The sequence below is a fragment of the Polyodon spathula genome, chromosome 3 (genome assembly GCF_017654505.1).
Source record: "Polyodon spathula isolate WHYD16114869_AA chromosome 3, ASM1765450v1, whole genome shotgun sequence".
NCBI classification, from domain to species: Eukaryota; Metazoa; Chordata; class Actinopteri; order Acipenseriformes; family Polyodontidae; genus Polyodon; species Polyodon spathula.
The window spans coordinates 24,956,031-25,021,034 of NC_054536.1; the positions used below are offsets into that span (position 1 = coordinate 24,956,031).

At 38.1% G+C, this 65,004-nt stretch overlaps 1 protein-coding gene across 2 annotated transcripts; it reads left to right on the top strand.

Annotated features, from left to right (window-relative positions):
• The first annotated feature begins 9,135 nt into the window (after window positions 1-9,135).
• Window positions 9,136-59,853, top strand: LOC121312891 (endonuclease/exonuclease/phosphatase family domain-containing protein 1-like). Of its 2 annotated transcripts, none has more exons than XM_041244781.1 (7): window positions 9,136-10,386; window positions 39,162-39,213; window positions 49,473-49,583; window positions 52,590-52,724; window positions 53,550-53,685; window positions 54,205-54,399; window positions 59,629-59,853. In XM_041244781.1, exons 1-7 carry the CDS (start codon window positions 9,533-9,535, stop codon window positions 59,817-59,819), a joined length of 1,674 nt encoding a protein of 557 aa, XP_041100715.1. In that variant the 5' UTR covers window positions 9,136-9,532; the 3' UTR covers window positions 59,820-59,853. The 2 variants fall into 2 exon arrangements, with proteins under 2 accessions (XP_041100715.1, XP_041100716.1); XM_041244782.1 differs by having other exon boundaries at window positions 54,208-54,399.
• The last annotated feature ends 5,151 nt before the right edge of the window (window positions 59,854-65,004 follow it).

Genomic DNA, 65,004 nt, shown 5'->3' on the forward strand with positions numbered 1-65,004 from the left:
AGCAACCAGGACATGCAACATGCTGAAAGATGGCAGGTACACGAAATAGACAGTGAACCTGCTTCTCTATCACAGCAGGTATCCACTTCTCACTGACTGCTGTGACAAAGCAATACAGGAGCTTCACTACTGATTCTGCTTCACGGGGCGGAACAAGGCCACCTGCTGTGATGTTTTAAGACATAAAGTTAGTAACACATAACGTGTAAAGAGAGGCTCCGTCCTTCAAAGGCCGTACACATATAAAGAGGTGATCCATCATTGAGGAAACCCGACAAACAGGAGGGGGGTCATCGTCTCTGAGATGACCCGACAAACGAAGAGGCTGGCGAACCAGAAAGAAAAACATTGATTAGTAATATTAACACATAAAAGAGGTTCTGACTCTTCAATGGCCCAACATTATAGAAGGGGGGGTTCCGTCGCTGAGAAGACCCGACAAACAGGAGGGGTTCTGCTGCTTGGGATCCTCGCATGAATAGAGGCATCAGAGCCTGAAAGAGAAGAAGACAAGGGATCGTGCATGCTAAAGAAGAGGTTTGGTCGGGGGTCTCCTCTGACTCACGGAGAACCTTCCTCTATGAGGAAAATGAAGCGACGCTTAACAAAGGTTTGGAGAAGTGGAAACATTAACCCCCCAGAGGAGACCGATGCAAAGGCTGTTTGAGATTCTAGAGGAGGAGGGAGAGGGAGGAAATGAAAAAACACAAAACTAGGAGGAGGTGACTAAGGTTCAAATAAAATAGATTTAATTGGTGGAATAAGATAATAGGACGCACAGGCCTTGTACCACCCCGAAACCAGACTTAAGGTTAACATATGTTGTGGCTCTAAACAAACTGTGCTGCTCTAAAAATATCAGTACATCAAAATGCTCATGTATAGGACATACTTAGACCCAGCACTCCCGGAGTTATGTACTCAGAGCAAATATGTGTGCATCTTTTAGGGTAAGTAGGTTGATCTAAAATTACCCATAAATAGGTGCACTCAAGTAAGTGCAATTATGTCAGTCGTGACTGGGAAAATCCATATTGCTATACATGACTTAATTGCTAGTAATTTACATTCAATATGGAAGCATTATGTGTCAGTGGCAAAGTTTTCAATACATTGACTAATTGACTTATTGATTTAGGAAAGCAATCACGGTGGGTTCTGAGTTATAGGTCTATCTTTAGTCCTGACCCATAGAGTCTTAGCCTCAATTTAAATCAGCCCCGAAAGAAACATGGCTTTGTGATTATTCCTTAATTAACTTGCTTTAAGGTACCCTGGTGCTTGAAACACATTAACATGCCATTTTGTAGGAAGCCGTCTGTCTGTGGAGCTAAAATTAACACCTAATTCCTTTTAATGGTACAGATAAATACATAATGCACCAGTGAACTCAGGAGCGAAGGACAAAGCCAAGTCAATAGTCACTAAGGATCTATGAGCCAGTGGATTTCCTAATAATACGTCAGTGCTGAGAATAAACTGCTTAATTTTCCATTCACCAGCTGCAGTATAAATCCATTTTAATTTAGGACTGGCTATTTCTGTGGCCGTCTATTAAAAGAAGCGAAATCTTATATTAATTTGACTAAGGATTTTAAATGGAGATGTGTTGCAAACCAGTAAGGTCAAGTTAATTCACTTATTTTAGAATCCTCTATGTGAGTTTACAGGGGTTTGCCTATAGCAATGTCAATAATATCTTTAGTATATCTTCATTTTTATATATAGCGCCTTTCATAGTGGACCACTAGCACACCAAGCGCTTTACAGAGGTAGGCTGTGAACTGTGCATTATATGCAGAGTCACTTACAATAGGACATTGATTTAACATCTCATCTGCAGGGTGGAGCACAAGGAGGTGAAGTGACACTGGCACAGTGAGTCAGTGGCAGAGGTGGGATTTGAACCAGTGACCTGGTTACAAGCCCTGGACTTTATCCACTGGACCACACTGCCTCTATTCTCATCTCCTTCCTGAATATAAACATGTAAGTCTCTTATCATTTATGAACACATGACACAGAGGATGCTTTGAAACAGACACAAACAGGGATCAGCAGAGTTGACTGAGTGTTCAAACTCATGCAGGCTCAATTTTAAGTTGCTTCTATTCCTGTGTGGGCTTTCTAGAATTATCTGTGTATCCTTGGTTTGTTTAAAGAACCATATGACCTTTCTTTGCTAAATAAACCACAGAGAAAGGGACAATATTGCACACTCCAGTCCATGTCTATTTTGCTTGACAAAATACAGATATACCCTAGCACTTGAAAGAAGCAGATAAAAGGAACATTCTGCAAACCTCCCAAAAAGTAGGCTTACAACTGCTGGGGTAAAAGTAGAACAGCACTCCATTACTCCCCAATCGTGCACACCCTAATACCCCCCAAAGCATTGTTTTAGTAAAGAGAACAGCTAGAGGCTACTGGTGAGGAACACATTTAGCACGCAGTACTTATATAACCCTATAAATGAGAAGTCAGTACCTCCACTTGTCTCTTAGATACGGACCTTTAACAGTGTACCAGCAGCCGCCACAAAAGGGTTATTTTTCTGGTAACTTGATTAAAGAAAGAATCACAGAATGCAGCTAAGTATTCTATACAGCTAGGTATTCTATAAAACTAAAGAATCATAGAATACAGCCAAGTACCCGATATGAAGCCAATGGGCCTGATTCTCAAAACTTTTAAATCGTTTTTTTTTTTTTTTTCTGTAAGGAAAAAAACACCAATTAAAATTAAGACATATACTGTAAGCCCCTAAATTAAATATTTGTGTTATTTTTGTAAAAAGCTACTTTGAATATAGTCCAATTCCTCAAAGCACTCTTTACCACCTGGAAACCAAAAAGTCACATGACCACAATATGGCAGCCATATGACGTCTCATGACAAAGTGAAGCATACTGTTTGATTTGGAAGAAGATTAAGAAGCAGTGGATTTACAAAAAACAGTGATGCATAATAAACACAGTGCTTATATTGCTAATGTATAAACTATGTATTCTGTGGATGTTCCTGTAACAGTATAAAAAACACTGTTGAACAGCACACTCAGGGTTTTTCCCCTCTTTCTAACCCTTAAGAATACAGTATGCAATATGTTAATTATGCAGCCTAAAGGGAAACCAAAAGGCTTTTATTCACTTGTCTCTTTTTGGTACCATTGCCAACTAGGCCATTGCCAGACACACAGGCAGATATGGAATGTAAAGCACACCAGGGTAGCGATGCTGGAAATGGCAAGGCAGGTATCCAAGATTAAAGATCACACGAATCTTTAGAATTACCATGCCAGCTTGCATCAGTGCTGTCTTGTTAATATTAAACGGCCTTTTCCAAAGGAGCTTGTCTCACAAAATGCCCCATCCTGTTTGTTATGCATTGACAGTAAATTAATATCGCGGGTACCAGAGCACGTTATTTGACAATGGACTATTGATTTACTTAGATTTTCCAAAGAATGTTGGTTACTCTTCAACCTTCAAGCTTCTTCTCAGAATGATTCTGTGTGGTCGAGAGTTTACCTCTTAATACGTGCCTAATACATTCAGCACTGGGGCCAACTACCGGCTGAATTCAAAAGAGACTAGTTTAGATAAAAGAAGCTGTGAGAAACAGTGGCTCATTAAAACACTGGTTCTACGTATAGCTGCAGCAAAAAACAGTTTTAACAAATCAGATTCAGGGTTTCACATGAACTGAATTCACAGCACATGATGTCCTAACATTAAAAGAATCACAAAAAGCACAGAACGACTTAGCTCCAACTGCTGTGATCCATTGTGCATTTTCAACCAGGACATATCCATTTATTTGGTTAAAATCCATCTTAAAAGGCAGACCAATTGACTAATTTAAATTTAAATTGGAATACAAAGTGCACAGAAACCATGACAAACTTTTGAATAACAATGACTTTGTAAACTGAAAAATCAAGAATTAAACAGAATCCACACAAGCAACTAATGATCCCTTGCTACATGAATTGCTTCCATTTAAACTAACTGAGGCTAAACTGTGCATAATAATAATAATAATAATAATAATAATAATAATAATAATAATAATAATAATAATAATAATAATAAATGAATTCCAGAGAAAGCTACATTTTAATTATATACCCATGTCAAGCAGAGATCCTTCTAGGGCTTCGTCAATCAAGTAAATGCTTTGTGGAGCAGTAAGGAATATCATGCACTCAAAGGATTATTGGGAATAAAGACTAGAGATTTGTGGTTATAATTTTACTAACTGCTTACTGGTCCTTTATTCTTGAAAACTGGGTGGATTAGCTTAGTTTAAGCTTAGATTATGGAACATTAAAATAAGAAATCTTCGCCGCAATCTTTTCTACAGAAACATATACTATGTACTGCACTATTTTGATTAATTTGCCCCACTTTTAAAAGTTAGCTATTAATGACACACTAGGTGTACACTGTACTTTAGTCTTTGTTGAAATAGCCAAGAAGTTTCACAAGGCATCCTGTTGGGCGTGCTTCAGCATTAACTGTATGGTTTCTTTCAAACAAACATCTTTTGAAATGTGAACTCTCTTTTGGTCTGGAAAGTTTCCATTAAATGCAGAGTCATTGTTTTTACTGATACAACATATTTCATTATTTTGCGTGATAAGCCACTTTAAAAATGCTGGTCTGATTTAAACATATTTCCACTAGACCTTGTTCTGTCCATTTATTTTTAAACACAGGATATATTTTGTTTAAATGTACCTTTCTTTTTTTAGCTTTTAGTAAAATGTATAGTTGAATAACGTATTGTTTATTTTAACACAACATCTTCTGCTTGATTTAAATGTTGGAGACAGTGACGTGACGTTGTTTTTCTTGTATGCAAATTTTATTCAAGCAAAGCTATCTTGTCAAAATCCCTAGTCCTGTCAGATACAGTATAAGCAGTCAGAACTTGAAGTCTATTGTTTGTACTTCCAAGGTGAAAAACACAAGGGGATTTTAAATTTTGGGCTTTTTTTATTCCAACATTTTTAATACATAGGGTGCCCAACTTTACAGTTTTGTCTGTCTATTTCTTGCACCCTCTGTAATAAATACATTTAAATTAAGAGAACCCATCAGCCATTTTTAAAAAATAGATCAAAAATGTAATGTAATGGTAAAGATCACATTTCAAATTCCAGTATTGCACTCGGTTTATTTTGAAACCCCTGTTTGAATGAGTTAAGATATGTCACTTTTTCCCTGATATTTTACATAGAGGTCTAGTCTGTCAATTCTCTGTGAATTATCAACGTAACAATATGGTCATTCAGATTATTTATGAATGATCATCTGAGACACAGCAAAAGCTTCAATCATGATTCACAGTCCCCTTGCCAGTTGTAAATATAGTGTCACATAGTCTAAACTTGCGCAGTACTTAAATATGGAGCTAGAGTTCCAGGTTTCCACCAGTCCACTTGTAAAAGCTAAGAATGAACTTCACAGCCTTTCAAAAAGTGGACAACAGACAGTTCAATCTACTCACTATTGTCATCAAATAATAATAATAATCTTCATATAGCGCCTTTCATAGTGGACCACCATCGCAAAGCGTTTTGCAAGATATGAGACTAGGGTGTGTGAACTATGCGTCAGCTGCAGAGTCACTGAACGTCTCACCTGAAAGACGGAGCACAAGGAGGTTAAGTGACTTGCTCAGGGTCACAAAATGAGTCAATGACTGAGCTGGGATTTGAAACGGGGAACTGCTGTTTACAAATCCAGTTTCTTTAACCACTGGACACCATAGTCTCCTATAAGTAAGAACATAAGAAAGTTTACAAATGAGAGGAGGCCATTCGGCCCATCTTGCTCGTTTGGTTGATAGTAGTTTATTGATCCCAGAATCTCATCAAGCAGCTTCTTGAAGGATCCCAGGGTGTCAGCTTCAACAATATTACTGGGGAGTTGATTCCAGACCCTCACAATTCTCTGTGTAAAAAAGAGCCTCCTATTTTCTGTTCTGAATGTCCCTTTGTCTAATCTCTATTTGTGACCCCTGGTCCTTGTTTCTTTTTTCAGGTCGAAAAAGTCCCTTGGGTCGACATTGTCAATACCTTTAAGAATTTTGAATACTTGAATTAAGTCGCATCGTAGTCTTCTTTGTTCAGACTGAATAGATTCAATTCTTTTAACCTGTCTGCATATGACATGCCTTTTAAACCCGGAATAATTCTGGTCGCTCTTCTTTGCACTCTTTCTAGAGCAGCAATATCCTTTTTGTAGCGAGGTGACCAGAATTAAACACAATATTCAAGATGAGTTCTTACAAAGGCTTTGTACAGTTTTAACATTACTTCCCTTGATTTAAATTCAACACTTTTCACAATGTATCCGAGCATCTTGTTGGCCTTTCTTTATAGCTTCCCCACATTGCCTAGATGAAGACATTTCTGAGTCAACAAAAACTCCTAGGTCTTTTTCATAGATTTCCTCTCCAATTTCAGTATCTCCCATATGATATTTATAATGCACATTTTTGTTTCCTGCGTGCAGTACCTTACACTTTTCTCTATTAAATGTCATTTCCCATGTGTCTGCCCAGTTCTGAATCTTGTCTAGATCATTTTAAATGACCTTTGCTGCTGCAACAGCGTTTGCCACTCCTCCTATTTTTGTGTCATCTGCGGATTTAACAAATATGCTTACTATACCACAATCTAAATCATTAATGTAGATTAGGAATAGCAGATGACCTAATACTGATCCCTGTGGTACTCCACTGGTTACCACATTCCATTCTGAAGTTTCTTCTCTAATCAGGACTTTCTGTTTTCTACATGTTAACCACTCCCTAATCCATGTACATGTGTTTCCTTGAATCCCTATTGCGTTCAGTTTGAGAATTAACCTTTTATGCGGGACTTTGTCAAAAGCTTTCTGGAAATCTAAATAAACCATGTCATATGCTTTGCAATTATCCATTATTGATGCTGCATCCTCAAAAGAATCAAGCAGGTTAGTTAGACACGATTTCCCTAAGCGCTAAGTAATTGTAAATGCTTTTCTTTTCTATCCTGTTTTCATCTAAATGCTGGATTTATGCTGAATGGTATTTTTTTAAGCAGACATGTTTAGGTTCCTCAGATAAATTTCCAACCCCCTGCTTCATTTCTATCTAATACCTAAATTACAGCACAGTATTTTGCAAATTGCAGGTTGGTGGTGGTGGATGTACAGTAAATAACTTCTATCATCAATCCAAATCCAGTTAATAACTTCTAAAACCAATCCAAGACCAATTTTCGTTCTCACTATAATAACAAGGTAAATGCATTTTCATTAGCATAACGCTTGGTAAATGTCCAGTAAATGTTTGATAAGAATCTTAATGATGAACTGTCACAAAGACAGCCGGAGTGGGTGGCGTCAGACCAGAAGCAGGAAAATAAACAAAGAGAGAGGTGGAGTTTGGGGGAGCTGAGCGAATGTTTTTCGCTCAGCATTTAATAAATAAACAGAACAGACAGAAAATAAAAAGGTTGTACAAACAAAATCACAAGACATGGCACATTTGCCAAAATAAACAGACTAACAAAACAGACGATACAGGCAAACACGGTGAGCAGATATTTATCTACTATTATTATTCTTATGATTATTTTTACCTCCGTCTCAAATCCCGTTCTCCACTCATCGAACACCCAACCACGAGTGGGTGCAAAACATATTGCTTTTATGCAGCTGTACCAAGACTCGATTGCTAATCAATCATTCAATTGGAGTCTCAGTACAACTGCACTTGAATTAATAAAGTGCAATTCCCCGTGCTCACATATTATTACTTTTTACTTGCATGTGAAGTGCTGTGCAATCCTTGTACCTAAATACAAATATACATTTTAAACACTCGTGTTACACAGACCCGTTTATATCCTGTGTACCAATGACTATACACCAACATTTAACACACCACATGCAACATATAACAGATAGTATACACAGGGGCAGGCACTTCGTCACATGAACGTTGAAGATTAAAGCTGCAAGCTCGATAAAAGCATGGCAACCCATAGAGATGAATACTAAACAGTAAGGCTCAGCTAAAGTGTACAAAAATGACCAGATATGATGTGAGGATGTGGCTGGATAGAGTAGACTAAAATATGTTATTGTAGTTTGATCAATGTGAGAAGAGTTTCTAAAATCTGCTTCAATCTCTGTATAGGATTATAAGGCAAAATGGGAGGGCAAGTAAGGTAGCACTATTTAGGGAGCAATTTTTAAATCAGAGAGTAGATATGGCCCAGTAGCAAATGGGCTGTGAAATGGGAGGTATATTAAATACCAATTGATACAATCATCTGCCACATAAAATACAGGAGCAAACAGCTGAGATTAGGAAAGACAGTTGGGATTAATACAAAAAAAATTTAAAAAAAACCTGTCTGGCGCTGTGATTAAGACTAGCTAAACAGCTGCAATTGAGTGTTTGTATTTAATTTAAAGAAGGGGTGGATTTAGTCTGCTTTGCTGACATGCTTTCTACCAGGCACTGAAAGTTCAACACTACTGGATTGTCATGCACTCATAATTCTGTGTGGAATTAAACCAATCAATGCATTTTTATTTATTAAAGAATGTTATAATCATATATATATTTAGGAGATGTTAACTTTTAAGCCCATGTTAAAAATTGGATATGAAGGCATTTTCCAGAAAATATAAAAAGTATAACCAAACTATAACGTGGAAGAATAGCCACGTGAAGTCATAGAAATATAAGATATTGGAGGTATAGTATTGCTTTACGTAGGAAAAAGGGAAAACAAAATGAAAGCTAGTCCGCTATCATTAACACGTTCAGCACAGTGCAGTGTTGCATTTATAACTAAAGTAACTGAACTACACGATATGAATTAATAGCACTGGCAGATCTGTAAACTTTCAACAATTAGATTAACTATGTAGCGTGCACTGTGCAACCCTCTCACTGTTTGAAAACTGCTCCTGTCTGACAAGAGGCGCGGCACAGCTGATATGTTCACCAATAGCTTCGAAATATCGTCCAGCCCCATGTGACTTGTCTCGGGGCTAATGTGATTAGTCAGCTCTGGGTGCAGGCCCCTCCCTCTTACTTTGGTGAGAGAATGTATGACGTTTGATGCTAACGCCGTGTGGTGATTTGACTGAGTGAAAAGGTGGTAGAGAGACTGCCTGTACAAATAGTCGTCTGAATGCAGCTGGAACTACATTAAGGGCAGAGGGAGCGGATTATAGAAAAAAAAAATCATTATAAAAGAGAAACCGTCAGCCGCTTTGAATTAAAAAGATAACTGTCAAGAGAAACTGACAGCGCAATTCTTTTTAGCTGCCAAACTATTATCAGCAAGCTGTCAGAAGATCAACAGCACAAAATCTTAATGTGAAAAGGTAATATTTTATTTATTTATGTATTTGTCACAGACAGCCCTCTCATTGTATGCGGATCATGTAACTGGATAGCTGTTAAAAAGTCAGTTCTTGCACTGGTGGAAGTACAGTTTCGTGCACAGGTGGACAAAATGGGAGGGAATTTGGGTTGTCACCGCTCAATCCCGAAAGATCCAGCGGACTTTTGTCACAACAAGCGCAAATTCAGCGCGGTGTGCAACTTTAGCAACATTTTGGTGAACCAGGAGAGGCTGAACATCAACACAGCCACTGAAGAGGAGCTGATGACACTGCCTGGGGTGAACCGCATGGTCGCACAGAACATAGTGCAGTACCGCGAGTGTATAGGGGGCTTCAAGAAAGTGGAGGACTTGGCTTTGGTGAACGGGGTCGGTGCTGCCAAACTGGAGCAGATCAAGCTAGAGATCTGTGTGAGCAACAGGACGAGCTCCACGCAGCAGTCACCGAGCTCCCTGCGCAAAGACCAGAACCTGGAGCACCTGGCTTGCACCAGGGTAAACATCAACACAGCCACGCCGGCTCAGCTGATGAGCATCCGTGGCATCACCGAAAAGATCGCCAAGAATATCGTCGACTACCGCCAGGAGCACGGACCTTTCAAAAGCATAGAGGACCTGGTTAAAGTCGCCTACATCAACTCCTCATTTCTGGACAAAATCAGGTTTCAAATCTTTGCAGAGCGTTCCCGACCTTCGTCAACAAACACCAATGGTGGTATAACTTTTACCTGCAAGTCACATCCCAGCCCGACTTCCATGAGCCTACAGAGTGAGGATCTGGACTTTCCACCGGGTGGACCCACACAGATAATCTCGGTGCGGCCAAATCCAGAAGCGTTCTCTGGTTTGCGTGACGGTAAACCCGTCCTGAGGTTAGCAACCTGGAACCTGCAATGCTGTTCGGCAGAAAAGGCAAACAACCCCGGGGTGAGGGAGGTAGTGTGCATGACGATTCTAGAGAATGGGTAAGCCCGATTTCGCGGTGACGTTTTATGTCTACTAGATACTTTGTATCACACTGCTGCAGGATGTTGACTCAATGTTTAGCTGGTTGCTACAAAACATTTAAAATATAAAAAAGGAAATCTGCATTTCCACAATTTTGCACGAGTAAAGTAATGCCTAGTTAGAGTGTTTATGAAGGTATTGTAATAGGGCGACTTGTAACCACAAGTTTGGTAATAATGATACTTTATATCCATAGAATCTTATGCGTCCCATTTATGCCGTTAGCAACCGATTCAAAAATAGCAATATGTATAAATGGCAAATTGATCCAAATTAGACTTCGGGTCCATACAGCTATGACGTGGTAAATTAATCCGAATTGTTCAGTGCAATACAACACTTGTAGATACTGTAATAGCAAATACTGTTAAATAGGAAAACACCTGCAGTCATTATCAAAAAATATTACAATTTAAGTGTGAGATAAAGACTGATGGATGAACGGGCAGACAGATATGTCCCGAGACTGAACAAGTCATTCTAAATGAAGTTAACATGTTACGTACACATCACCCATTCCCACTGTGTCCCATTCGCAATGGATTTACTCTCCAGCAGGGAATAATAAAGGCTTACAGACATGTCAGGTCAATTCGGTGCTGTCCAGGCAGCCCATTAAGCCCCATTTCCCCCCATATATGGTGGTTTTTTTTTTTGCAAAACTGGGAAACAGGATCTTAAGATGTACCAGGGTATGTCGGTTTGTTTAAGCTGTCATTTTGCTGGTTATTTTATTGGCTGTTTATCTTTCTCCCACATGCCTGTCAGTTGATAAGGGCAGTTCTGGTTGGCTCAATGCCACCTTCAAGGGAAAGCAACTTGAGGTCAATGAACTTCTCAGCGTTGCAGTTACTTAAGGTTAGCAGCCAAGGATTCTGTATATTAAGCTGTTTATGAAAAGGCATATATTAGTTTAGTTGTACTTATCATGTTGTCTTTTCCAAACAACCAGATCCATCTACTGTAGCCAAATGGTTAGATTCTCATCTCAACCCAGTACCACAGTATACTGTGCTGTACAGTACATGTAATATCTATGCAAACATTGAAAACTATACAGTATATTTAAACCACACAGATTAGTCAATTATCATGACCTCAAAGGCATGCGGTAGAAGTCAGTTGGAAGTTTTATTCTAGATGCAGGTTTACTATCTGTTGACTTTGACTAGGAGATTCTGGAAAAAAAAAAAAAAATTGTTCATAAAGAAATGCTGAATAATACAAAGGGAGTAAAGCATTTTCCCAGCACCTTTAGCCATTCCCTAAAGAAACACAATGACTCTGCAGCAACAGCATGGCTTGGCAACCCATCCAGTACCTTCAGCACCAGCGCTCCAGATAAGGTTTTTGTGCCATTGAGTAATTTACACTCCAATGTAAACACTATGCGGGTAAAATGTAACATTACCTTGAAGGCACTTTCAATACATTATTTCAACTTATGGGGTATGCATTAACTGCAGCCTTACATTTTAACTGTAATGTTACTTTGAATTGCTATACAAAGATGGTCTTATGATAAAAACTTCCCTTTCCTTATTTTTCACGTGTAAAAAATAAAACAATGTCTTTTTTCACAGGAAGTCTCCTCCCACTAGAACTGGCTGTTGCAGTTTTTATAGTTGTTTTCTTTTTATCTTCCTTACTCGGTCCGTGTGCAGCAAATTTGTTTTGTGCATTTCTTATGTGTTAAATTTAAGTACCATACCTAATTCATATTTTTTTTAATGTGTAAAACACCCGGTCCGCAGGTTATCTGGAGTGCTGGTTATAACTTATTTGAACTTGATACTGGCTCTTTAACATAACTCTACTATTACTGTTACTGTGATCTACAGTGATGTGTTTAATCCCATTCTGCTTAATCTCCTGTGTAGGGTCGTTTTCACATGTTCTACCTGGAGAACCACTTACCCAGTTACAATGCTGTGGACTTTCTTCAGTTATTGAGAGTATCAGATATACTGAATGGAGGCGCCATTCTGTATGCATATTCTTTATGTACGCCTGTACTGAAGAATGCATTACCTTTTTGCATTTATTTATGTGATGAATCTTCTTAGGACATTTGTAGCTCATTTTATTGAGATGTCAGATATGCAGCACCTGTCTGTCCATATGAACCTATGTCACCCGTATCTTTTGAAATATATAGAATGCATACTGATGTCTACAAATTGTTACTGACTTACACTGAGATGTCATTTATGTAATGCAGGTTTTGGCTATCAATAGTTTCCTAAACTATTACTGGAAGGGAAGTTTTGTAGAAAAAACATTTCAGTGATGCATGATTGTCAAATTTGAAATCTCTTTTGCACTACAAGATGAAGATAAGTGTTTCGTGTTCTCTTGAAGATTTGGAAGACACTGGAAATCTCTTGATTCATCAAAACTATTAAGTTGATTTAAATGTATTAATTAATGGTGACTGCTAAGCTTTAAAAGTTATAGGATTGTTTCATGTTCCAGGAGATAGTGTATTTTGTTAATAAGTTTAAAAGTTAACCTAACCTGAATTGCAGATGGTTTTTGCCTTCCATGTTGTTTCTCAGTTGTTGCTAAAGACACATAAAAAAACCCTTCCCTTTTTTAACAATGTCATATTTTCTGTGTGCTGCAATGCATGTACGGAGGGGATCCAGAGAGGGTATTAGCCTAGTTCAGAGACTTTGTAGTGAGAATACACATGCTAGTGGAATGGCATTGTGGGGCAAATGGGAGCATTGATCTTACAACTGCACCAGTTACTTTTTTGATGTGGTACAGCATTAAACAAGCAATGAGTCTTATTATTAAGAAAACCCCACAGTAAATGCCTTACTTCCTGTATTTGCATAGTTTCTGGTAGTGCCAGGCATTGCATTTATCAACACCTGAGTGATCCCACATACTCTGCTGTATCCGGCTGACGCTGTCTTATTTGTTTTCCAATATATGCCAGACGGTACCACATGCTGAGGGGAAAATGGCAACAGCAGAAATATATGTTGAAGTATTGTAATTCCTCTAAACATGACTGGAGCACTCTGGACTGTTTGAAGTTAAGGGTGCAGATACGTACTGGTTTGTCCCTCATTATGGTGGTATGGCAGTTCAATTTGCAGGCAACATTAATGTTGTTTTGGAGATTTGTGTTTGGAGCAGAACCCTGGCCTGTGTAAATGCCCCGGTATCATATCACTAGAGCACCTTGACACTATATTTATCAGCCTCCAAGTTTGGCATGCTGTGTGGTTCTGCTTTCACATTCGTGTAGGGTTGCCTCCCACGTGAACCCTTTCCTTCCAAGGCCTTGGTTACGATAGCTTTGTTTATATTTATATAGTAGTGGGGTTCAAAGTAAATCAGATAAAAGTTATGAGCAGTAGTCAGTTGCGTTTTTAAAATCCAGTGTATAATACAAAACTGCATCTGCTGGTTTTGATGGCTTTGAATTTTTTTATTAATTTTGGCAACATTTCAATCAATCAATCAATCAATCAATCTTTATTTCTATATAGCACCTTTCACAAAAATTCGTCCCAAAGTGCTAAACAAGAGAAAATAAAATAAAACCATATTTTTTAAGAAGAAATGAAAATATGTAAAAGCAATGCAAGCAAGTAATAAATACAGAAGTAGAAATAAATAAGTAAATAAGTTTAAAGAGCAGTAAAAACAAGTGATAAAAATAAATATAACTTACAGGACTTGTGAACCCTCTGTTATTAAAAATATGTTTTCAGTCTTATTTTAAAAACAGCAACAGATGAACCTGCCTCACAGATGGTGGCAAGCCATTCCACAGTTTAGGGGCTCTGTAAGAGAATGCTATGCCACCTGCTTTTTGTTCTGTATCCTTGGAATGTTAAGCAAGGCTGCACCCTGTGATCTAAGAGGCAGGCTAGGAAAATATGGAGTCAGGAGTTCTTATAAGTACAGGGGACCACAGTCATGGAGAGCTTTATATGTCGGAAGCAGAATCTTAAAATAAATCCTGAAATGAACAGGAAGCCAGTGCAGATCTGCCAAAACAGGTGATATGTTCATATGTATTGGTTCTTGTTAAAACTCAGTAGCATTTTGTACTACTTGTAATTGTGAAATAGCTCGGCTAGAAATACCAGAGAACAGCACATTACAGTAATCTGTCCTTGATGTTATAAAAGCGTGTATTAGTCTCTCTCTGCATCAGACAGAGAAAAAATACATCTAAGTTTAGCAATATTTTGTAAATGAAAAAAGGACATCTTAGTGACATTCCTGATATGTTGCGCAAAGGAAAGATCTTGATTGAAAATAATGCCTAAATCTCTCATTTCAGACTTCCAATTAGAGGGGAAGCCACTAAGAGTTAGGTCCGATAGGGTTATATTACTTTGGCAATTTAAGGGTCCCAAAAGCATTCTCTCAGTTTTATCAGAATTTAACATCAAAACATTTTTTTGACATCCATTTTTTGATGTCAGCCAGACAACTAGTCAGTGCACCTATAGCTAAGTTGTCCCCTGGTTTAAATGATAAATGAGTGTCATCAGTGTTGCAATGGAAATTTACCTCATAACTTCGAGCAATATCCCCAAAGGGAAACATATATAGTGAGAAAAGAATAGGACCAAGAGTGGAACACCGCAGAACACCCCAAGTAACTGTCAATACAACGGAGGTGTCTTCCTCAATTTTGACATACTGAAATCTATTTGACAAATAAGAATGAAACCGACACAGGACATTCCCTGACAATCCCAGTCGATTTTTGAGCCGATCAATTAAAATAGCGTGGTCAGTGGTGTCAAATTCAGCACTTAAATCTAGTAACATAAGAACTGAGCGTAAACCCATATCGGAAGACAACACTACATCATTTACAACTTTAACAAGGGCTGTTTCAGTGCTGTAAGTGTGGCAGAAGCCGGAGTGAAATTTCTCTTTGATGTATGCTATGAGAAATTTGTTAAGTTGATGAGCCACCACTTTCTCTAAAACTTTGGATAAGAATGGGAGATTAGAAATAGGCCTGAAATTAAGAACTGTGGGGTCTAGGCCAGTTAACCCTTGAAGGAGCTGTTAATGATATTTAGAGCTGCAGTGTTAATCTTAGCAGATACTTCCTTAAACAGTGTAGTCGGAATAGGGTCTAAATTACTAGATTCATAAGAGCCTGCAAGTTTGTCTGAGAAAGTGTCAAATACTTGTACTGTTCTTGGAGTATCAAATAAGTGTGGTTCTTCATTGCTATTTCGTGACACATCCTGTTTAATGGTGGTATTGAGTACCTGATTGCGAATGGAAGCAATTTTTTTTATTAAAGTGATTTATAAAACCATCACAGTCAAAAATAGTCAACGGAGGGGACTCGGATGGTGGATTAGTTAATTTACCTAGAGAATCAAATAATACTGGGCATAGTAGGCTAATCTGGCAGAAGATAGAGTAGCCCTATATTTCAAACCATTATCCTTCCAGGCAAGGTAGTGGACTTGTAATTTAGTGTCGAACATATGACTGGACCAGTGGTAGAAAGATTGTGAGTCTTTGCAAATTGTGATGGACAGCTATAAAGGAACCAAGTCAGGTGTTTAGTATTTCAGTACTGTACAGTGCTTGTTTTATATTTGTCATTCTGTTTGAAAAAACATTAGGCTGCACCTGTGCCAGCTAAGCAATGTATTTTTGTTGGGATGGTGTTGATAACTAAAACAAATATTGCTACAGTAACTGGATGGAAGGGATAAAACAGTATGAATCTCCGTGCAGTGATATTTTATGAATGAAAATAAAATCATTGTGCTGTGTGGGTTGTTCTAATTGAGCCCACAATTTTATTGGTTTTGTTTAACAGATAGCACTCTTTTCAGTCAACAATAGTGGCCTTTGTTTTGTCATTGGTGACTGTCACTGCCTGGTACTGGCCATAAGCCAATTTCTTCGCTTCCCAGTCGAGACGCTTCTATCATGTCTGTGTGGAGAGACACCAGGGTGCAACGGCAAACAGGAGGGGAGTTTGTCATCTCCTGGAACTTAGTTATTCTGCTTCTTCTTTTTTATTGGTGGATAACCTGATCAGATTGAACTGTACTGTTTTGAACATACTGTAAGAAAGCTTGTTAAAAACACAGCATTATACAGGTCCTGGGAGCCAACAAGGTATTCTGCGGGGCGCACTACTTTATACAAAAATGGTGCTTGCTGTCCTTCTGTCTTTCAAACTCCGTAACTCACACATGTAGACCAAGGCATACACAAGAATTGTGGGAAACCATTGACTTTTCACCTCCAGGTCAAGGTCAAAGAAAGCCAGACCGATTTATCTCTTTTCCACCTTCTCACAATAGGAGTTGAACCAATGATCTGGTTAGATTTTGTAGAATTAAACAGTTACGTACTGTGTTTGAAGTAAATTCGTGAATCACAATTTGTGAGATAGAAGATTGTATTACCATTTTCAACCACTACAACCATTCATATAAAATACAAGCCTAATTTACAAAAAATAGCAAAAAAAAGCAACCACCATCTTGAAGAGCTTTTCTTGTGGCAAGTTATTTAATTATTTTCAAATCGATGCTTGTGAGTGTTCTAATAATAATAATAATAATATGATAATAATAATAACCAGAACTGCCAGGCAGTTTTATGGCTTACAAGCTCAGTACCAGTTGGAAATTCTGGCAAGCTGTAGCATTGCAGCACAAATGTTGGCAACAGATCAGTTTTATTGAGCAGTTTCAATTGAAAATACTGCATTAGTTCATTATCTCACAATGTTTTAAACACCATAGTAACCATGACCCTATCTACACACTGTAAGGAGTTATAAGCTAATTTTACATTATACTTGAGAAGTGGTCAAAGGTCACAATCCAGGTAATTTTTGCATTGGGCATATATGGGTTCCTAAATGTGTTGTATAGTAACCATAACCCTATGTGCACTGTAAGGAGCTGTAAGTTAGTTTTACATTTTAACGTAAGGAGAAGTCAAAGGCCACAGGCAAGGTTGTTTTTGGATAGAGCATATATGGGTTCCTGTCTGTGTTCTATAGTAACCATTAACCTATATACACTCTGTAAGGAGATATAAGCTAGTTTTACATTTTAACTTAAGGAGAGGTTAAAGGTCACAGACAAGGTAATTTTTGGATAGCACACATATGATTTCTTATATGTGTTCCATAGCAACCGTTAACCTATCTACACTTTGTAAGGAGTTATAAGGTAGCTTTACATTTGACCGAAGATTTTGAAAGGTTTTTAAAGAAATACGTCAGGTGGCCATATTGGTTTACGCACAAACACCATTTTTGAAAAAGTCAGTTGTAATAACACAGAGATGATGCTTGTCAACTTTGGAGTTAATCAACCATTTTTCAACTGAAGCGGTTTTAAATTTAAGAAGAAAATGTAGGTCTGGGGGTTATCTTATTTTTCAAAAGAACACCGTATCGCTCTATTTGAATTCCATTGTCCCCAGGATGGTGCCTGCCCAGTTCAGAGTTAGTTGGTTAAATAGTTTGATGTTTGGTGCGTGTTTTGGTGAATTTGGTGGCAGCCATTTTGATAGTAGCAGCTTTGGTTGCTGATGACATATGCGAAGTTTCAGATCAGTCGGTTCACCAGTTCCCAAGAAGAAGATTTTGAAAGGTTTTTCCAAAAACTGCGTCAATCTACACGGGATGATACCTGCCAATTAATTAATTAATTAATTAAAAATAAAATAAATCTATAGGCTTCCCACCAGCTAATAATAATAATAATAATAATAATAATAATAATAATAATAAATCAATTTTACACATTAGTCTAAATATGAATTTTGCAACCTTGCAAATGTTTTTTTTTTTTTTTTTATTTAATTTTTTTTTGTATGTTTTTATTGTAGTTATGATACTGATGCTTATTTAGTCTGTACGATTTGCAATTGAGTAGCTTACTCATTGGTTGTTTCTTACTAATTGTGTGACAAAAATGACACAACATTTGAGCAAGCGCTAACTACAGTATCTATTTGAATGTGTTGTATAATTATTTGTTTGACAAAAAACAAATATATATTTAATTAAACAGACATGTTATCCTAAACTTTCTTAGTCATTTGGCTATAATTCATGAAAATAGTTTAATCTATACCTATAGAGACTCATGAAAGCACTAAATATAGTAATACTACTATATATTAAAACTAAAATAAACTTTTACATGATTAGACTAGAAGTATTTATCAGTGTCTTCAGCTGACTCTTAGTTTGTCAAATAATTTGAATGGTTTCTTTTAGTATGACTATGTGTGAGAATAGTGTGCAGCCTTGTATTTGAGCTGCTCAAATACATTGAATATTCATACCGTATTGTGATTTTAATGAGGATTTCACATAGTGTATAGCAAAGTGTCCAAATACTGAAATGGTGCCAATTGTGCTGTTCTTCCCCATAACAGTAAATAGTTCCATTCACCATAGCTGTGTCATTGTACAAAAAGGAACCTAACATCAAAGAAGACTTCCCATTTCAAACTTTGATTTAATCTTATATACTTTATTAGTGCTGCGAGCAGCAAAACATTATGCATATCATGATATGTCTAGTCGTTTACTTACAGGACCAGAATATGTGGTTATGTCTGGCCTATCAAGGCAAGGTTGAACATCCTAAGAAAGTGTTAACGTGACTGCTCTTCTGTTAGTGTAACATCAATAAGTGTGATGCATATCATCAAATCCGAAGACGGTCAAGTTAGCACCATTAGTGGGGCTCCAGAGTGATGCATCCAGTAAAGGCACACTGCCCAGAGTGCAGGGTGCGCCCTATAGCTTGGAGATTACCGGTTCAAATCCAAGTTATGCCACTGCCGACCAGGGATGGGAGTTCCCAGAGGGCGGGGCACAATTGGCCAGGCGGCCCGGGCAGGGTAGGGTTTAGGTCGGCTGGGGAGTCGTGGGCTCACCACACACCAGCGCCCCCTGTGGCTGGCCGGGCGCCTGCAGGTCTGCTGTATGCAACTCAGAACTGCGTGGTCCTCTGACGCTGTTTGTTCTGGATATGGCTACACAGCGGGCTTGCAGAGTGGAAAGAAAGTGGATGGCTGACAGCACTCGTTCCTGAGTTGGTTCGGAGGTTGCAGCGGGAAGCCAGTTTAAAAATTGAGAGAAAATTGGAAAAAATGAATAAAAATTGTTAATAAATAAATAAATAAATGACTTACTGTCCTATAGTAACCCCTTCAGAAGAATTACTGATGATGAAAAGATGTCACCACCACCTCCCAATACTCCCATTTCCCTTCAGAAACAGATTGGACAGTTCTGCCAATTAGTCAAGTATTTAGCATAGAAACCAGCTGATGGAGGATGTCGGACTACTTTCAATACAACATCAGGTTCTAAGTTTGTTAATGGCATGTTTGGTTTTTGTTACACAAGTCTATATTTACACCAATGCCAGTCTAAGCTGCACTGCAGTGTGAGCCATTGTCAGATACTTTAAGATGGCCACAGTAACAAGTAGGCAGTTATTTTTCGGAGAAGTTGCCAATAGTTTAATGTTCAGTGCAGAAAGTGATCAGTGGTTTCAGACACACTCCCATTAATCTTGTTGTTCCTGTTGACATTTTTTCATAGCTTCCAAAATTTGTATAAATTAGCAATATGAAAAATATATGAGGGATCTGCTACCATTCGGTGTTTTATTAATCACATGCCCCATTAAACAAACTGTGGAAACTATGAGAAATTTCACTATAATTTTTATTTTATTTCATTTGAAATTATTCAAATGCTCACATAATCAATAAATTACTGATAATGGTTAAACTTCATCAAATTTAGGTACAGTTGGTGCCTGTGGTTGGGTCATTATGCTGTATTTTCTTTAGGTTGTTTTTTTATCTCCTAAATTTGTCTCCAACAGTGTACACTAGGTGTTTGGTTCAGATACTGGTGTTAACAGAGGTAACTTGGAGAGGTCCCAAAAAACTGGATAACATATTTTGTAGAAGAAAATACACTGGTCTATATTGTATTTACTGTTTGAAAAGTGCTGTTTCACTATTGTAGTGAGAGACCATTGATTATTTATACACTATATATATATATATTATATATATATATATATATATATATATATACACATATACACCATATATATATTATATATATATATATATTATATGCCTGTATGAGCAGTTATTTGTGTCTTGTTTTTCCTGATGTTATAAATGAAATGACTGTATAGCAGTTTTATTTCTTGTTTTGTATTTTCTCTTCTCAATTTTTTGTTGGGAGTTTTGTAGTCCTCATACTTTCAGTACACTTATTTTTATTTTATTTTTTTCATGGTACTGTCTAGTGTTGAACACTGTTGGTGATAGATGAACGGGATTCTAACAAATCGTTTTTCACAGAATGACCCAGTTCTCACGATACAGAAGTATGCTGCTGAAGAGGTGACATGTGAACAGTTAGTAGTTTAATGTGAAATAGGTTAATTGGCAAAGACAGGGTTGGTTGTCACATGTCTGCGGCACTCCACAGTCCAGATGCTCCCTCACTCTTCCTTTTTTTCAATAACGATCTGTGACAAGCTTCTCCTGGTTGGCTCTGAGCCATGGAACCATGCACAAAGTTGGCTGAACCATTTGTTCTGTACCACTTCTTGTGTAGAAACAGCAATGGAATTTGGCATTTGGAAAATACAATTTAGGATCACTTAATTCAAAACTACATTTTAAAACTAATCATATAACTTTATTTTAACCTCTGTGTGATATTAGAGTATGCCTATTTTCTCATACCAATGTGTAGAATATGGATTTTCTATCTAAACAAGACAAATGCACACATTTATTACGTTACAAATTATGGCTTCATTAGGAGTGTAACAATTCATTGTGTATTGATGACTCCTAATAATTTATTTACATTGGCGTATCGTGATTCATGCCCCAAGCAATGCAAAGCTACTGTACTTGTAGTGGTTCTTGAATGATAAATAAATGCCATTTATATTTGGTATGAATACATTGCACATCTCCACTCTTATTTTTTCATTTAAAACAATAGTCCACAATTAACTTGATGTTGCTACACATCACAGGAAGCATGTAAGGTAGCTTGTGGTAACTGCTTTACCACAATTACCAGTAAGATACCATGCACACTTAGTGCAGGCAATAATATTGTACAGCCTTTCCTGTCGTTGTATTCTGGTCTTAGGCTAAACAGTGTAATTAATATCCTCTTAATAATAATAACATCTGCAAAAGACCCGTACTTCTCTCTCGGCTGCAGAGCTTGCTTTTAAGTTGAATGGTAACACGTTCTTCTTTGAACAATATTATTTGCGGTTCGTGTCTAGCCCTTGTATTTCCTTTCAATTAAATGGGCCGAGATGCCAATTCATTAAAGCAGGCAGAGCAAAGATTCAAATTCTGCAACCTCACAGTATTAAATATGGGTCCTAATGCTCTGAGTCACTGTCTGTGCGGCCTGATTACCCCTGGCTGTTTAAAAACAATAGTTGCTGCTGAAGGTGGTATCTTTGAATTCATTCAAAGCCTTTAATATTTGGAAAAAGAAAGGGAGTCAGGTGCCCTAGGAATATTTTAACTCTTAATCTTTCATTATGTACAGTATATTGACTGAAACATACTAAATTCTAAAGAATAGATGTTTATCCCAAGCAGTGCTCTAAAACCTTTTAAACAAGACTGATTTTGTTTTTTGCTTACCAGCTGAACGATAAAATTGTGTAGAATGTATTGTATTGCAGTAATGCAGTAACAATAGGAGAACTTCTTTGGTGACAGGGGACATAATTTGATGCCTGTCTTGGGAAGCGTTTAACCTTTGAACAAGGAGTAATCAGAAAGAAGCTGCTGTACGAACAGCTAGCTTTGTTAGATGTTTTCCCGGTGTATTGAAAAAACACAAATTTTATTATAGTTTCAAAAGAAAAAATTAAGCAGAGTGTGAATTATTAGTGATGTGACTTAACATGGCAAAGAAGGAAGTCCAGATGAGACTGGTTGAACAGAAAACAGAAACTATATGTGTCACACACTTGTGTGCAAACGTGCTGTCCTTCCACATATCTGTATTATTATTTAATGTCCAATTATTTTACACCCATTTTCTGAATTATGAATGTCCATTTACAGTATGTTCTTCACCACAGTAACAACCCCCAAACCGTTCGGAAAAAGTGAGGGTTAGTGGGTGTCCTCCAATCCCATGGAGGCATCTAGTCAGTTGGGGCCGCAGTAGCATGGCGAGGAGCCCCTGCCAATTTCCCCTCACTGACCCACAGGGTTGGCTAAGGACAGCAATAGTGTAAATATTTTAATTTAATTGTATCCTTGAGAAATATTTATTTTCCATTTACCTCTTTTGGTTTTGCGTAGGGACTCTGGGTACATTATGAACTTCATAAATAAAAGAAATCTCTTTTGACTCCACTCTTACGATAGTAACAGTGGCCATTTGGATTTAAGGAACATTTCACAGGAATAACGGCTGTCCCCTACCTACTGTACAGTGAGTACAATTGTGCCTGGGACTGGTGGCTTTCTGATGCATTGTTAGACTGGTCTTCAGTACAGACAAATTTTTTGTCCACAAGATATATAAAAAAAAAAAAAACTCAAGCCTGTCATACAGCTTATGAAACTGAAACCTCTGGAAAGAGACCCTGTTCTTGTGTCTGCACAATACAGGAACTCCTCGCAAGACCATCTGCCTTGTGTTTCTCATTGACGTAACCTACATTTCTCTAGTAACATCACATTAAAAAAGGCAAGCTGTCATCCTGCACCAGGAAATGCTTTGCACCAGTAAGATGTTGCAATAGTGATGACATTTTACCAGTGATTCAGCACTTCACAACTTTGTTGGATGTTTTAATTGACAGAGAGGGATTGAGGGAATACATAGTGATAGAGAGGGATTGAGCTCTAATGGTTTTAGTTAGAAATGGTCTGGAATAGTGAAAGCTGTTGTCTAAAACCTGACTGACATGTGCTTGACTGGGTGTAATGGTGTAGACTTTGGCACAGTAAGTTGGCTAAAATTGGCCATTTCAAGGTCCAGTTTCTAGTAGACTGCCGAAAAATAAATAAATAATTCTAAAGCATACTAAGAGAAACACATTATGAAAAAAACAGCTTATTTTAAGCTTTTTTTTTTTTTTTTTTTTTTCCCCAGTTTGTTAGTCGCTGGTCGCATAGGGTTCAGGTGCTCTGTTTTTGGTTGAATGTCTATTTTCCATCTGTGGTTGTTGTTGTTGTACCACCCTTGTTGAACAAAGACCAAGTATGTAATTTCACAGTATACCATTGTGGTGATATCAATAATTGCGCTGGTCTTATCTGACTGAACAGATATCTCCCTCTAGTTCAGTGGCAGCATTCTGTCTTTAACAGCTGTGCTGTAACAATAAAGAAGAGGCAGGGTTGAGAGGTGGATGACTGTGGCCTGTGACTGACTTAATAGTGTCTTAAATATTGCATTAACACCAGGTTACTGCAGTACATGCCCACACTGTAAAGTAAGTATGCAGGTAGGGTATGGTTAGTATATCAGGTCCCCTGAGCAATATGTGTTTATTCAAATCCATTGCAGGTAATGCCGTGTTCTGAGAATGGAATAGCTACTGTGGTATCCAAATTCTTTCTTGTAAACAAGGAGTCTTGAGCAGAAAGCAATTAGGAACCATTTAGCAGGCTGTGTGGTCTGGTGGTTAAAAAAAAGGGCTTGTAACCAGGGGGTCCACTTCCAGTTCAAATCCTGGCCACTCACTGACTCGCTGTGTGATCCTGAGCAAGTCACTTAACCTCCTTGGGCTCCGTCTTTCGGGGTGAGACGTAGTTGTAAATGATTTTGCATCTGATGCATAGTTCACAAAACCTAGTCTCTGTAAGTCACCTTGGATAAAGATGTCTGCTAAATAAACAAATAATATGTCAAACTGGGGACCAACTGGGCATTCTTTTGATGTTTGTCTTATCAGCACATGTTTAGTTTTTTTTTTTCTTGTGTACATGTAACACCTTTTATACAGTTATAGCCAGAAAATACATGTTTGACAGTTAGTAGACACACACAGCCCAGAAGGACAAGCTGCATGCTAATGCATGCAGGTGTAAAACATCTTATAGATAGTATATTCTGTGGGCTAATGATTTTCAATGTTGTTGCTTTCCAAATACAGGGTGCTGTTTACTGTACCTAAACAGCACACGAAAGGTGTGAACCTACTGTATTTTTTTTTTTTTTTTTTTTTTTTTTACATTTGCACCAAAGACAGTACATACATGTATGATCAAGTTTGATTAATATTGCACTAGAAACAATAAAACCCTATTAACAGTAATCCAAAAGGTTTCCCAGTATGTTGCTTTGGAACACTTTCAGTCTCAGTTGTTGTCACATGGAGTATGAATACAGTAGCTGAAAATGCAACATTTTACTGTATAAACATAATTTGAATGCATGACAAGTAAGATACCAGTCTCATCACAAGCATAATTTTTTCTGATGCCTTTTCAGCTTCTGGAGTCCTAAGCAGTGGCTGGTTTGTTTCTGCTACAGTATCTGGTGCTGCTGCTGTGCTCCAGTGAAGTCCTCTAATGCATGCTGCTGTAATAACTGTGCTCCCTGTTTGGGCAGATGTCTGGTGACTCATGCCTTACTGCATGTAGTTTGACTTATTAGTTCAAGGCCTGTCTGTAAAGATGTCTCTGCAGTTGTGTATCAGATATATGTCAGCAAGATTAAACAAAATTGTAGTCTTATGCCTCGTTTCCATGGACAGCCAACTTGAGTGCGCTCGAATTGGCCTGAATTTACCAAATGGACAACTCAAGTTGGTGAAAAAGGAGGCGTTTCCACATTTATTTATTAACCAAATGAAAATGATGCCACTTCAATTTATTATGTGAATTCCATTTCATTAACAGCCGCTGTTAAACAGTTGTGAAATTGCAGTAAGTTGTAACAAATGCGGAGTGCATTTACCCAGTAGTCCAGCACACTTAAAGGTGTGCAAATGTACAAGCAAACACAAATGTGTGTGTGTGTGTGTGTGTGTATATATATATATATATATAGAATAATATATGGGCTTCAGTGAGTTACAGGAAAATAATTCCATCTAGGGTTTCTGTGACGTCATAAATTACGAGAACGAAGGTCGATTCATTTTAAACGCTCACAGATACCCGAGATGGAATTGTTTTCCTGTAACTCACTGAAGAGGCCCATCTATTATTTTGTATAATACATGGATACCCTGGTGATGCTAATATTAAAGAAGACGAGGTTCAGCAGTACAGTTTGGGATTTTTTAAACGTAGTGTTTCAGTGCCGTACAGATGTTCTGTGTCGTTATCCGTTTCTCTGAGATACGAATGTACCATCTTTTAAAAAAAATGTTTAACGTATTCTCATTTCGTTGATCATTAATGAACATTTTTGTACTGTGGGTGTTGTTGAGTGTGAAAATAAGACCTTTTGTGTTTGAATGGGTCAAAGTTCAAGCATATTTTCCTCTAGAGGAAATATCACTTTTTGAAGTCACACTGTGGTATTATGATTTTGTTTTTTTAGAATGCCTCAGGATGCAAATATAGCCTTTATATATATATATATATATATATATATATATATATATATAATAATAATAATAATAATAATAATTATTATTATTATTATTATTATGTAAGCATATAGATGTTGCACGCCTTGGCCCCCAAGAATGAATAGGGTTATCTGCAGTTTTGTACTTGAGTCAAAAACTAGCAGTAACTGCGGATGGGGATTGTCTTATCGTGTCATTTGAGTGCACCACATATAAAAAGCAACCCTGTTTTAGACTTGTTTTGTGCATAGGTTTGCGTCTGTGTTTTAGAGAGCGTTGACATCCTTTCGCTGCTGTGCTTCTGCAATAGTTCTGAATCCTAATAACCTTGAGTCCCGCTGCTTGGATCCACACCAGCAAAGTGCTATTAGAGTTCAGTGAGGTCAGCTGAACTGAAAGGGTCAGGGTTTAATGTGTTCATTCGCATGAGCCATTACACTGAGGAATGAATGCAAATGTGTTCATACCCGCTGTCACATTGTTTTCATTGTCCTGGATTTCTAGATTGTCATCTCTCTCTCTCTGTATTTTAAGAGCTACTTTCCTGTTTTATTAAATCATCTGCATAAATAATAGCATGGTGTACACAATCTAATTACTAGTGTGTGTGTTTTTATTTTTTGTTTTTTTTTATTGTTTATGGATAATGTTAGCCAATTAGGATCCCTTAATGCCAACCACAACTATGTTGAACAGTTCAAATAAATGTGTTTTTTGACATCAAGTTATTGTATGTATTCTTTGTTGCATCTTGTAAGAAATGACAGTGCATGATGCATCGGCTTTGAAGTTAAATTAAGTGCTGGCCTGCCTTGAACCTCAAAACCTGTTTCAGGCTCTTGCTATTGTAGGCTATTGAAAGACAATTTTTAAAATAATAATGGAAGGTCATATCATAATTTTGGTATTTGACAGAACCCCCTGCAGTGTTCACAAGAAACATATTACTTTACGCTTCTTGTGAACTATTTAAGGTGTTCTGTAACATTTTACGTTTGTTGAAGTGACACTGTGTAGATGGCTAAAGCTAAGCATACTTTATCAAACAGTAAGGAAAAATATTTCAAAATGTTCATGGTGATGCTGAAGTTAGTAAGACTGGAAAAGTATCCAGTATCCACAAGCAAGCTCATTTTGCAGGCTGTGTTATTTCAGTTATGTGTGTGCTACAGAGTTTTTAAAAAGATAGTTACTGTAGAAGATATATTTTTATTATTATAATTGATGTTTTATTTTAAAATTGTCATTTATCAAACCAGTACATTAAAATGGCATATCTTGCTTTAGGTACAAGTACTACAGTACCTGTAGTGTATTGTCATAACTGATATCTTCTGTGAAATACTAATATCATTGCAGACCAGGCAGTACTCGCACAGAAGGCCACACATGCAGTGGCACTGGAACAGTTTTTAAAGTGGGGGTGCTGAAAGCCACTGAACAAAACTGTAACCCCTGTATATTATGGAAGCCATGCAAAGCCAAGGGGGTTGTTACCGCACTCCCAGCACCCCCAGTTCCAGCGCGCTTGCACACACTTGCAAATTCCTGGTAAACCAGATAAAAAGCCCTGCGTGAATGATTCAAATGCTGCATAGAGCTTACAGTAATTCCTTTTTGGCTTGAAAACTGCAAAGCTGTTATCTTGAATAGGTTTTCAATACCTGTATGCCTTCTCATTGATATTTTATTATGTTTTGCTGTGCCTCATAGTTCACAACTTTTTTCCATGATGCAACCAACACACAGGATATTAATTTGTCAGTACAATAGAATACAAAAACAGTACAGTAAGTATATACAGTGCATATGTGAAATTTAATTTAACCTGAAAAAGAATGTCAAAAGTAATATATATATGAGGCAGTGTGGTCCAGTGGTTAAAGTCCAGGGCTTGTAACCAGAATGTCCTATTGTAAGTGACTCTGCATATAATGCACAATTCACAGCCTGCTTCTGTAAAGCGCTTTGTGATGGTTGCCCACTATGAAGGGTGTGATATAAATAATAATAATACATTCCCTGTCTTTTATTATTATTAACTGTAGAGTTTTACCACAGAAATCCCTGGACTAGGAGACCTACACTAAAGCTGTCTTCCTTACAATTGTGTTCGCACTTCAAAAGAAACCCTGTTGTGTTAGTCTTTCTTTGCCTCTTCCATTTCTCTTGATGCTGTGTGAAGGTCAGGATGACATTGTTCATTCAGTTGCTTGTAGATACAGTGTTATAAAACTACAGTAGTAGCTAATTAGCTCTCAATAACAAAGGAGCATCCTATTTGGCAGGGAATTTCTCCTGGATTCTGCATGTGTTTTATTAAAGGCAGTCATACAGGGGAACTGAATCTCTTTCAGAAGGTAAAAGGTGATAAGCTCAAAGCAATGGTGGCTTCAGTGTTTCTGATGCACTGCTCAGGTCAGGCAAGCCTGCTGTTAAACATGCTCTGAGGGTTGTTTATTTAGTCCTAGGCCATTATGAACAAGGACAGTCAACTTGTCTAAATGGGCAATGGCACATTTTTATATGATAAAAGGAGCTGTGTGTGTCACCTGACTGTAAGACATTTGCCCCATTTCACTGAGATATTGTAATTTATTTATTAGGGGTTGGGGTTCTGTGGGGCAAAGTCGCACAACTCGGCTGTTCTAAATGTTGCCAACCTTACAGTTCTGGGACTGAGATTAGACCAGCAACTCATACGATATTTTAACAATGTTCAAAATGTGAAAGTGTGTCAGTTAGCCGTTTGATCAATATTAATATTCAGTTCAACCCTATTTGAAAATATTAGTGTATGTATATTGCCTTTTACTGAATACTAATATTGATCAAATGGCTAACTGACACACTTTCACATTTGTTGTTAAAATATCGTATGAGTTGCTGGTATTTGAAGTCTTTCCCAGTCCACTGTACTGCAAAAATAGAGTGCAATTAATCCTGGGACAGTTCATTCCAGTTGAACATTGCTGCTTCTGTGCCAATAGGTTTACTGCCAGCTGCTGAAGGAAAGTCTCACCCAGTTCATCCGAGAAGTGGACGTGTACAGTATGTCGCTGTCTTGTTTCTCACCCATTGACTCTCCTTGGGTTGACATCTGATCAGCATTCACATATATTTGTTAAAGTAGTTGAACATTCTATCCATGAAGATCTCAGCACTGGAGAAATGTATGAATTATTGTGTTTGTGTAGGATATGTATTCTATGTTATTTACACACACTTACACGCAATATTGTACTGATGAAGGCACTCGCTGATGAAGGCACATTTTAAATCAAGTTTTACATTAAAACGTGTCGGAAGTTGTGGATAAAACACAAAATGGCACATTTTGCAGTTTGTAATTTTGATCTCTGGATGGTATTCAATAGCTACAATAAGAATGCAAGGGTTATGATTCTCAGCAATAAGCCGACAAATTTTTTGAGAGCTCAACACTCACTTTTCCACAGGTAGACGGTTAATATTAAAATCCCTTAATGTGTTTTAATATATACTCTTCAAAAAAAGAAACTCATAGCAGAGATTTTTTTTTTCTTCAGTGTCTTAAATTGCAACAAAACTTGATCAAAAGAATTGTATTTTATTTAAACACGTTTCCTTGTCAGAATCGAAAATGCATGACATACAATGAAATGACAACAAGTGGATATTCCCAAAATGAACACCATTTGTTTAAGACTTGCAATATTCACGTGCATTCACTGCATGTGCAACATGTCGAGATGTGGCTATAAAAGTGGAAGGTTCTCAGCTTGCATGTCTTATTGGTGTGTGCTGTAGACGCATTTGAAGTTATGCCTAGACTTACCGAGGCTCAATGGAATAATGCTATTAGACGTTTGGAAGCCGTTGAATCTCCATGGCACAGCATCTGAATGTTTCCCAGAGCACTATAGGACAACTTTGGCACTGATACCTGCAACGTGGAACAACACTTGACCGTCCAAGATCCGGTAGACCAATTGTGACAACGGCTGGCCCGGGACAGATTTATACGCCTACGTTATTTACGTGACAGGTTCAACACTGCAACCTCTACAACATCTGCAGTACCAGGAATGCGTAGAATTTCTGACTAGACTTAATACATTATTTTATTCTGTTTACATTGTGTCTAATTGTATAATACATTTGTATGAGTGATGCCAAAACACTGTTTTCAGCTTATTTGCCACAGTTAAAAAGACGACATGTGTTTAGTAATTCTATGTCAAATTTCCTTGGCAGCACAATTCAGTTCATGCTAATGCTGCGGTTTTAAACTTTCAGTTTGATTGGACTTGAAAAACAGCTGAAAAAGTTGATTTAAAAAAAAAAAAAACCAACAGGTCATAACCAACTTGCATCCCTAGCTACAACTTATCCTTAACATTTAACAGACAGAAATACACAAATAAGGGAATGGAATGAAATGGTGTGAAGGACCGCATATTGCTTTTCAGGCTTCATGTAAGTACCGTATGCCTTCAAATTTAAGGCGCCCTCAAATTTAAGGTGCAGCCCACATTTCACACTGTCAATGTGAGGAAAAGATCAACCATCAAATCAAGCTGCATTTACAAAGATACAATAGTTTACGGCCGTCTGCTGTCACACAGCATTACTGTTTTGCGCTCCTTCTCATTTCCAGTCGTGATTACTCGCGCCTGTTTTTCTCCCTTTTTGTGAACTGAGGTATTGCTTGGCATGTTGAAAAATATGGGGGTCTGATCATCATTTCCGATCTGTCCAAGCTGGTACAGTTTGTTAGAATGGAGTCTAATAATAAAATGCTGAAATTGTAAAAGCTTCTCTTCGAATGAATGACGCTTCTTTGAAAATGGCTCCCTATTGGGCAGTGGCGTCTTTGTTTGTCTTTTCTCGGCAGCCAGTCACGTTGCTGCTTGTGTACTCATCTTTTGTTAGGTGATTTTAATACACACATAACTATACTCAAGTTTAATACGCAGGCCATTTTTTTAAAGACAAAATTGGTTTTAAAAGTGCGTATTAAATTCAAAGGAAAACAATAGTTAAAGCCTACAGCACTTAAAATGCTTTGCTATAGAAAATAATATATTTTTAGAAACGCTGCTGCATGTAAATGCTTGTAGCATTCTAAGCATTGTAGGTTCCTGCTGTTTGATAAGAATGTAAGAGATTGTACAAACGAGAGACCATTCAGTCCAGTTCCTAGTGGCTGATTGATCTCAAATCAGCATTTTGTCAAAGGATTTTTATAAGTCTTAAGTATATGATGTCATAAGTTATTTTATGTCCGTCCTTGCAGTGACTTCTTCAAAAAAGTCTAATAGGTTTGCCAGGCAGGAGCGCCCTTGTTCTGAATCCATGTTGACTGTTTCCCATGATGCCGCTGCTAAAGCAGTAGGTACTCATCTAGTTTCCCTATTACCATTGTATGCTATGTTTTTACATGTTATGGAGGAGAGACTGATGTAGTTTTCTGGTTTCACCTTATCTTTCTTTTTAAAATATGGGTACTACATTTTCAACATGCCAGTCACTGACATCTCCTGTCTTGATTGGTTTGCCAGCAGCTTGGCGATGACGTTCTTTGCTTCTGCACTCTTCGGTATATGCTATCCAGACCAGCATGTTAGTCTTGAGAGCCCCAAAGCCTCTTAGAACTTTGGTTTGATTAATACTAAGTGCGTCCAAGATTGTTTGAGGACTCTGTGTCAAGAGTCATGTTGTTGACATCCTCGCTAGTGAAAGCTACACTACATTCCATGGTTTCTATTTTGCTCACGCCATCTTGGTTATTTGAGAATACTAGGCCAAGGAAAGTGCTCTCCCTGGTAGGGGCATTTACGAATTGTGTTAAGAAGCAATCATGTCCCACTTCCACCATTTCAAGATGGGTCGCTCCGCAATCTGTGGGGTTGTTCCAGTTGATACCCAGGAAGTTGAATTCCCCGTCCTTACATGCATATCTAATGTTGATGTATAAAAGAGTGCTGTAGTACTGCTGTTGGTATCATTCAAACTAATTATTGTGATAACGGTTTAAACAGCAGTATGCGCACAAAGTTCTAACAAAAGATACATACAAAAAATTGTTTAAAAGAGAGAAGTTATTGTTTTTTTACTGTAAAACTGAAGCAGTACGGTAAATCATTTTTTGTTTGGGGGTAATATAGCTCCAAATTTGTGAGAGAAAGTCCTCAGAATGGAGCAATTATTGTATGATGACCTAAAAACATTCCCTGTTTGTTATGTGAATGTAGAATGTAATCTACTTGAGAACAAAGCAATCTACTGTGCACATTATATGTTTCCCTAGACTGAGACTGTACTATTCCATATTTTTACATTAGCCTTAACGAATTGTGTTTTATGTTTCTACCACCTGTACTGTACCAGTCATAATTAGCAATTTGCGAAGACGTCCAAAGACATTTGGAAGTTGCTGGTTGTCTATATACCATAGCTGTCCAGCAGTGTAACAGTACTGTAAGACACAAACAGAATTGAACGTGGGTAGCCACAGCTGCAGCAGAATATTTCTAATTGCTTTGGGCAGGTCAATGCCTGATATTTAGCCTGCTAGGGTGAACCTTGCTGCCAGTTACACAGTACAGTATGGCTGCCTTACAGTTTATTTGCACATAGGGAGTGCTGGTTCCTGCATTGTGTTGTACTGATTAGTTGACTGAACTGTACAACCTTGTAAAATCTTGTGTGTTTGCAGAGGCAGACATGTTTTCCAATTAGCCACAGACGATAAATATAGACAGTGTAAGGATTTTAGGTGTGTTCCTGTGATTAAAGTGTATTTCATGTGGGAGAGCACAGTCGATATTGGTTTGCTGCACAGTTTCATCCATGTAATTGCTGTCTTCATGGGCGTTCTGACAATCTGACAATGAATGCATCATTGGTCGGGTCAGCATCAGAGCTGCTTTCTCTGTTTTAAAAGTGCCGTATCCCTACAGCAGCTTGTCTCGTGTGCTGGGAACCTTTTTGCAAAATTCAGCCAAGGCAAGCATAAAAGGAAATCTGATTTACACTCTTTCTGTATTTCAATGAAAAAGGAAGTTCTGAAAGAAGAACTACAGATAGTTCCCTTAGTAACATTTATTATAATGTCAACACACAATGCACGCACGCATAAAGTCATGTGTTAACACAGCAGTGCTGAATCTATATATTGAATGAAGATTTGCCTTTGAAAATATTGATTGAAAATTTTTTTTAAAAATCTACAGGTTGTATGTTTATTTATTTATTTTAATTTATTTATTTATTTGGCAGACACCTTCATCACCTTCCTCCTGCAAATGGTTATTACATGGTAATGTACCAATGTCACGTTCTGTGTACGTCATATCAAATGTTTAAGATGATACATGTTATGATAAGATGCTATTCTACGTTTCAAATCATAAGATATATATTATATATATATATATATATATATATATATATATATATATATATAGCTGCATTTACTGAAGAACTAAATCCATCAGCTTCAGGAAGACCAATTGTTATTCACACACCATCTGCTCAAAGATCAATCAAGGGATATAAGATTTTACTTGTTTTCAGCTCTAAAAGAGTTGCAGTACAAATTACTTATCAAGTGTTATAGCTAACTTGAAATATGCAATTGTTCAAGCACTAAAAACAAGTAAAAATGTCTAATTAAGCAAATTATCCGTTCAATTAAGGGTATAGTTAAGTAATTGAGAGCTCGGTTGGAACGAAAACCAGCAGCCACAGGGGGTCCCGAGGACCGAGTTTGAAAAGCCCTGGATTAGGGCTTCTAGTTTTCGGTTTCTATTTTCCATCTCTCTCCCTCCCTTTTAAACCTTAATTTAATAGTTGTTAAGCCTTAACTGAATACCAGATTGTTTAAATTAGTGACGCACTACTAGAAACTAACGCAGTGGAAATTAATAAGCTGAATTTGGCGATTACAGCCAGAACGAAATACAGGTTCAAATAGAATCAGGTGAGATCAACGCACGTCGTTTAACTCAAGATATGAGGGTAAAAAGAAACAACATCCTTTGGCAATTAGTGTTTGCGAATCTGCTCAAAATATGTATAAAGGGACATCACGTGATCAAAAATAAAACCAAAAACTTGAAGCCCTATATAAGATCAGTTAAAACCAGCTCAATGTTTTGTACAGGGCCAATTCCTACAACCAGGGCTGTACCTCCAGTCCTTACGTTACTCCCACAAGCCTGTATTTTTAAGCTGAGTTCTGAGGCAGACACAACAGCGCTAGCAAGTCTGCACTGTCTGGCCACTGCAGTAAGCAGTTCCACATTTCATTAAAGACATAGTATTTCCTTTGTTGGCACAGATAGGGGCACTTCTTTTGCATTATGATTATATCCCGGAAAATGCAAAAACTCTGCAAACCAGCTGTTGCAAAGTACTTCAGAAATGAAACCAACATGGCATTCCACTTATCTGCATACTCAGTTGTTCATATCTCAAAAAACAAAACAAAAAAACCAGAATAACCACTTTAAGGGCACATGAGTAACAACTGTTTTTCTTTGACAAAAGAGAGTTTAGAAAATATATTGCTAGTAATACTAAAACACATCTGTTTTCTTTCTTACATTTTACATTGGGTCAAAGACTGAATACATCCATTTTATGTTACCCTTTATACAATTCAAAACTTGTTGCATTACATGTCTTAACATGTTCTGTTTGGTGGACATTCTATGCTGACACTTTTATTTAAACATTGTGAAAACCTTTTTATTTAAATTCCATTATAAGAGCACTCAGACTATTTTTTGATAACTTGAATTACTAGCATGATGGGTTTCAAATACTGTGTCTGGATTTTTAAAAGCAAAATTGTGTACTGTAGTTCAGAGATAATTTGGTTGCCATGGGTACCCTGAATGAGTAAAACTCACTGCAAGTTTAGTTTATGTTTACTGTATTTACCAGTTTCTTGTGACACTACTGTGTATACAGTAGTTGATAATTGATATGTTTTCCTAAAACTCCTTGTCTGTTTAATATTGTACAACAGTGATATGCTTCCCCACCTCACTTCTCCTCCATTAGCCTTGATATAGCTTTTCAGAAGCATACTTTTGTTGAAATTGTTAGTAAGGATAGCAAAAATGAACTAGGCAGAAACAAAAACAGAGAAAACACAGAACACACACTTAATATGAACAAATACAGGGCTCCTTCGGTATTTTATCATTCACTGATGTGGTTAATTCACGATAAGTCCATGCTGACTGTAAATTGTACCAGGGCGAATGTATACCAGCCAGCAGAAAGAAATGAATGGCATAAACCTTTTGAATATACAGCCACGTATCCTTATCCACATACTGTTCAGTCTCATTGCTGATTAGTAAATTACATTTTCACTGGTAAATTACATTTTCACTGTGCATCGAAATGAGCAAACAGACAACACCCAAAAGTCCAATTGGCTTTGTAATAATTTTCTAGAATGTGTGTTTTGTGCTGCCACTCTGTGGACTAGTGTCTTGCATCCTCCTACAGTGGCTGGCTTAAATAACAGCAGGTCATTTCAAAGTTCTTGCTATTTTCAGAACAAAACTATTGAATATCCCATGCTGATCTGCATGATGGCTAGATGATGTAACTGAAATATCACTTACAGTATAAGATCCAAATGTTACTACATTGGATAAAAGATCATTTGCTTTGCAGTTCGTAGGGAATTCATTTTTCTGTGATAGGTGAAGATGTTTAACTGTGTGCTGTGAATCGACAGGCTGTCATATTTAGTGGAGTGAGGTTAGAAAACCTTAATGCAGATATCCAGTAGTTATAAATGTATAGGAGTGATGCTTGATCACATAAATTCAAAGGTCTTTAGACTGCAGATTGCTGTTCAAGCCATGCTGCGGCATTACCCTTGTTTGATTATGTTGGCCATATATAATATAACTCACCATTTATGACACTGTACATTGAAGTTAATTCATTTCGATGTGGTACAGTGCTTTTACTGAGTGGGTTATAAACTGTTTGCAGCTGATTTAACAATGGATTACAACAATACTTTTGGGATATGCCCGCCACAGGTCAGGTATTTACTGAGCAGTATGCAACACTTTCATAGATTTGTAAAGCCCCTATACATCTTTGTGAGAGAAAATGCAGAAACTAAACCTATAATTAAGCACCAATAAAAATATAACCCTGGCCATTTCTTGATTTAGCCGTCATTGTCTGCTTTCTGAGAGTGCAGGCCAAACACATTGTAGAGAAACGTTAGGTTGCAGATGTAACCCCTGTTCCCTGAAAGAGAAGACGACCAGGTATGTGCCTGCCACAGGTCAGGTATTTACTGAGCACTTTATGTCAGAGCTGCCGATAGGCCCCGCCAGGGAGTGACATCCTTGGTCCCGCCTGCCGAGAGTAGTCACTCTGTGGAGATCACGTTCTCTTTTGCTTCTCACAATCAGGTAGGTATACTTACTAGTGTTTCTGGTATATCGATCCCTACGGTATATTATGATATCAAATTCCTACCATACCTAATATCGGGGCAAAATAAAAATATCGACTTCTCACAGTTTTTCCGATACAAAAATAAAAAATAAATGTTTTATAGTGTCCAAGGCAGGCTCCACCACAGCCCCAGCAACCCCAGAAGGACTTGCAGCCTCAGACCCACCCCTTCTCACAACACCAGCTGCAATACTGGCGCACTTGCACCTCAGAATCTTGGGTGCTCGCCATCGCACACATCGGTTAGACACTACAGTTCTGCGTGGGCCCTCCTCCCTTTTGAGGGATCACAGTTACATCTGCGAGCGACCCTCTCCAGGTCTTGGCCCCCAGGCAAGAAGTAAAAACATTATTTCTCAAACAAGCCATTTGCCTCGTAGAACACACCTCTCAAGAGGAGGGGTTCTACTCAAGGTATTTTCTAGTGCCAAAAAAGGACGGCGGCTTTAGGCCTATCCTAGGCCTGAGACCTCAACAGGTTCTTGAGGGAGAGGAGGTTCCAAATGATCACACATCACTACATCCTCCAGTCTGGCCAGGCAACTGGTTTACCACTGTGGACTTAAAGGACATGTATTTTCACGTCCCTATTCATTTTGCTCACAGGAAATCTCTCCTCTTCGCCTTTCAGGGAAGCGTTTTTCAGTTTTCTGCACTGCCATTCCGCCTCACCTCAGCCCCCGATACATTCTCAAAGTGTGTGGATTCCATCCAAGCCCCCTTACGGCTGCATGGGATCAGGGTATTGAACTACCTGGACGACTGGTTGAACCACTCCCAGGCACCAGAAGGAGCAGTGGCCCACAGAGCGATCGTGACAGATCATCTGGCGAGACTGGATCTCACCCTCAACGATGCCAAAAGCCAAATAATACCAATGCAAAGTATGGTTTATTTGGGTCTCCGGCTGGATTCCCTTACAATGCAAGCCTACTTTTCAGACGACAGAGTGACTGCCATCACAACAGTCTAATCCTGTTTCAACACAGATCAACCGTACAACTAGTGTTGTGCCAGAAATTACTGGATCTGATGGGTGCAGTTTCATCAGCTATCCAGCTGGTGTTACTCCATATGTACCCGATTCAAGCGTGACATGTCCTTGTCCTCACAGATAACATGTCAGTAGTAGTGTATGTCTCTTTGTCGATCTCTTTGCCATGGCAGAGACGACTCACTGTGGCCACTGTGGCGGTCCACTATGCGTTGATGCCCTATCCTACGAGTGGCCCAGGACGCTCTTGTACGCATTCCTGCCAATACCATTGCTCCTGGCCTTCCTGGAGAAGGTCCGGAGAGAGAAGGTGACAGTTTTCCTTGTGGCCCCCAGATGGCCCAGGAGAATCTGGTTTTAGAGCCTTTGCCAGCTGCTGTAAGGCCAGCGCTGGGAGACAGCCTTTTTGCTAAGCATCATCTCTGCTAAGCAGGTTAGTGAGCTACAGGCTCTGTCAGTGCACAGGGGATGATGGAAACAGGGTATTGTTGCGCACGAACCCCTCTTTCTTCCCTAAGTTGGTTACAACTTTCCAATTAAACCAATCTGTGGAATTAGAGACTTTCCTTCCCCTTCCTTTTTTTTCAGAGGAGGATGGGAACTTGAATTCCCTCTGCCCTGTTTGGGCATTAAGATGTTATGTGGATAGTATGAGAGCACTGTGTCAGTCTGACCAGCTCTTCGTCTGTCATGGTGAAAGGGTCAAACCCTGGGTCAAACCTATTACGTCTACCACGTCTATCTACCGACCTTAACGTGGTAGTTTCCTCTGTGCCTTCATTAGGCACAAGAGTCCTTGAGGTTGCACACTCACACCACAAACATTAGTTTGACGGTAGCAAGGCGTCCCTCATCTGCTATCCGCTCGCGCTCCCTCGTGACGGCTTTGATATACTTTCCAAAAAGTATTGTTGTTGGTCATCTTTGAATTGAAAGGGAACATTAGGTTACGGATGTAACCCTGGTTCCCTGAAAGAGAAGACAACCAGCATCACTCACATTAGCGGGTTCGATGCAAAAGAGAATGTGATCTCCACGGAGTGATTACTTATTCCCTCAGTAGGCGCGACCGAGGACTTCACTGCCCAGAAGGGCCTATCTGCAGCTCTGACATAAAATGCTCAGTAAATATCTGGCCTGTGGCAGGCATAGCCCAAAAGGTATTGTTGTTGGTCATCTTCTCTTTCAGGGAACCGGGGTTGCATCCTTAACCTAACGTTTCTCCACAATGTGTATGGCCTGCACTCTCAAAGCAGACACTGATGGTTAAATGAAGAAACGGCCAGGGTTACTGTATATTTTTATTGGTGCTTAATTATAGGTTTAGAATTTCTGCATTCTCTTTCTCAAAATTGTATAGGGGCTTTATAAATCTATGAAAGTGTTCTTACCTTCATATAGCCTGTTATCAATTGATTGGTGCCTCCTGTTAACCTTACTCTAATTAAAAATACACTACTGGTTTAGTAAAACATGTTTCTTAGGACACTATCAGCCCACTGTGTTGAAAGTATGAGCAGTTTTTTTTGTTTTGATGGGGGAACTACTGTAAGGTGTTGGGATTTACAGAAAAAGGAAATGCCTTTCAGTTCAGTGGGTTATTTATCACATCTCCTTTTTTCCCCCCCATTTGCAGCATCAAGCTTTTGGCAGTTCAGGAGCTGGCTGACAGAGACGCATTGGAAAAGGTATTGATTTCTCACTCATTCAGTACACCATATACAATGCTATCTAATAAAGCTTTAATGTAAATGGTGCTTCCCAAAAACATCTATAAACATCTAAGGCCAGTGAAAGATTTGAATTCAGACATGCACGGTCATTTAAAAGCTACAGTCAAGACTTCCTTGTACTTTGTGGAAATTATTGAACACAGAGAAGTTTCTGACAGGACTGCTTGTTTGTTTTTCCCAAGATATTAAGATTAACTAAGATATTTAACTGGTTGTTTTCTCTATATTAACCCTTTGCATTTATCCAGTGCTTGTCAGGCGCATCGGGTCCAATTTATTTTCACACGCGCTGTTTAAAAAAAATAATTTTGAGAGTAAAGCAGGTTTAAAAGGCATTGAATTGCAAAAGGACACCCAGTACTGTATCTACAGCCAAGCCCCACCCCTTGTTTGCTGTATTTTTCACATACCTCTTTATAGACGTGCATACTGATAAATCCTCGTTTTATCACCAAACTCCTCAATAATGCAAGTCATTATTTTATTACTATAACATATCCAAAAAGCTCTGCAAATGTCTGTGAAATTCTTTGAGTGCTGGATGCGCTCAAAGAATCTGTAGTGGACGGGGCTATGAGATACGCCCTTTTTTCGGTTTCGTTCGGCTCCTATCAGTCTCACTCGGCCATTAAAAGGTTTTCTCGTCTTTTTCCAGAGAAAAAACGACTAGAGACCTGTGCTTTTACATCTTTTTGATGATGTTGGACAGGGTCCGTAATTGGACGGGAAAGGGAAAATTTGGTCCGACATAGGACTGCTAAGGGTTAAGATCCTACTACATTGGCCACATCCTCCTTACAGTCTTTGTCTTTCATGAAAGTTCCCATTGTTTAAAGACACAGTAATTGCCTGTGTGCCATTTAAGGCTGGTATAGAGCTGTTCCAATAGTCCCACATCCACCATCATGTGCCTGTCCGTCATAAATGCCCATTGAGGAAAAAGAAAAACATCCTATTGCACTGTTAAAACTAGCTTTGTATACAGGGAAAGCCTGACATTGTTAGTATTGCAAACCTTTTTTTGAAAAAATACTAGTTACTTCTTCCAGTGGTATGCTTTTATTGCTTTAGTTTTGATTTTTAAAATAAAAACCACATTTAGAGACACACATTTGTATTTTCAAAGTTGTATATGCTGTCTTTGCAAAAGCATATAATAGATTTTTTTTTTTTCCAAGCCTGTCACATGTTCTTAAATGTTTCATCTTTACCTAGATTCATAGAAGCAGGCTTGAAGACTGTAGGCAATTATCTTTGTTGGTCAGTTCAATATAGTGTAAGCCTGTATACAGTAGAACAGCAGGATCGCTACTGAAGAGCACCCTATCTCCTCAAATTTAAAGGAGCACAAACCTGTTTTGTTTTACCGTTGAAAGTAAAACTACCCCACAATGTAGCTGTAGCATTAGCATATACAATAGTTGCCATAGGATCAGGAAATACAGTACTGGGCACACATACAAAACATTAATTTGTATCCTTTATTTAAATAGTTCACCAGGTAAGACATATTAAAGGTGAGTGGACTATTATTCTGTGACAATGACTGCAGAGTTAATTCATCATGTTAACAGTATCAATCCAAGGAGGCTGCATCGCAATGTAATTTCCCAGCAGGGAAGCGCACACAGGTGAATGATTTAGATTAAGGATGACTCCAGGGACTTAAAGATCACTAGATGTTTACTGTATAGTCAGTTATATGTGTATTTATTGCATTTTATATAACGCTTTTTATACAAAAGTATCGCAAAGCACTGTGCAGTACATATCAGAAAAAAAGAACAAACCACAATACATCTGTATAGCATGTCACACACGCAACTGCCACAGTCAGACCATTTCAATAACAGTATACACATAATAATACAAAAGCAGAAATTTTAAAGTTACATTAAAAACCACTAATATAAGAAAGACATTTATAAAAATGCGTTTTTAGTCTTGACTTGAAAACTATAACAGTCCCAGCTTCCCTGACAAACGAAGGCAGAGCATTCCATAATTTAGGAGCTCTACAAGAAAAAGCCCTCCCTTCGGTGTTGCTTTTGTTGACCCTAGGAATAACCAGCAGCCCCGCATCCTGCGATCTCAGAGTGTGGTTTGGAAGATACGGGGTCAGGTGCTAATTCATTGTAAATTAACAGCAAAATCTTTAAATCAATTCTATACTGTAAAGGGAGCCAATCTAAAGAGGCCAAAACAGGGGTAATACACTTAATTCACTTTTCCTGGTTTTAGTCAGAATTCTAGCGCTGGTATTCTGATCAAGCTGCAAGCAGGATACCACATGTTTTTGACACCAGAAAAAAGTGCATTACAGTAATCAATTATAGATGAAACAAAGGCATGAATTAGTCTCTCAGCATCAGTACGGAAATAATTGGTCTAAGTTTGGCTATATTTCTCAAATGGTAAAAAGATACTTTTGTAACTTCCCTAATACAAGTCTCAGATGATAGATCAGGATCAAATATGACCCACAAACTCTTAATTTCTAGTTTTTATGAGAGACTACAAGGGTTGAACTCATGTAATCCCACATTTCCTTTTAGTTGGTTCTGTGATCCCACTAGCATAACCTCTGTTTTATCTGAATTCAACATTCGAAAATTCTGTGACATACAATGCTTGATGTCTGTAAGGCAAGTAGCTAATAACACCCAGGCAAAAGAAATTCCTGGCTTTAAGGACAAATATAGCTGGGTATCATCAGCATAGCAATGGAAGTTCACTCCACTGGGGGACCCCTTGCAAATTTCTCTTCGGTTAAAGCATTATCTTGGCCTTGGAAGTATTAATAAATTCACTGAACAGGTTGAGTCTTACTGTACCTCATCTGAAACAAGGACTCAACCAGACCACAGAAGGCACACCCATTATACAATCTGATACAGTTGGCATTTTAAAAAGTAACATGTTATGATTTCCATGGAAACAGTAATTTGATTTTGTAATGCCATGTCTTAGTTATTGGCACATTGGTGCTCAGCAGAGGGGATTATTTGTAGAGAAACTGCAATCCAAGCATATCTCTCCAGTCCTTGAAGGTCATTTTGAGACAAACATTGTTTAATGGGAAATGTATATGGAATAAGCACTTACCGTATTTATCTTGCTGTTTTTACAAGCAGCACTTTCTAAAGCCAGTTCTAGAGTTAGGATTAAAACCCCAGTATCTTGCAACCTTTAGAAAAGTCTGTGTCATATTTATTGTCCTTTTTTCTGTAGATGACAAGAATGATCTAATTAAAAGTGAGTTCTCTCTCCTAAGAGGACCAGCTGCTCTAATGAACAATCTTGAGCACTCCCTTTACAAACATTTTCCATCAGATGATTTTTTTTAACTTGTTGTAAATTCCTTCCACACACACACACACACACACACACACAAAAGCTATCAGTACAGTAAGTGGTATAACAGATTCTTGAACACAGCATGTGGTTTGACAGCAGCAGCCCTGTGAAGATGGACGTGACCAGGTTCAGTTGATTGCGTTTGCTGCAGATTCAAATGGCAGCGCAGTTCAGAGGTTAGCAAACGGGTGCAGGTTTGCATGCTTTTAATATGGTACTGTATGCAGCACCTGTGCTTGGTTGTGTTCATTTATGTCTGACTGCTTTGGTAAAAGGCAAAACTGCAATGAGGTATTTTTGGAATATGTACTGTACAGTATAATGTTAGCTTCAGCAATGCGCTCTTCAAAGGTGGCAACGCCATTGTGTTTTTCCTTACAGTATAATTTTCATCAGTACATAATTCCCTTGTAACGCTGAACAGGTAACATGCTGGCATTTAAGAAAAAAGTCACAACACCCTCCCCTGTTATCTCTGTGGCATCATAAACTAAATAAAACCAACAAGAACTTCTAGCTTTCTGCCTGTACAGTATCCCTTAGAAAAGTTTACCCTGGTATTTTTGCACCGTATTGTTTGCTGTTTTACCATGCTTTTTTTCATGGTTATACTGTGCATTTACCATCATTTACCATGTTTATTAATATGCTTTACCATACCTTGCTGTCGCACCCATTGCCTTCTAGATCGCCATGGAAATTCCCATTTCTGAAAGACTAGTGTAAAGGTGGAGGAAAGATGAGGGGAGGGCTAATTTTAAAGCAGTTTTGTGCAGATTCTTTTGAATAAAATACACAGATACGATTTACAGAGTTTAGCAACAAGCATCATTTTTTTTTCGATTTCAAACAAAAATGGTTTTCTGTTTATTTTTTGTAGGGTTAAGTAACTAGGGAAACCTAAATGTCATTTTAGTGGTGCTGTCTTACAAATATCTTGCTTCCTAATGGAAAACAGTCCGCATACTTTTCAGTGTTAGTCATTCTAAACAGTCTGGAAATGAGCCATACAAATAAATAGTAATAATAGCCACAATGGCTGGATGTGCTAACCCGCCATTGAAGGCTGCTATGATACTCATCTTCTGGAAAAACACATTTTTAAAAAATGCCATATGAAGAACTGTTAGGAGGTTCAACTGTTCTGCCTCCCAGCCTGACTAATACTAGCGGACACACTGCATTTTGAAGGGCACACACTGTTCTGGATTACTGGGTTTCATAAGAACATAAGAAAGTTTACAAACAAGAGGAAGCCATTCGGCCCATCTTGCGCGTTTGGTTGTTAGTAGCTTATTGATCCCAAAATCTCATCAAGCAGCTTCTTGAAGGATCCCAGGGTGTCAGCTTCAACAACATTACTGGGGAGTTGATTCCAGACCCTCACAATTCTCTGTGTAAAAAAGTGCCTCCTATTTTCTGTTCTGAATGCCCCTTTGTCTAATCTCCATTTGTGACCCCTGGTCCTTGTTTCTTTTTTCAGGCTGAAAAAGTCCCTTGGGTTGACACTGTCAATACCTTTTAGAATTTTGAATGCTTGAATTAGGTCGCCACGTAGTCTTCTTTGTTCAAGACTGAACAGATTCAATTCTTTTAGCCTGTCTGCATATGACATGCCTTTTAAGCCCGGAATAATTTTGGTCGCTCTTCTTTGCACTCTTTCTAGAGCAGCAATATCTTTTTTATAGCGAGGTGACCAGAACTGCACACAATATTCAAGATGAGGTCGTACTAGTGCATTGTACAGTTTTAACATTACTTCTCTTGATTTAAATTCAACACTTTTCACAATGTATCCGAGCATCTTGTTAGCCTTTTTTATAGCTTCCCCACATTATCTAGATGAAGACATTTCTGAGTCAACAAAAACTCCTAGGTCTTTTTCATAGATTTCTTCTCCAATTTCAGTATCTCCCATATGATATTTATAATGTACATTTTTATTTCCTGCGTGCAGTACCTTACACTTTTCTCTATTAAATGTCATTTGCCATGTGTCTGCCCAGTTCTGAATCTTGTCTAGATCATTTTGAATGACCTTTGCTGCTGCAACAGTGTTTGCCACTCCTCCTACTTTTGTGTCATCTGCAAATTTAACAAGTTTGCTTACTATACCAGAATCTAAATCATTAATGTAGATTAGGAATAGCAGAGGACCTAATACTGATCCCTGTGGTACACCACTGGTTACCACACTCCATTCTTCAGGACTTTCTGTTTTCTACATGTTAACCACTCCCTAATCCATGTATATGTGTTTCCTTGAATCCCAACTGCGTTCAGTTTGAGAATTAATCTTTTGTGCGGGACTTTGTCAAAAGCTTTCTGGAAATCTAAATAAACCATGTCATATGCTTTGCAATTATCCATTATCGATGTTGCATCCTCAAAAAAATCAAGCAAGTTAGTTAGACATGATCTCCCTTTCCTAAAACCATGTTGACTGTCTCCCAGGACCCTGTTACCATATAGGTAATTTTCCATTTTGGATCTTATTGTAGTTTCCATAAGTTTGCATATAATAGAAGTCAGGCTTACTGGTCTGTAGTTACCTGGTTCATTTTTGTTTCCCTTTTTGTGTATCGGTATTACGTTTGCAATTTTCCAGTCTGTCGGTACCACCCCTGTGTCAAGAGACTGCTGCATGATCTTGGTTAGCGGTTTGTAAATTACTTCTTTCATTTCTTTGAGTACTACTGGGAGGATCTCATCCGGCCCAGGGGATTTGTTTATTTTAAGAGCTCCTAGTCCCTTTAACACTTCTGCCTCAGTTATGCTAAAGTTATTTAAAACTGGATAGGAACTGGATGACATGTGGGGCATGTTGTCAGTATCTTCCTTTGTAAAAACTTGTGAAAAGTAATCATTTAATATATTTGCTATTTTTTTTTCTTCATCTACGATTTTGCCATTTGTATCTCTTAAACATTTAATCTCCTCTTTGAATGTTCGCTTGCTGTTGTAATATTGGAAAAAACATTTTGGAATTGGTTTTAGCTCCCTTAGCAATGTTCATTTCTATTTCTCTCTTGGCCTTTCTAACTTCCTTTTTGACTTGCGTTTGCAGTTCTGTGTACTCTTTCTGCGTACTTTCTTTTTGGTCCTTTTTTAATGCTCTGTAAAGTGCCTTTTTTCGCTGAATATTTTTTTTAATTGATCTATTAAACCATTTTGGCAATTTAGTTTTACATTTAGATTTGTCTACTTTAGGGATGTAATTGTTTTGCGCCTCTAGTACTACATTTTTGAAGAACAACCATCCTTCTTCTGTGGGTGTTTTCTCTATTTTACTCCAATCTACTTCTGTTAGTCTCTGTTTCATACCTTCATAGTTTGCTTTTCTAAAATTGTAAACCTTAGCTTTAGTCATTACTTTTGTGGTTTTAAAAAACACTTCAAATGAGACCATGTTGTGGTCTGAGTTTGCCAGTGGTTCCCTGACCTCTGTTTTAGTTATTCGATCTTCGTTATTTGAAAAGACTAAATCAAGGCATGCCTCCCCTCTAGTCGGTGCCTTGACCAATTGTGTTAGGAAGCAGTCATTTGTCATTTCCACCATATCTATTTCATCCTTCGTGCTACCCACCGGGTTTTCCCATTTTATTTGGGGGAAGTTGAAATCCCCCATTAGTATGGCTTCTCCTTTGCTACACGCATTTCTAATGTCATTGTATAACAGATTATTTTGCTCACCGTCTGAATCTGGCGGCCTATAGCATGCTCCTATTATTATGCCCTTTGAATTTTTGTCCGTTATTCTGACCCATATTGATCTGGTTTTATTTTCTTTGTCCAGGTTTAACACCTGGGCTTCAAGACTGTTTCTTATGTATAGCGCTACCCCTCCTCCTCTTCTGTCCTGCCTGTCTTTCCTATACAGTGTATACCCACAAATATTATATTCGTCCCCATCACTCTCAGACAACCATGTTTCTGTAACACCTATCACATCATAGTTACCTGTTAGTGCAATAGCTTCAAGTTCTAGAATTTTGTTTCTGATACTTCTATCATTTAGATAAATACATTTAATGGTTGTCTTACCTGAGTTGTTGTTCTTGTTTATGCAAATCCTGGATCGCGCGGCACTTTACGCACACTTGGTTTAGCTCCGCTGGGTTTTCTCGGATTTCCCACATCAAGCAGGTGTCACAGATTACAGGCTTGAAGACCATGTTGAGGTTTTTTTTTTGAAGTTTAGTTTCTTCTGCAGCTGTCAGCCGGCTTTCAAACTACTTCTAAACTGCTCTGTACTTTTCCACGCTTGTACTTCTCCCACTCGCAGTCGCTGGGAAGACTGCCTCGTTTAACTGCGTTGTTCTGCTGTGCTGTTGGCTCCTCCCCTCGCCCGTGTCTCAGAACGGCTCTGAATTTGAATCAGCTGCTCCAAGTTTCAGCTTGTTTGTTATCAGAAAAACACACGTGGCTGTTTGACTTTGAGCTGCTGCTGTGTTTCCCCAATGTCCTCTGTTTTCTGATTAAAGCAATTCAAGATGCAATTTCTCCTTACTTCTTCTAAACTGCTCTGTACTTTTTAACACCTGTACTTCTCCCACTCGCTGTCGCTTCCACTCGCTGTCGCTGGGAAGACTGCCTCGTTTAACTGCGTTGTTCTGCTGTGCTGTTGGCTCCTCCCCTCGCCCGTGTCTCAGAACAGCGCTGAATTTGAATCAGCTGCTCCAAGTTTCAGCTTGTTTGTTATCAGAAAAACACACACGGCTGTTTGACTTTGAGCTGCTGCTGTGTTTCCCCAATGTCCTCTGTTTTCTGATTAAAGCAATTCAAGATGCAGTTTCTCCTTACTGCTTCTAAACTGCTCTGTACTTTTCCACGCCTGTACTTCTCCCACTCGCTGTAGCTGGGAAGACTGCCTCGTTTAACTGCCTCAATACCACTTCAATACCACACCCCTCCCATAGTCTGTTTTAACTTCCTTTTAAACTGGGACCAAGAGGGAGTCTGGATCAGCAATCTGGAAAGATGTTTCAGTGACAGACTTGGTTATCTGTATGTCAAAGTAATTGGAAGACATGTTTGGTTAATTTATTTACAGGTGCAATACTTTTGCTTTAAGTTTAAATGTGTATATGTTTTCTAGAAATAAATGTGATATTTTTAGGCAATAGTTAGAAATAAGGGTGGCCAAACAATGTGGTTTAGATGTAATTCAGAGGCATTATTTGGATTTGTAAGTAGTATACAGTTCAAACCTGATTGAACTGGTTGCAGTTTGTTCTGGGATTTACTTACTGGTGAGAGAATGACTCTTAGTTCAAGTGGCTGTAAAATGGGTTTTACTTCAGGAATGCAAGTAAGACTCTGATTGCATGACATATTGTTTCATAATTAAGCAGTTGTGAATATGAAGTCCATCTTTAAAATCAGGTCGATCCAATCCCAATAAGCACTTCTTGCACTTCAGTAAAGAAGTGCGCAGTTAGCTAAGGTTTCTTATCAGGATCGGGTAGATTTAAGATTAAATCATCTGATATATACTTCCATTCCCCCTCCAACTAGCACTGTGATTATTGCCACCTCCTTGATACCCATTACGTCTCTGGGGGGGGGGGGGCTGTGTATGACTGAAGGCACCTCCATAAACACAGAGCCTGGAATTGAATGGTTGTCTTGCTGCTTTATCCCAGAGAGGCTGCGTGTATGGGAGATGGTTCTGGATAGTATGTATGAAAGTCATGAAGGGCAAGTCGCTGCTCAGCTCATGCTTCAAGTAATTTGTTACATTATGTGTATTGCACAAATGAGTCATCATTTGAAAAGATGCCTTTATTTGAAATGCCATATAAAAAGACTGTTTTTAAAGCATTGTTTCCCTTCAGATTAAAACACTGCCTTCTTCATCCTCCATGATTGACTCAAGTATTCTCTCTGATTCACTGCTTACGTAAATTGCTTCTCTCAGCTCTTACATTTCTTACTGTAACAACAGTAGCACCAGCAATTATTCAGACAATTACTGTAAGTTTGGATTTCTCTGTAGTACTAGAACACATTACAGCCCCAGTCACTTTTATTCTTATAATAGCATTTGGCCAAACAAAATTAAGATTTATTTTTCCCTAACAGTTTAGATATTAAACAAGTTCAATCTGTTTATCTATTTTAATGTTTATGAATGTCAAAATGTAGTGTAAGTCCAAAAACTGTTAGACAAAGATTTCTGGCACTAAACAATAGTGTATGCTCACTGTCACTGAGCAGCAATACAGAAACAACCACACACATAGAACTACACAGATTAACGGGAACATTTCTAAAATAAGAATACCATTAAAAAGTCATTAATCAACCATTTTCATTGGATTATTTGCAACTTTAAAATTAATTAAAACAATTATATTTATCAGAAACCTGTTTTTTTTTTTTTTTTTTTTTTTTTTAAACCACAATGGAAACACGTGTGAGTCTGAAGTTTTGTCATGTCCATCCCAAACCCATGTATTGTCCAAAAATAGCTCACAACAAAATGCTGTATAATTTGCTTGACTTTTGTTAAAAACATGTTAAAACTTCAGAGCTTTTTAGAGGAGCTTTTGGTCATCTTTGTTCAAAGCACAGTGATTGTGATACTCTGGAAGAGGTTCAGTGTTCGGGTACTGTGCTGTAGAACAGACAGCCCTGTTCTGTGTGCCAATACCTCTTTTTAAACAGACTTAACGTCTACCAATGAAAACGCTGATGTGGAGATTATTATAACTTCCTCACCCTCAAACACTTTTGGCATTTGGAAAGATTCTCAAAATCTGCACTTGACTCCAGTCCCCAGTTTCTCGTACTGGAACCTTCATGCCCTTTTGGTGAGGTTGAGTAACGGCTGAACTGAACCTTCTGTTTTGCAGCTTTGTGCAGAGCTGAACCAGTCCACACTGCCCAGCGTCCGCAAGTGGAAGGGCCCCAGAGGATCCTGGAAATGTGCCGTCTCAGACAGGCCTGCAGGACAGTCACACAAGGTAAAGTCATTAGGCAAGTCCTAAAACATGAACAAAATAGATCTTGCATTCCTGGGCGCTGTCTTGGCTACACTGACTTCCTTTTTTAAAAAGCAATTGTTCATTTTTTAGGGTGGGATACAAAAATGTTTGTATTGTCTGGCGGAGTTTCAGCCACATAAAGTAATGTTGTCACATTAGTTGCCCTTCGGTTTACTTAGGTTTATAATTAGGGTCAGCTGTTTGAATACTTTGCTTAATAATCAGTTGTTGATGCCTATCAGTCTGGAAAGGGTTACAAAACCAGGGATCTGCAGGCCTCTCACACCTCGACTAAGGTCAGCGTTCATGACTCCAGCATCAGAAAGACACTGGGCAAAAATGGGATTCATGGCAGAGTAGCAAGGCAGAAACCACTGCTCACTAAGAAGAACATGAATGCTCATCTCAAGTTTGCCAAAAAGCACCTGGATGATCCTCAAGAGTTCTTGAACAGTAGTCTATGGATAGATGAGTCAAAATTGGAACTTTTTTGGCTAACATGGTTATGTCTGGTGAAAACCAAACGCTGCATTCCACAGTAAGAACTTCATACCAACGGTCAAGCATGGTGGTGGTAGTGTCATGATTTGGGGATGCTTTACTGCAACAGGACCTGGACGACTTGCCATCATTGAAGGAACCATGAATTCTGCTCTGTATCAGAGAATTCTACAGGAGAATGTCAGGCCATCCATCCGTGAGCTGAAACTGAAGCACAGCTGGGTCATGCAGCAAGACCATGCTCTGAAACACACATGCAAGTCTACATCTGAATGGTTGAAGAACAAGAAATTTAAAGTTTTGGAATGGCCTAGTCAAAGTCCAGATCTAAACCCCATTGAGATGTTGTGGCAGGACATGAAACGAGCAGTTTATGCTCGAAAACTCACAAATGTCACTGAGTTGAAGCAGTTCTGCATGAAGGAGTGGGCTAAAATTCCTCCACAGCGCTGTGAGAGACTGATCAATAACTACAGGAATCATTTGGATGCAGTTATTGCTGCTAAAGGTGGCGTAACCAGTTATTGAGTCTAAAGGGGCAATTACTTTTTCACACAGGGGCATTGGGTGTTGCATAACTTTCTTTAATAAATAAATAAGTATCAAAATGTTGTGTTACTTGTTCACTCAGGGTCCCTTTTATCTAATATTAGATTTTAGTTGAAGATCTGATAACATTCAGTGTCAAAAATATGCAAAAATGCAGAAAATCAGACAGGGGGCAAAAGGTACTATATATTGGCTAAAAAGCAGAAACCATGTTCCTCCAAAATATACCAATAGATCAATTTATTGTTTAACAGCATTATATACTGAAGCAAAATAGAAAACAAAACAATTGAATCAAACACGAAGCACAGAACTAAATCCTCAATAATGCAGCTGTGCTGTGGTGCAGGGTATCTCAAATCTTAGAATGCAGCAGCTGGATAACAACAGATATGATTTAACAGTAAATTCTCCCCGTGTTTTAGGAAATGTTAATACAGTGTTTCAGCTCTTGTGCTAAATATACTACTGTAAAACATCTCCCACAGGGAACTGGAGTCTACAGCAGCAAAACAACTCCCAAAAACAAATATTTCCTATCAAATTCTCTATATTGATTTAAAAAGTTCATTCATTTATATGTATGAAAACTGGCTTTTTGCATGTCTTGTTAATGCAGTCATGAGTCATTTAGCCAGAGTAGAGAGATCTAGTTTACCATCTCATCAGAATGATCACCAATATTACAGAGCCCCAAATACCATGATGGGATCAAACTGCAAGGTCACTATGCACTGGGGTTTGTCTGGTGGTGATCAACAGTGTAGCTCACATCTCTCAGTGCTTGAGTAAATTGTGAAGTGATGGAGGTTTGAGGAGTATGTCACCACCCACCCTTTCCAGCTGAGCAGTCCTAAAGCAGCAGCAACAGGCAAGGTGATTCAAGGTCTCAGTGACTGAATGAAATAAAGCAGTGGTATTCGACCTTCCTCCCCACCCCCTATGAGACTCACTTCATCACTCTGCTCCAAGAACAGGTGTACAAAATTAAAAACAAGGTGGTGTATTTTTGTTTAACAATTTGATATAATAAACTGAAAATCAGATTACAAATGAGTGAATACAAATAATGTTATAGAACCACAGAAACAAGTTACCAATTCAAATGTCCAACCAATCAGTAGGAAGGTTATGTTTGTTTACATTTGACCAGTTCTTGAATTCTCTGCGCACAATGAAGACCATTGTCAGGAGCTAGTTGGCTCCTCTGCTTCCTATTAATCATCAGCAGGCTTGAGAATTCAGTCTCGCACATATTAGTAGTTGGGATCGGCAGCAAAAGAAGCATCCAAAAGTGATTTAGAGGCACTGATGAAAATGGAGTGTTAGCTGTGCCACTATCCAGGTGTTCAATTGGCTTTTCTTGGGCATTGCCCGGGAATTTGGACGTCGCAGAAGTGGCTGGTATGAGCCGCTGGATATGGAGCTGTGTAACTGCACTGTGACACCCCGGCTGGTGTAGTCAAAACTACAGATTTGACCCCCTGAACATGTAAGCTACCTATTATGTATTGAAAGCATACAATACAAAGAGTTCACTATTTTGCTCACTCACTGAGAAACAAAGGCAGCCTGTATCCTAGCAACCAAGCACAGAGTCATGCTGCACAATACGGCAGCTGTAAACATAACAGACATAAACAGTGGATGCTCTCAGGCGTTAGTTGTCCTCACAACATAAACAAACATTGCATAAGCCGTCTTGCCTCCATGTAGTTTTTCGCTATATCGCCCTTGAGACTACATCCCTAGTGGAAATAGCCCAGCAACCTCAAGTTGGGTCACAAGCCATAGGCTGAGAACCACTGAAATTGTTTTTCAGATGAGTTTTATTTGTGACTGACAAAATCTGAATTACTGATCAATTTTGGTCACACACTAAATCAAAGTTGATGGTCGCATAACCAAGTTTTTGATTGCATTTATTTCCTGCAGGGCCCAGAGTTTGCTGGATACCTGTGGGACAGTACTTTTGGAATTGAGCTGAAGGATTCAACTTTGCTAGAAAATCCACATGCTAATGGCAATGGAAAGCCAACCTACCCTAAACCATACCTTGCACAATTTAAGGTTAGTGTATTTATGTAGTAGTAATTGCATTGTTACTATCATTTCAATAAACCACAAAACACTGGGGATTTTAGGTTAGGCATTATTTAAATAACTGTCACCTTTATGATGGATATTTGTAAACTTTGGTAACCTACTGGGTATGGTGAGGAAAAATAAATTAGCAAAACACATATTGTGTGTAACTACCAAAAAATTGTTTGCAGTAAACACCATTGTTCTGACCATCGTTACTGAAACTTGTGCTGCATCATGTATGTTTTTGTATCAGCTTTTATATCCTTTTCACAACTGAAATCCCTCGTTTGTGAACGACCCTTCTCATTCCACATATGATCTGTAATTTTTTTTCAGTCCGCACACCTTATTTTATTGACAGTGTAATACCTAAACTTGTTGACTTTGCTTCTTGGCAGCAGTGTCCTATGTGTTAGGCCAGGAAACTAACCCATGATAGAAATCTCTAAAGTTCTAAATGTCACAGCTCAGTGCTTGTTTACATTTGAATATACAGTAGTCTAGCACACAAAGTACTGTTTAGACTTTTGTTCTTATTTGATGTCAATGTACAAACATGCTACACTAATAATGACCAACATTTGTGCTTCCACAAATGTGAGGCTAGTGGATATCATTTTTTTTGTCTTAAAAGACAAACATTTTTAAAGATTGTTCTATTCTCTTGTGTGTGGACTGGAAAAACATAAAACAAAACCCAGACAATACACATTTACCAGCACTATAGCATGGATTTTAGCCCATTTACATTAAGTGGTATACACTGTTTTAAAGTGTTTGTTTTTTCTCAATGGTGCTTTCGAACAGATTAGAGTGTCTGAAGTAACACTAGTAAATATACACCTGACACTGCCATCTGCTGGGGGAGAAGCCAATGGCAAGAATCACACTGAAAACCACAAGCTGTCACTCTTTACTGAGACTCTCCAGGAGACACTTAAAGGTACTTCATTGTGTTTGTTCTGAGTTGTGTGGTTTTTTTTTTTTTTGGCCTCCTTTAAATCTAAATTAAAATTGTTGGTACAAAGTAGACTGTAGGCACTTCAGGATACAAATTCGCCTCCAGTACACACAATACTGTACTTGTGAAACAGTACTAGGACAACTGAAGATGGATACTGTCTATCCACTAATTAGTAATTTCAAACATTTTATCCTGATTCAGCAATTCTTTGCAAAACATACCATTTGAGTGGTTTTAAGAAAATGTATACCAATCATTTCATTCCGTAGCCTTGTTATATTTTAAAAACAATTAAAAAGTTGGTTTTGTGACTCTTGTGTTTTGTTTACTTTCTCTAATAATACTAACAACTGGCTCTATTTTTGACAAGAGATTGTCACCCTCTTCAAAATATTGCTGTGCCACTGCAAGGATTTATATGGTAATAGTAGGGATATTTGAAGTTGTAGTTTTATAGGGAACCGAGTTATTCACATCTGACGTTATTGTTTTATTCAGCAGAAAAAGACTTGATCATCCTTGGGGACTTTAGTCTGCCTCCGGATGGCAGTGAGTTTGATGTGTTAAGAAAAGAGAAGTTTTCTCCGCTGGTCCCCACAAGCACTTTCACAAACATCAGCACCAAGAACCCCCAGGGATCTAAGTCCCTTGACAACATTTGGATCAGCCGCTCTCTTAAGAAGGCTCACACAGGTGTGTGTGTGTGTGTGTGTGTGTGTGTGTGTGTGTGTGTGTGTGTGTGTGTGTGTGTGTGTGTGTGTGTGTGTGTGTGTGTGTGTGTGTGTGTGTGTGTGTGTGTGTGTGTGTGTGTGTGTGTGTGTGTGTGTGTGTGTGTGTGTGTGTGTGTGTGTGTGTGTGTGTTCATAGTATTGCTATGTTCATGTTTTCTGCATATACAGTGGCTTGCAAAAGTATTCAGACCGCTGACCAATTCTCTCATATTACTGAATTACAAATGGTACATTGAAATTTCGTTTTGTTTGATATTTTATTTTTAAACACTGAAACTCAGAATCAATTATTGTAAGGTGACATTGGTTTTATGTTGGGAAATATTTTTAAGAAAAATAAAAAACTGAAATATCTTGCTTGCATAAGTATTCAACCCCTGTGCTGTGGAAGCTCCCAGTTTGCACCGATGAAAGAAATTGCCCTAACGAGGACACAATTACCTTACCGTTGGCCTCCACCTGTGAACCATTAAAGTTGCAGTCACATTTTCTGGATAAAAACCCCACTGTTGAAGGATCATTGGTAAGGCTGTGAATCTGAAGGAAAATGAAGACCAAAGAGCATTCTACAGAAGTTAGCGATAAAGTAATACAAATGCATAGATTAGGGAAAGGGTACAAAATAATATCCAAGTGTTTGGATATCCCAGTGAGCACAGTTGGATCAATAATCAGGAAGTGGAAGCTGCATCACACCACCCAGGCACTGCCAAGAAAAGGCCGTCCCTCAAAACTCAGCGCTCAAACAAGAAGGAGACTTGTGAGAGAAGCCACAGAGAGACCAACAATCACTTTGAAGGAGCTACAGAGTTCAGTGGCTGGGAGTGGAGTAATGGTGCACCAGTCAACCATATCAAGAGCTCTGCATAACACTGGCCTGTATGGGAGGGTGGCAAGAAAGAAACCGTTACCCAAAAAGTACCATCTGAAAGCACATCTGGAGTTTGCCAGAAACCATGAGAGTAACCCAGCTGCGATGTGGGAAAAGGTTTTGTGGTCAGATGAGACCAAGATAGAGCTTTTTGGCCAAAACTCAAAGCGCTATGTGTGGCGCAAACCTAACACTGCCCATGCCTCAAGACACACCATCCCTACAGTGAAGTATGGTGGTGGCAGCATCATGCTGTGGGGATGCTTCTCATCAGCAGGGACTGGGCATCTTGTTACAGTTGAAGGAAGAATGGGTGGATCAAAATACAGGAAAATACTGCAAGAGAATCTGCTTCAGTCCGCTAAAAAACTGAAGCTTGGGAGGAAATTCAACTTTCAGCAGGACAATGATCCCAAGCACAAGGCCAAAGCAACATTGGAGTGGCTCAAGAACAAAAAGGTGAATGTCCTACAGTGGCCCAGTCAAAGTCTTGATCTCAATCTCACTGAGAATCTGTGGCACTAGTTGAAAATTGCAGTCCACAAGCGTCGTCCAACCAACCTGAACAACCTGGAGCAAACCTGCCAAGAAGAATGGGCCAAAATCACTCCGACACTGTGTGCAAAGCTGGTACATACTTACCCTAAAAGACTTAAAGCTGTTATTGCTGCGAAAGGTGGCTCTACCAAATATTAATGTGTGGGGGTTGAATAGTTATGCAAGCAAGATATTTCAGTGTTTAATTTTTCTTAAAAATATTTCCCAACATAAAACCAATGTCACCTTACAATAATTGATTTTGAGTTTCAGTGTTTTAAAATAAAATATCGAACAGAACGAAATTTCAATGTACCATTTGTAATTCAGTAATATGAGAGAATTGGTCAGGGGTCTGAATACTTTTGCAAGGCACTGTGTGTGTGTGTGTGTGTGTGTGTGTGTGTGTGTGTGTGTGTGTGTGTGTGTGTGTGTGTAGATATATATATATATATATATATATATATATATATATATATATATATATATATATATATATATATATATATATATATATATATATATATATAGTGCCTATAGAAAGTCTACACCCCCTTTCAAAATTTTCACCTTTTGTTGCCTTATAGCCTGGAATTAAAATGCATTAAATATATATATTTTTTTTTTTTGTTTTTTTTCATTTATCTAGACATCCTACCCCACAACTTCCAAATAAAAAAAAATATTCTAGAAATTAATATTTGGTGTAATAACCCTGATTTTCAAGCACAGCTTTCATGCATCTTGGCTTGCTCTCCACCAGTCTTTCACATTGATGTTAGGTGACTTTATGCCACTCCTGGCGCAAAAATTCAAGCAGCTCGGCTTTGTTTGATAGCTTGTGACCATCCATCTTCCTCTTGATCACATTCCAGAGGTTTTCAATGGGGTTCAGGTCTGGAGATTGGGCTGGCCATGACAGGGTCTTGATCTGGTGGTCCTCCATCCACACCATGATTGACCTGGCTGTGTGGCATGGAGCATTCTCCTGCTGGAAAAACCAATCCTCAGAGTTGGGGAACATTGTCAGAGCAGAAGGAAGCAAGTTTTCTTCCAGGACAATTTTTATTATTATAATTGATGTTTTATTTTAAAATTGTCATTTATCAAACCATTACATTACAATGGCATATCTTGCTTTAGGTACAAGTACTACAGTACCTGTAGTGTATTGTCATAACTGGCATGCAGTGGCACTGGAACAGTTTTTAAAGTGTGGATGCTGAAAGCCATTGAATAAAACTGTAACCCCTGTATATGATGGAAGCCATGCAAAGCCAAGGGGGTGCTACTGCACCCCCAGCACCCCCAGTTCCAGCGCGCTTGCACACACTTGCAAATTCCTGGTAAACCAAATAAAAAGCCCTGCGTGAATGATTCAAATGCTGCATAGAGCTTACAGTAATTCCTTTTTGGCTTGAAAACTGCAAAGCTGTTATCTTGAATAGGTTTTCAATACCTGTATGCCTTCTCATTAATATTTTATTATGTTTTGCTGTGCCTCATAGTTCACAACTTTTTTCCATGATGCAACACACATGATATTAATTTGTCAGTACAATAGAATACAAAAACAGTACAGTAAGTATATACAGTGCATATGTGAAATTTAATTTAACCTGAAAAAGAATGTCAGAAGTAACATATGAGGCAGTGTGGTCCAGTGGTTAAAGTCCAGGGCTTGTAACCAGAAGGTCACTGGTTCAAATCCCACCTCTGCCACTGACTGACTCACTGTGTGACCCTGAGCAAGTCAATTTGCCTTCTTGTGCTTCATCCTGTAGATGAGATGTTAAATCAATATCCTATTGTAAGTGACTCTGCATATAATGCACAGTTCACAGCCTGCTTCTGTAAAGTGCTTTGTGATGGTGGCCCACTATGAAGGGCATGATATAAATAATAATAATAACACATTCCCTACCTTTTATTATTATTAACTGTAGAATTTTACCACAGAAATCCCTGGACTAGGAGACCTACACTAAAGCTGTCTTCCTTACAATCGTGTTCGCACTTCAGAAGAAACCCTGTTGTGTCTTGTCTTTCTTTGCCTCTTCCATTTCTCTTGATGCTGTGTGAAGGTTAGGATGACATTGTTCATTCAGTTGCTTGTAGATACAGTGTTATAAAACTACAGTAGTAGCTAATTAGCTCTCAATAACAAAGGAGCATCCTATTTGGCAGAGAATTTCTCCTGGATTCTGCATGTGTTTTATTAAAGGCAGTCATACAGGGGAACTGAATCTCTTTCAGAAGGTAAAAGGTGATAAGCTCAAAGCAATGGTGGCTTCAGTGTTTCTGATGCACTGCTCAGGTCAGGCAAGCCTGCTGTTAAACATGCTCTGAGGGTTGTTTATTTAGACCTAGGCCATTATGAACAAGGACAGTTAACTTGTCTAAATGGGCAATTTTCTTCCAGGACAACCTTGTACTTGGCTTGATTCATGCCAAAGCTGCCCGATTCCAGCCTTGCTGAAGCACCCCCAGATCATCACCAATCCTCCACCACATTTCACAGTGGGTGCGAGACACTGTGGCTTGTAGGCCTCTCCAGGTCTCCATCTAACCATCAGACGACCAGGTGTTGGGCAAAGCTGAAAATTGGACTCATCTGGGGGTGCTTCAGCAAGGCTGGAATCGGGCAGATTTGTCTTTGTGAAGGACGCATGAATCAAGCCAAGTACAAGGTTGTCCTGGAAGAAAACTTGCTTCCTTCTGCTCTGACAATGTTCCCCAACTCTGAGGATTGGTTTTTTCCAGCAGGACAATGCTCCATGCCACACAGCTAGGTCAATCAAGGTGTGGATGGAAGACCACCAGATCAAGACCCTGTCATGGCCAGCCTAATCTCCAGACCTGAACCCCATTGAAAACCTCTGGAATGTGATCAAGAGGAAGATGGATGGTCACAAGCCATCAAACAAAGCCGAGCTGCTTGAATGTTTGCGCCAGGAGTGGCATAAAGTCACCCAACATCAATGTGAAAGACTGGTGGAGAGCATGCCAAGACGCATGAAAGCTGTGCTTGAAAATCAGGGTTATTCCACCAAATATTGATTTCTGAACTCTTCCTAAGTTAAAACATTAGTATTGTGTTGTTTAAAAATGAATCTGAACTTATTTTCTTTGCATTATTCGAGGTCTGACAACACTGCATCTTTTTTGTTATTTTGACCAGTTGTCATTTTCTGCAAATAAATGCTCTAAATGACAATATTTTTATTTGGAATTTGGGAGAAATGTTGTCAGTAGTTTATAGAATAAAACAAAAATGTTCATTTTACCCAAACACATACCTATAAATAGTAAAACCAGAGAAACTGATAATTTTGCAGTGGTCTCTTAATTTTTTCCAGAGCTGCTATATATATATATATATATATACTATATATATATATATATATATATATATATTAGGGTATCTCTCCTGGGGGTGTTGGTTTTGATTCCAGATAAATCCAGAGCGCTTTATATATATATATATATATATATATATATATATATATATATATTATATCTATTTATATATATATTTTTATTATGTATTTTTCTTTTTCATAATTGTATATTATATTGAATATATAAATAATGATATATATATATATTATGCAAGACCCACAACCAAAACTAACAGTGTATATTGCTGATAGTGTATGATTATTGGTAAACTTTGCATTTCTACTGGAAATGCAAGTCTAATTAGCAAAGAATATTCAATGTACCCCTCTTTGAATGGATAATATTTGCAGTCTTTTGCCCTTTTCTTTCTCTGGAATATAGGTCACTGGGTTGTCGTGAGGGAAGGCCTTACCAATCCATGGATCCCAGATAACTGGTCTTGGGGTGGAGTAGCTTCAGACCACTGCCCAGTGTTTGCTGAATTTTACACAGACTCCCACAAGAAGGAGCCAGTTTGCAACGGAAATGGAGTGACTGTCGTCCAACACAGTCAAACGGTGGCAGGATTGTGACTGAGGAATAAAACAAACAAGGATACTGTTCTTTTAGAGTTCTATCAAAAATGAATGTGAAAAGCAGAGGGTTGCCTTTTCTTTTTCTTCTTGAAATCCAATTTGGTTCTTGTGCTTCAAACATGAAATAACAATTATTTTATTGTTTTGTGTATGTGTGTGTGTGTGTGTGTGTGTGTGTGTGTGTGTATATATATATATATATATATATATATATATATATATATATATATATATATATATATATATATATATATAATTTGTGGGTTTTATTTTACGTTATATCCAATTTTTTTTTTTTTTTTTCAAGAAATGAACTCTTGAGACATGAGAAAAACTTGAATCCAAGAAAACAGATACTTCTTTTACTAAGAAGAAAGTTCCGACATGGTCAGGAACGTCCTGGTTAACAATATCGGGACTGGGTCAGAACCTGCTTTCATTGTAAACGGTTGAAGCCAGCTGTCTTGGGGACAGTATTTATATTGATTTGGCTGTACTTCTTCAAGTATGTACAGGCCCGACCAGGCCTCCCAGATTGCAGTGGGATTTGCTCTATTAATTCCATATGAAACTTGTGTAATAAGTAGTGATTCAATACATTTTTTTGCCACTGAACTTCCCTCTAACATAAGGTACTAATTGTATTCTGCCAGAGATTAAATGCTCCTCCTTCATTCCCCAGAGGAACACAAAGTTTAAAAAGGTTGGATGTAATTCTGTTAACTTTGTAGCTTTGTTTTAATAACATTCTGAAAGTGGAATGGTATCTAGACTGATTTAATTGGTGCCTCATCCACTGAATTGAAGTCAAATGAAAACTGTTTTTGGAAATAACTCGTTATTTCTGTTCCTGGCTATGCCATGAGCTGTACATTTTTATTGTATTACATTCTCAGAAAGAACATATCTAACATATCCAGAGCTTTGTAAATATATATTTAATTCTTTGGCTTTAGTAGTATTTTACAGCAGAGTACAACACACAGAAAAATGCAGATACCTTGCAGATAAAGTGCTCTCTTTTTAGTGTCTTGCACATCAAAAAATGTAAAATGTTGAAAACAGGGAATTAGGGAAGGTTTCTATACAGTATAGCTCATGTACAATTTACTGTCAGAATGGCCAAGCTTGGGGGGTGACTGTACTTTATGACCAATGAAAAGCCCACTGGTTTTCAGTATTGATTCTCAATACCTCACATTAGTGAAACCTATGAAGATTATGGCTGGTATTTATTCTCATTTGGGGACCACTTGCTGTTCATTATATAACTCCTTGTCTACCCATTTTCATAAAAATTTATTCACCTACCCTACACAACATCTCAGCTCTGTGTTCCTTAACAGAATCCTAAATGCTGTTAATATTATTCCATCTACTACAAAGATCATATTTCACATGCCAGAATTAATCAATCCCCCCCCCCCCCCCCCCCCCCCCCCCCCCCCCCCCCCCGAAAAGTTTGTTGCAAGTTGTTGTTGTTAAGGATGTCATTTTTAACAACAGTATCTAACTTTTTTTTTTTTTTTTTTTTTTTTTTAGTTTGTGGAATAAATAATAATAAAAAAAAAAAAAAAAAAAGTTACTTGTGGGTAAAATCCATGAACTCCAAGCTGGTTCCCATCTTTAAAAATAGTGAGGTTACCCCTGTAAAGGGAGGTCAGCCACAATATTCGTTTTTATATCTTAAATGTATTTTTAAAAGCCTCCGTTCATTAGACCCAATTAAATCTGATGACTAATAATGGTCAATAAAATGATGGGAGTGACATAGCCGTGCCCCAAGAACTAAGGCCAAGGAATCAAGTGCCTCGAAAAATACTGTTTGCCCCACAAGCTTGAGCTGGCTCTTAATAGAAATTACTTAATAGAAATTATAGATGTAATATATAAGTATTTTAATATATGTTAAGTGTATAAGTATTTAAATATGTACTTGTAGATGTACTTTTTTTTTTTTTTTTTTTTTTGCATTGAAGCAAAAAGATACTGCAGTAGTTATTGATTTAGTTTCACTTCACACTGGTTTACGGGTCAAGGAGCAATAGCTGAAGTGCTTTATCTAGCATGTGTGCATTTCCCAAAAAGCAATTGCAACTTCAAAAATTTGTATTCTCTCTAAGCGTATAGTATAACCATGGAGACTGTCAAAACACACTACTGTTAGATTCTGAAAAATGCTTTAAACTGGTAAAATAATTCAATCTGAATAATTTTATGTTTTTTCTTAAAACATGTCTTTCCAAATTATTATTTATGTATACACACACAGTTGTAGTCAAAAATTTACATACCCCAATGGAAATTTATAATTTCTAGAAATTTCTCGAAACCAAATAATTATAGGAAGAATCTTTTCTAGCAAAAGTTTTGCTTTTGTGGATGAGGAAAAAAATTACAAGAAAGATGGTAGATTTATTATTATTTCAGCATTTTGTTTGCAAAACTCCAATAATGCTAATTCAAAAGTATTCATACCCTGACAAGGAAAATTAAATTAACAGTTAGGCGAGGCACCTTTAGTGGTATTAACCTCTTTTAATTGATTAGGATATTTGTCAACAAGCTTTTAGCATAGTTATTTAGTGATTTGTGACCATTCTTCAACGCAAAATTGTTCCAATTCATTCAAATTCAGAGGACTTCTCTTGTGCCAGCCGCCTTCAACTCATACCAAAGATTCTCAGTCGGATTCAGATCAGGACTTTTGACTAAGCCATTCCAGGACCTTGATTTTATTCTTCTTTAACAATTCTGAAGTAGATTTTTATGTGTGCTTTGGAATGTTGTCATGTTGGAATGTCCAGTTGCACTCTAAACCAAGTTTTGTAGCGGAGGATTTCAGATGATTGGCCTATATCTTTTGGTATGCTATGGAATCAATTTTACTATGTATTGGAACTAAATTTCCTGTGCCATTAGAGGAAAAACAGCCCCATAGAAGGATATTACCACCTCCATGCTTGACAGTAGGTATGGTGTTCTTTTCTTTGTACACCTTACCAGACATTCTCCAAACAAAGACTATCAGCATGACCAAATAGCTTGATTTGTGTTTCATCACTCCACCAGAATTCATCTCAATCATTCAAATGCGGTTTTGCAAACTTTCCTTGGAGTGGCTTTTTCCTTGGTCTGCGACCATTAAGACCTTCACCATGCAATACTGGACCTGTGGTTGAAATGGAAACCCCAGTCACACTTGCAGACAATTCACTCTGAATGTCTTTGGCTGTCAATCTCAGATTGTTATTAACCTTCCTCACAATTGTGCTACTTGTTCTTGGTGGAGGAACCTTCTTTTTTTCCAGACCAGGTCGTGACAGTACCATGAGTCTTGTACTTCTTGATAATAGAAACAATAGTTGTAATTAGGTTAGCTTTTTACTTATTTCCCATAGTGACTTATTGGTAATGACAGCAATCAACCTATGCCTAACCCTTTTATACTCTCTAATGTTCACCTACAATCCAGCATTTTGTAGACTTTTCTAGAATTAGGTTCTGCATTATCGTGTTGATGTTCTCCCTGTGCCTGCATGGGTTTCCTCCCACAGTCCAAAGACATGTTGTTCAGGTTGATTGGTCATTCTAAATTGCCCTCTGTGTGTGTGTGTGTGTGTGTGTGTGTGTGTGGTGCCCTGCGATGGACCGGCGTCCTGTCCAGGGTGTAGTCTCGCCTTGCGCCCTGTGTCTGCCGGGTTAGGCTCTGGCTGACCATGACCCTGTAAAGGATTATGCGGTATATGATAATGAATGGATTATCGTATTTAAATTTTTCGCATCTTGTAGACAATACTGTCATAGCATCAAACGTTATGAATACTTTTGAATTAGCACTTTTGGAGGTTTGCAAAACAATTGCAGAAATAAATAATTTTGTAGACATCTACTTCTTGTAACTTTTTCCTCATCCACAAAAGCAAACCTTTTGCAACAAAGAGTTTTCCTAAAATTCCGCTTTTGAGAAATTTCTAGAAATTATAAATTTCCACTGGGGTATGTAAACTTTTGATGGTAAAGGGGTTGATCTGACATTGGTATTGGGGCAGATGTTCTTTCTTTTCATGGACAACCACCATCTGACAAAACACACACAACCTCTGCTTGTCTAATTGAACAGCATGCTGGTGATCTATATAGGAAATGAATCTTAGTGAACTTGCTGCTGAGAAAACAGTATGATGAGAAATTCCATGGACAGGAGGAATAATGCTTTGTACCTGTTATTTTCTTTTCCCAACTTGTCATAAAAACTGGACTTGTCACCCACCGTTAATATCCTTATAGAAACAAGTTGCCAGAAAACATCAATGGGTCTGTGTAGTGAATCAGTACATTTGATTTGTTAAGTGTCCCAAGTTTAATGTTCAATTTAAATTTAGTTTTATTTGAAAAATTTCAGCTGTGGGAAATGTAACTTCATTTTAACATAAGCAGGATATGAGGTAGTTAAAATAGTAAACCAGGGAGCAGTACAATATAGTAAATGTTTGAATGATCTTAGACTTCATTTGCACTGAAGGGAAGAGCTTCATTGTGTGAAACACCAGTTTCCCTGACCTTTAAAATATAGATGCAAGCTAGCTGTAGTTCTGCTCCTTTTCGTTTTTCTACATTTAGCCGTTATATTTGTTTTAAAGAGCAATGTATAGCTACTGCACTACTGCTACTCTATGGCTCAATAAAAATGAATACTTTTCTTGTGTGCTTGCCAAAATGTATTTTGAATGGTGCTTTGACACTATCTTCTGGGCATTGTTGGTATTGCTGGCTGAAATGATGAAGTACTTTACGTATAATAAAATTGATCCATGGTAGAACTACCCTGCTTTTATATGTTCTGACAGACAAACAATAATGTATTGCTTCTGTCTAGTATTATCCAAAAATGTTGTTCTGGAGTTTCAGGCATCCCAAGAAAAGTCAGAGTAACAGCTAAACTATACTGTAAAACAAACAGTAATCTGTGTCTGTTGCACTATATTATACTGCTGCAATATTTTGGCTACCCCCTACCTATACACAGGCTGGAAGATTAGTTATGTGTATTCTACCTAAACTTTACCTTTTACACTTAAATGTCGAATTCACAAAGAAGCACAATCTACGGGACAAATCAAAAAAATGAACAAAATAATCATAACTGAAAAACTATTCACAATCAACAAATTACTGTTTT

Bases quoted from the DNA above. Each gene is read 5' to 3' on its own strand.
- LOC121312891 (XM_041244781.1), top strand. From the start codon at position 9,533: ATGGGAGGGAATTTGGGTTGTCACCGCTCAATCCCGAAAGATCCAGCG. The intron at 10,387-39,161 runs GTAAGCCCGATT...CCCCATTTGCAG, and splicing joins ATGACGATTCTAGAGAATGG to CATCAAGCTTTTGGCAGTTC. The intron at 39,214-49,472 runs GTATTGATTTCT...TCTGTTTTGCAG, and splicing joins ACAGAGACGCATTGGAAAAG to CTTTGTGCAGAGCTGAACCA.